This window comes from Schistocerca gregaria, chromosome 5 (genome assembly GCF_023897955.1).
Source record: "Schistocerca gregaria isolate iqSchGreg1 chromosome 5, iqSchGreg1.2, whole genome shotgun sequence".
NCBI lineage: Eukaryota > Metazoa > Arthropoda > Insecta > Orthoptera > Acrididae > Schistocerca > Schistocerca gregaria.
This window is the reverse complement of record NC_064924.1, coordinates 291,728,133-291,800,221: the sequence shown is the minus strand read 5'-3', so window position 1 is coordinate 291,800,221 and position 72,089 is coordinate 291,728,133. Positions and strand designations below refer to the sequence as shown.

The 72,089-nt window shown below is 45.2% G+C and overlaps 1 protein-coding gene across 2 annotated transcripts; it reads left to right on the top strand.

The window, feature by feature from the left end:
* The first annotated feature begins 23,143 nt into the window (after positions 1-23,143).
* LOC126272788 (venom toxin OcyC11) lies at positions 23,144-66,080 on the top strand. 2 transcript variants are annotated; one of them, XM_049975938.1, is made up of 3 exons: positions 23,144-23,269; positions 60,801-60,921; positions 65,903-66,080. In XM_049975938.1, exons 1-3 carry the CDS (start codon positions 23,170-23,172, stop codon positions 65,994-65,996), a joined length of 315 nt encoding a protein of 104 aa, XP_049831895.1. In that variant the 5' UTR covers positions 23,144-23,169; the 3' UTR covers positions 65,997-66,080. The 2 variants fall into 2 exon arrangements, with proteins under 2 accessions (XP_049831895.1, XP_049831893.1); XM_049975936.1 differs by lacking the exon at positions 23,144-23,269 and adding an exon at positions 37,965-38,172.
* Positions 66,081-72,089: the final 6,009 nt, after the last annotated feature.

Sequence of the window (72,089 nt, the reverse complement as noted above, 5' to 3'; positions counted from 1 at the left end):
CTTTATGTACACCCTGTATTGTCGAGGGTCGTGCCTTGTCCACATGTGAAGCCGTACTCACATGGGACGTGTTCCTCAGCAGGAAGCCCGCCAGATGTGCTGTCCGTCGTGGTTGGTGCACAGTCTAAAACAACCTGCTATATCTCGAGGAACGTGATTTGCGATCTCAGCGCTCTCCAGCGGCAGATGACGGCTCTGTCTGGCGCGTAAACCACATAGTTTCTTTGCTACAATAGGCGTTTGTAAAGTAGTTGCTTTCTGTTATCGAAAGTAGAAGAAGAGCGAAGAAAATCACGAAGAGGATTCTGAACTCATCGATGGCTTAAACAGCGAATTCCTGGTAGAGGAACTCTACATGATGTTGTACAACGACCTGAGATATGTTCATACTACTAGAAGTTATTCGTTAGCTCAACTGTATCTTCGTCCCATTTCGCTTTTAAATTTTATGTTGTGAAAGAATAGAGTCTAATGTAAGTCTGCTCATGCATAATTATCTATTTTGTCGATGCTACATTCACTACCATCACCTCTGAACTACTTCTTAGCACAGATTTCAAGGTTGAAATTATTTCGTAATTTCATTTGAATAGGAGAGGAAGCTGCTCACTCTAACTGAGAAAGGTATCTTCCGGCAAGATACAAAAATGAAGCAGTCCATACAACCAACAGACAGGTATATAAACCTTCCACAAAGATTCATAATAGGAAAAACTTCGAGCATGTAACGTTTGTTTACTTTCTGAGATAGACTAGCAGTCACGCTAAGACTCCTTGCCACTGGGGAAACATTTCTATCATTGGATTATGCAGTAAGAGCTGCACTGTTTATGATAAATAACAGCGACTGTTGCATGTAACACTTGTATTAAATTAATAGGACAGACTCAGAATCTTTTGGAAAAGAAAAAGTGAAAAAGAAGTATTGGTAGGAGATGTTCATTTTATCTCTTCATTCCTCACAATGCTATCAAATTGGCACGGCAGCGAGGCCTCCGTATATGGCTTGCACTGTGTGAAGACTGACATTTAATTATGGCCAATTGTACTAGAACGCCGCGCTTTTGATCGATTATCATTGTGCCGCAGCACTGAAACGGCGTACTTTGATAGCACGCAAGTTATGACACTAAAAACATCAGATATGGGAAGCTTTTAGGTACCGGTACGTATTTCCTTCTCATCTTATTATTACATATCGTATGTAAAACGACGCATTTTCGGGAGATCCTGACACTTCGTGGCAGATTAAAACTGTGTGCCGGATCGAGACTCGAACTCGGGAAAGGCAAAGGTCCCGAGTTTGAGTCTCGGTCCGGCGCACAGTTTTAATCTGCCAGGAAATTTCATACCAGCGCACACTCCGATACAGAGTGAAAATCTCATTCTGGAAACATTCCCCAGGCTGTGGCTAAGCCGTCCTTTCTTTCAGGAGTGCTAGTTCTGCAAGGTTCGCAGGAGAGCTTCTGTAAAGTTTGGAAGGTAGGAGGCGAGACACTGGCAGAAGTAAGGCTGTAAGTAGCTGGCGTGAGTCGTGTTTGGGTAGCTCAGATGGTAAGTCGGCTTTCGGCCGTGGTCGCGTGCGGACCGGCTCCGCGCGCCGGACAGCGCACCGTAGTTTGTTTACTTCCGCGTCGCGGTATTTCGTGTTGTGTAGCGTCCATTTCTATTGCACCTCATGGCGCACTGTTACCGCCGAGCGACAGTTAAAGTAACATTCCAAGCCGAACATGCTAGACCACGCGCTTTTGAAATTGAGCAATTCATTCGCGAAGAGCTACGTCTGGACCCTCAGGAAGTGATAGGTATTCATTTCTCTATCACTAGCAGCATCGTCTATATTAAGATGACGACGGAGGAAGCGTGTGCTAACGTAGTTCGACAACACGCACGCGGACTCAAGTTCAAACATTCTGACGGGCATATTGGAGAGGTGACGGTCAATCACGCTGGTTTCGGACTTCGAACAATCCGGGTTTTTGAGCTCCCTTTCGAAGTGCCGCAAGATGTGGTCGTCGAAGCTTTCCGACCCTATGGCAATGTTGTGGGGCACATCGCGGAGAAATGGCAGACATTCACGACATACAACGTGTTGAATGGTGTCCGCCAAATCAAAATCGAACTCTCCAAACATGTACCATCCTATCTGCTGATAGGTGGCGTGCGAGCCATCGTTATGTATGATGGCCAGCCGCGGACGTGTGCCGGTTGCGGACAGGAGGGCCATGTTCGGTCAGAATGTCTCCGCCGACGTTTGCTCCAGGTCCCGACCAGTGACTCAGCTCCCAAAGTGACGGCCGCTTCTTTACCAGATAGCTACGCCACAGCCGTACGCAGCCCCGATGCGTCACTTCAGGAAGCACCTCTTCTCCACCCGGCACTCCCCACTGGAAATGACGGTGCTGCCATGGCCTCACCGGCATCATCTCCTCTGACGGCTACGACACCACCAACTCTCCAGAGCTCGATGGACATCGACGCGAATGCGGTGCCTACCTCTGCTTTTCTTCAGACTGGCGCGACCTCGGACATCGAACATCCACATTCTGATTCAGAACAGCACCTCCGAAAGCAACGGTCGCCCAGAAAACGGAAGAAGAGGAGTCAAACGCCATCTGACGACACACTTCTTCATGTGGCATCACAGGCAGTGGAGCTGATACACGACAGTGATCTCCCTTCGAGCGTTCTGACGACAGGAGAGGCTGCTCCTGATGTCCCATCTGAAGAACGATCTCACACGAATATGACGGATTCCAAGGAGGGTGCCTCCCTGGACCCCACTACAGCAGCGTCGCTACAACTCCCCCTCGAGGAGTGTGACAGTCGCTCACCGTCTGTTCCAGTCTCCTGGGCTGATGATATCGACGAAGGAGCAGTTCGAGATGGTGGTCCTCCCATCAGGCAGTGCCCCATGGAGGTGCCTGACCCACCTTCCAGCCAGTGATTACGACAACGGTGACTACGTCAGATGTTACACGCCAGCCAGACATCTCTGCCGGAACATCTGTGCCAATGGTGGGAGCACGCCCCCAACATTACCGCATAGTGACGATGAATCTGGCCACCATTCGGGCCCCCCATAAACTGGCAATGTTCCGTGAGACCATTTATGCTGCTGATGTCGACATTGCCCTCCTCCAAGAAGTGTTTGTCGCCGATTTCCATGCCCCCACTGGCTACGTGGCACACATCTCCCATGCTTCTGACAACGGTAGTGGAGTTGCCATCCTCCTCCGTTCTGGACTCCCTGCTGAAGATGTAGTGTACCTTGCTAATGCTAGGGGTATGGCTCTCACACTGTTCGGCGTCCGTATCCTCAATGTATATGCGCCGTCCGGCTCCAGTCGACGTCGTGATCGACACACTTTCTTTGCTGACGAGGTAACGCCGCTGTTTGAGGGTCCCCTAGATGATATGGTCCTCGGTGGCGATTTCAACTCCACGCAAAGGCCTGAAGATCAATTACCGCATCATTCCCCTTGTGCGGCCCTCTCCGTCATCATCGACAGACTCCAGCTTGTTGACACATGGACAAAGGTGCATGGCACCCGTGCAGGTTTCACATATTATACGGCGCATTCATCTAGTCGTCTCGATCGTATATACCTCACACGTTCCCTTGCTGCCGACACTCGACATGCCGAAGTATGGCCTCTGGCTTTCTCTGACCATGACGCCTACATCTGCGATGTCGTCCTCGCCCGCCAACAAGTGTGGCACAGCCGCGGCTTGTGGAAATTCAACGTTTCCCACCTGACTGTCCCTGACTGCCGACGAATCGTTGAGGATGCGTGGGCCCTCTGTCATCGTCGTCGCCCCGCCTACGCATCCACCTTATCGTGGTGGGTATCATGCGCGAAACCAGCTCTGCGCAGGGCGCTGATAGGATATGGCAAAGACTTCAAAGCCTGGCAAGCGAGCACCATGGACTTTTATTATGCAGTCCTTCGTGACTGCACTTCGATGTCCTTCTCTCCTGATCGTCAGATGATGGTGCATCGTGCTAAAGCGCAGATCACTTCCCTCACGCGACGGCGCTTAGAAGGGACTCTTGTCAGATCCTGCACCCGTGACCATATGCCTCATGAAACGCCATCGATGTACCACCTTCTCAGGGAACGCCGACGTCGTCGTCGAACCCTCATCCACGATCTCACAGATGCGGAAGGACGACGACACACTACGCAATGCGACATTGGTCACGCTTTCTATTCTCATTTCCGTCAACTGTTCGCTGCCGTCCCTCATCCCCCGACCTTAATTGAGGAGGTGGCAGCAATGACTGTCAACACCATGCCAGAGGATGTGGCTCAAGAACTTCAGGAACAAGTGACCTCTGATGAAGTCCTAGATGCTATCAAGGTGGGGGCTGCCAACAAGTCCCCTGGACCTGACGGCCTCCCCCTCGACTTTTACAAGTATTTTAGCTACCTTTTGTTACCTGCTTGGACGTCCATCTGTCGTGAATTGATGTCACCCACAACGATGATCCCAGACACCTTCCTTGATGGGGTCATCATCCTGGTCCCTAAGCCACATGGGCGATCACGGATCTGTGATTACCGGCCCATCACTCTACTCAACAGTGACATGAAAATTTTCACCCGTTTGTTGGCCTCACGCCTCAAGAAGGCAGCAAGATCCGTCACCTCCCTTGATCAGACTTCGTTGGGCGGTGACAACAACATCCATACGGCCCTTTGCCGTTATAGGGACATGATTGCGCTCGCGCGCTCGCGACATTTACCTGGCGCATTGGCATCGCTTGACTTCCGTCAAGCTTTCGACCGTGTCGACCATACTTTTCTGAAATCGGTCCTCCAACACATGGGTTTTCCGGTTCGTACAATCACCGTGGTAATGCGGCTCTTGAGCGGCGCAACTTCAAGAATACTCTGTAATGGTCGCCTCACCGCGCCTCTAGCGATCGAGCGCTCTGTCCGACAGGGATGCCCACTTTCCACGATACTGTATGCTTTGGCATTAGAGCCCCTCCTACAGGGGCTTCGCCAACGCCTGGTGGGCCTGACATTGCATGGGCACCGCTTCTGTTGTACAGCCTATGCTGACGATCTAGTCCTCTACCTCCGCAATGAAGACGATGTTCGCGCTGCTCTGACTTGGGTGACGACTTATGGGGAGGCATCGGGCAGTTCTCTTAACATTTCCAAATCGAAGGTTCTGCTCATTGGTGAGGGTCTACCAGAAAGATCTGTCGCTCCTCTAAGTGTGGCCACCAGCGTCCGCTGTTTGGGCATTGATTTTATGAATGACCTCCGTCGCTCAGCGGCAACCAACGGTCGACGTCTCCTACAAACGATCAGGGCTGGCCTTGTGGACCACCGGCTTCGATCCCTCGACATTATACAGCGCGCGCAATACGTGAATGTTTATCACGCCTCACGCATCCCCCATGTGGCACAAGTGTTCCCGGTTCCGATTACCCTCGCACGTCGTATGTTGATGGCGATGGGATCCTTTGTCTGTGCCGGGATGTTATTTAAAGTTCAATATTCCTCCCTTGCCCTCCCGCGGGAGCGTGGTGGAGTGGGCTTATTCCATGTGCCAGACAGAGTTACCGCACTTTTTGTTAGCTCCCAACTGAAAGTCTGGCGTCGCTGCCCGACGAGCCTGACCGGACTGCTTTTGCGTGAATACGCACCAGTCTCCATGTCAGCCCCGGTCATGTTATCCGACATTCCACCCCCCTTTTATCACTTTCGGTACTTCTTCTTTGAAATCAGTTACATTCTGCACTCCTTACCCCTTCTCCGTATACTCCAGACAAAGACTGTATACGACACCTTACAAATGTGTCAAACCCCCAACCCCATTGAACACAAGTTTCCCCAGATCATATGGCGCCGTGTGTGGAAAGCAGTGCATGCTGGTTACCTCGACACCAGCGTTCAGTCCACCTGGTATATCACCGTCAATGGCAAACAGGTCAACCAGTCTCGTTTGCACCGCATCCGCCTTGCTGACACACCACTCTGTGTTCACTGTGGTGTAGAGGACACGGACGCTCATCGGTTCTTATGTGGTCCGTCTGCTGACGTCTGGAGGCTCGCGCAGCGTATCCTGGCTTTCCTCACCCGACAGCCGCCTGCTCAGATTACTTTCCTGACGCTTCTATTCCCGGATGTGATTCATTACCCCACAACAAAAACTAATGCCGTGAATTGGATACGCGGTCATACAGTCCGCTACCTTTTTGGGCCCGATGAGAAATCAGAACTAGCTTATTGGACGTACCTTAACGATCGACATTGTGCACTTGTTCGCAACCCCAGATACAAGCAGTTCTTTTCCAATTTTCTACGGAGCGCCTTTCATGACCCGCCTTCCAGCTGGAACGTCCAAGCCATGAGATGCTGATGCTTTTTTGCCGATATGATGTTCTGAACGTACTACACACGGAATCCCCACTAAAATTTCGAGAAGACACGTTTGGATGTTCCGCCAATCAGACGGCGCAAGCGACTCCTAGAATTCTGGTGCAACGACTGCCATAATACAAAAAAAAAAAAAAAAAAGAATAAATAAAAACATACATACAAAAAAAAAAAAACAAAGAAAAATAAAGAAAACAAAAATGCAATACAATAAACTAAAAACAAAAAAAAGTTCCTGTTCACAACAAATTTCATTTTTTTATCGCTACTCTCTATGTCTCTTCCCCCCTACTTTCTTCCTTTCCTACACCTTTGCAGTAATAGGTTAGTTGTTTTGGAATAGGTGTAGATAGGTGCCAACGCCTGAAGAGGTGCATTTAATTTTATTTTTTTGTTAGAATACAAGTGGCGGTGGCAAATAGACATTTTTTTTGTAGTTTTTCCTTTCCTGTCCAGATAAAAAAAAAAAAAGGAGTGCTGTGACGATAGCGTTTTTGCTGTCGTCCGACAGCGCTGTGACGCACATCTACTTGACGCCAATAAAAACTTATTACATTTATTCAGTCCACAACGTTTAACTACTTCCTCTAAAAAAAAAAAAAAAAAAAAAAAAAAAAAAGATGGCGCAGTGGTTAACGCACCTGTCTAATAAGCAGGAGATCCCGGGTTCGAATCCCAGTCCAGTAGACGTTTTCACTCGTCGCCGGTCAGCTGACAGCAGTGATCCGCCCCTTTTCTTTTTCTTCCTTCCCATCTCCACCTTCAATTTATATAGTTATCTACTTGTTTAATGTAGTTTTGTCGGTTATGCCCTTTCCAGTTATTTCTATTATTTTCTCGCGTCTTCCTCTCTTCTGGCCAGTAGGTCGCCATTAACCCGACTTTGGAAATCTGTCACCCTACTGAGGGACAATCCGGTAGTAGAAGCCGACATGCGTTTCGCCAACAGGGATCTCACTACTCGCGAATCCTGTACTCCTATGGTTCTGTGACTCAGTAGAAAAGCGTTTATTAAACTACACACATCAAAAAAAGAAGAAAAAAAAAAAAAAAAGATGGTAGAGAACTTGCCCGCGAATGGCAGAGGTCCCGAGTTCGAGTCTCGGTCCGGCACACAGTTTTAATCTGCCAGGAAGTTTCATATCAGCGCACACTCCCGTGCAGAGAGAAAATCTCATTCCAGCTTATATTCTTATCACATATTCTGTAATGAAAAAAAAACCACAAAATATAAAGTTTAGCTTCATGCAATATGGCGGCTCATAATTTCCGCTTGTGAAGTAAAAACGATGTCGTTTCTCTGCACGAGGCAAGAATCTAACACGCTAAATTCTTCATTCCACGCTTCATAGTGTAGTGGAACATGGAATTACTCCGTCGCCAGCTGCCCGTCCATGTCTTTTTTCAGTCCAATGAGGACTTCTGTGTGTTGCTGTAAAATTTTCTCAAATCTTCCTGTGTCTCCAGATCGCTTCCATAGATGCAAAATTCTCCCACAACTCTTATACCAGATGTTCGCAACGAACAAATTGTGCTCTGGCCATTATGCAACCAGTTGTTGATGTCCTCCTGAGGGTTATCATGCCAAAGTCTGTAAAATTGCCGCGTTAGATCGACAAAATCCAGAGCTGGTCGGAGGGCCCTACTATATAGCACAGATGCTGTCCATTCCATCAACTATGGCGAAGACGATCATGTCCACCTTGGCTAAGATCTTGTGGAAAGGGGAATTGTTTCAAGTGCCGGTGAAGCAATGGAGGAATGGGTGTAACCGACATCAAGTCTAAAGCGATGGGACTGTATGTCAAATGAACATGGAGCATAATGTTTAACGATCCAGGGTGCATTACAGCAAAACTATACGAAATTGTCAGGCCAGAAAGTGTAGAGCCGCCGATAAATATATAAAAAATAAGTTTTAAGCTAAAAAACATTAGGGAGTATTATCTTGAACTAAGCTATCTCAGCAAAAAGCTTTTAAACTCCAAAAACGTTACAGCAAAGACGAATCTGGCTGAAAGACGGAAACATTAAAGGAAAAATAACATAGAAACTAAATATGCTGTAATAGTTGCTGTAATAGCGTGGAATGTGGTCTGGAAAAACATCAATAGTGATGATCTTTCGTCTGACGTGAGAACATCGTGGTACATGGTAGTCAATAACACCATCAGCACTAATGAGCGTCTCTTTGCCATCGGTTTAAGTGACACAAACCTCTGCAGCAAATGCAACCTCGTTGATAGTGTGCCTCATCGTTACACATGTGGAGATCGGATTATCAACTGGAGGTGGACGAGGGAGAAAACTGCTCAAACAACAAGAACTTAAGCAAACAATGTACCGGCTAACATTTTCTTCAGACCCGAAGAAAGTTACTACCCTCAGGCAAAAAATAACGCAGTGATTTGGTTAATGGGGAAATATACGAGTTACGTTTTTAATAATATTGGGAGCGATGAACATATTGAATACAAGATGTAAATGGAAAATGAATTCGAGAAAACACTTAAGTATCAGAATCACAATAAGAAATATAGTAACATGCTCAGAATTATCTTCAACAGAATGGGTATAGGTTAGGAACTGGATTCCTCGTAGAAATGGGATGGCTTGGGTCACGTTCCCGTTCACACATGAAAAATAAATCAGTAGTACAGCTGATACAAGAATATGACGGCAAACATCTGGTGTCTGATATAAAGGAAGGTCTTGAACTCCCTAAGGATGAGTTTAGAAGGCTGGAACTGACAAAAATAACAAGGCAGCGAAGGACTTTGCGATGTCTCTGTTCGGGACTGCTCTTCTGTCCACGTAATTTACCCTGGAAAGAACACACACCAAGGATTTACTGAATGACTAATTTGGATCTGGGAAATGATGGTGAGGAAGCTCAGGCTACAGAAGAAGAAAATGTGCCTGGTGAACTGCCACCAGTTGAAGGTGACAGTGAAGGTGCTAAATGTATGCTACTGCTACAGACTGAATGTGATTCCTCATTCTTTGAATGCGGTAATTTATTACTGCAGCTATCTGTCACCTCATTTATGTCATTTCATTGTAGTCATTTGTGTTACTGTTTTTGTGGAATAATAATAAAAATATTGCTCTGTTCTCATTTTGGGAGAGATCCAGAGATCTTACCGGCAAATGTAGGGTTTGGCAAGTATGACTATAAGTAGTAGAAACTCTCGCGGCGGGAATATGAGCCCAGAACGACTCATCATAAAGGTCAACAAAACAGGGGGGGGGGGGGGTAGAATGTTATTGACGTACCGCTGTATGTAAGGGTGCCGCGGAAGACAGCCAAAGAGATCCTGCTCCGAAAAGAAATGGCACCCCAGACCATAACTCCTGGTTGCCGGACTACATAGCGGGCGACAGTCAGGTTGGAGTTCCACCACCCACCACTATCCAGGACATCTGGAGACACGTCTTCGTCATAGAATCTCATTGACTGGAGGAGAATTGTCTTCGGTGATGGGCCTCACTTCGAACTGAGCCAAGATGACTAGCAAAGACGTGTCTGGAGTGGCCCTGGACAGTGCTGCCACACCAACCTGACTGTCGCCCCCCATATCGCCCGATAACCAGGAGTGAAGATGTGGTACACCATTTTCTTTTTCATAGTAGAACCCCTATGGCTGTCATGTGATGCACCCTTAAAGCAGAGCGGTACGTCGATTATACTCTGGACCCCATGTTGTTGCTCTTTACGGCAATCCATCCTAGGCTTACACTACAGCAAGACAATGTCCGTCCTCGCACGATGAGAGTTTCTACTGGTTTTCTTCGTGCTTATCAAATCCTACGTTGCCCACCAAGATTTACGGATATCTCCCCAACGTTAGGAGCATTATGTGCAGGGCCCTGCAACCAAATCGTGATTTTGACTATCTAACGCGCCAATTGGACAGAAGTTGGCGCGAAAACCGTCCGCGGGACATTCAACAACTCTCTCAATCACTGCCAAGCCGAACAATTGCTTGCGTAAGAGCCAGAGGTGGACCAACACTTTATTGACTTCCTCAGTTTCTGAATTTCTTTGTCTTGAATAAATCATTCAATTATTCTGAATTTGTAATCATTTATTTTTCTGTACATGTACATCATATATACCAATTTTTGTCGCATTCGGATAATTCCTTCGTGGTGCGACGCCTTTTGCTTTTGTTTTAGATTGTATTTACGGTGTCATACATATTTTTCCACCTCTTCGTCATTTACAGAGATAGTAGGCATGCATACACGTAATACAGAGGTAGCCAGGGCTTTGCGTCTCCTCTCTGTTCCCACTTTCCTGTTTGGTTGTATGTGTGTGTGTGTGTGTGTGTGTGTGTGTGTGTGTGTATGTGTGTGTGTGTGTGTGCGCGTGTGTTTGTAGTTTAAGGGGGTTCAACGGCTAGGTTATCAGCGTCTTGTTTTCTTTTTCGTTGTTTGACATATTAATGCATTACTTCTGCTCAGTTTTGACATGGACAGAAATCCGGTTTTCCTTGCCACTATATACAACTTCTAGCTATCCATTTGTTTTTTGTAGTTTTCCAACCTACCTTCAAGATTAAGGCATGTAGCACTTCACGCCAAATGTTTTCTTCCGAAGACGTCATCGTGAGCAGTATCCGCAGTGGAAACATCAGACAGACGTCCGCATAATGTGTTGTTTTTGGAAGCCGAGCCTTACGATAAGTGACTTATCTCAGAAACCGGCACCAAATGGATACTGTTCCTCTCCTTTTCGACCGATACCGAACGAGAGGCCGGTGACCGGCACTGAGAATCAACAACAGTTCGTGATACAAATAAATATCTCGTGACTAATTAAAATTTGTGCCAGAACGGCACTCGAAACAGTACGTCCTGCTTTACACGAGCAGTAGCGTTAGTCGTTGGCAATATCTGAAGGAAGGAAGGAAGGAAGATTGGGTTTAACTTCCCCTCGACATTGAGGTCATTACAGTCGGAGCACAAGCTCGGATGGTGACAGGATGGGTAAGGAAACCGGCCACCCTTTCAAAGGACCATCCCGATATTTTCCTGGAGCGATATACGTAAATCACGGAAAACCTAAATCTGAACGCCGGATGCGAGTTTGAACCGCCGTCCTCCCGAATGCGTGTCATGTGGGCAAATCTGAGGATGTTTCCACACCTTATTCGGACTGCTGTTATCACTGACCGATACTCAGTGATACCTTGCTTTTTTATCTTCTATGATTTCATCCCCTTCGATTAATTCATTTCATTTCAGTGAATTACATTCAAAAGGCTTTTATTCCTTAAGGCATATAACACCATAGTCTTCCACCACAGTTCATTTCCATGGTGGTGCCGGCCTTACACAATCTCTGGGTGTACTTCTGGTTATAATGTTCAGAAATCATTGGTGATTATTTCGTTAGCTTCCATTTTATTTCAAAATCTTCCATCTGAGAGTTCTTTTATCAGTCTTCTGACTGATTTGATGCGGCGCGTCACGAATTCCTCCTGTGCCAGCCTATTCACCTCAGAATAGTACTGTATCATTTGTCAGATGTATTCCAATCTCTGCTTTTCCCTGCAGTGTTCACCTTCTACAGTACCCTCATGTACTACGGAAGTTATTCCTAGACGCCTTAACAAATTTACTATCATCCAATCTCTTCCTCTTCTAAATATTTCCCACATGTTCCTCTCCCCGTCTACTCCATGTAACAGTCTTTCTTTGGTTTTCTCTCAGTCCGTAGTGTCAGCATATTAGACTGTTCATTCGAATCAGTATGTTCTACCATCTTTCTAGCTTTCATAGAGGATAGCAATGTCACCAGGCATATTGATATATCTTCACCCTGAATTTTAATCCCACTTCTTTTATTTTGTTTTCGTCAACCAGTACTTCATTCTTGGTCTTCCATTGTTATTACCCCCTCTTGGTTATTGTAAACATACAGGATAATTAGAAACAGTCTGAAAATCTTGTAGGGGTGTTCTTGGATAGGTTGCGCCGAGAAATAACTGTTAAGAAAGAAATCGATACGCCGTTTCAGAGTTAATTAGCATTGCAATTAAGTCGTTACGCGTGCAAATTCAAGCGGTCCGCCGGAGACGGTGTCACCAAATGTCTTCGACTGGTTTCATAAAACCGTAAAAGAAAGCGATACAAAAATTGGACATGGGACGATAGTAAAGACCGAACTCAAGCCAAACGGTGAGCAGTCTCGTGCACTGTCCTCTGCACAATGAGAACAGCTGGAGCGCGCAACGGCCTGATTGGTTAACTTCAATGCAAATTAACTAGGAAACTGAGCAACGTATCGAATTTTTTTCTTAACAATTATTTTTCAAGACAACGTACCCTGCAACACGCTTAAAAGCTCTGCATACGGTTTCCGACCAACCTGTGTTTTACCCACGTTCCTCTATAGCTTACACCTACTTTCATGAGAATTTCGAACATCCTGAAGCAAAGAGGTAATAAAGTGAAAATCAATAAAAGCAAAACCAAATTACATTAGGAAATGAGACGTGAAAGTAATATACCAGTTTTGCTGTTTAGACAGAAAAATAACTTAAGACGAAAGAAGAAGCGAGGATGAAAACTGTAAAGTGGCAATAATATGAAAATATCTTTTTCGGGAAAGAGAAATATGCCTGCGTAATACGTAAATTTAAGTGCTAGGAAACGTTTTCCGAACGAAATTGTCTGTAGCGTAACTCTATATGGAAGTGGGGCGCGGCACAAAAACAATGTTGATAACAGGGAAACAGACGCCTTTGAAATGTGGTTTTACGGATAAATGCTGAAGGTTAGGTGAATAGTCAGTTAAGTAATGAAGAGGTGCTGAACTGAACTGGGGGAAAACAACTTATTGACAGAACGGGATATAAGAAGAGTTCACATGCTGGTGCATAAATGATGGGACTGCTATCTTTCCCTAAAGTGAATAGTGTATTGAACGGAACACTTGAGATTATGGGATGCGTAAAAGCAGAAGAGGCCCAGCTGTTGATCTGGATGCAAAATGATAAATAAATGTCATGTGACTAGCGCCTCCCGTCCGGTAGACTGTCAGCCGGGTGCACGTCTTTCGATATGACGCCACTTCGGCGACTTGAGCGTCGATGCGGATTAAATGATGATAGTTAGGACAACACAACACTTAGTCGCTGAGGCGAGAAAGTCTCCGACCCAGCCGGGAATCGAGCTCGGGCCCTTAGGATTAACTTTCTGTCGCGCTGACCACTTTTTTTTAAGTGCTCTATCAACATTTTTTTTGTAACATGAATATAGTAAATGACAATCCTAGACACGGGCGGGAGTGAAAATGAAGTTATCATCTGCATCACAATCCCTGCAGCACGCGGTGTCGCTTCATAAATCTGGCAGAAAGCCATATAATCTTGACCATTTCTGCCATTGTGGGCGGCATGCATTTCTCCTGCGTCGACCATTCGTAGAACCATTATCTGAAGCGGTTTTGGTGTTTACCATCGTTGTGTGTGTTTTTTTCACGTGAACATAATCCAGTCATAACTGGCGCCAACAGGTAGGGGCCAGTTTACCTGTCAGTGTGCCATTCTTCTCAGTTCTGGGACACCACAGCTGTCGGGCAGATTGTGAAAAACACTTCCTAAAAAATTGGAAAAGTAAGTCCTGTATTTCGCCTGACTCCGTATGAGCTCGTGTTGTTCTTGTAAATACATCCAATAATCCATCACGGGCTTAATATCGTACGAATACAAATATTTCGTCGCATGTCCAGCGATCCAATTGACCACATACGTCTTTTGTTTGGGAAAAAAGGTCTTGTACGGTACAACAAGTGCATCCGATGTAATTTCTTTGTAGTTAGTGCGCCGAAGGAAGGCCAGTATTCGACGCGTCAGCGTCCAGACGTCCCTCGCTGCGCCACACACTAAATCATGTTCTTCCGTTGCTAACGGTCCACAGTTTGTGCAAAGAGGAGAATAGACCATATGAATTGTATGTAATTGACTCCTGGTCGCAAATTTACGGTTTATAAGAATATACCACATAGATCGCAGTGCTGTTGACAGTAATGGAGTATGCACTGCACACCAAATGTGGTTCCAAGTTCTCGACGGATATTTGAATTCCATTATGTTGCGGCCATGTTGATCCATCAAGCACCTATAGATCTGTCGAGTCGCGGGTATTCTCGTCGAAGGTATTTTTAGACGAACATAACTGTAATCAACAAGAAATGAGGCAATGTGTGCAAGAGAAGGCGAAATATTGCCCACCGCAATAGGGGGTTCGTACGAAGGCGGAACAAGTACTTCTATCAGAGCTGACGTTGTGGTACGCTTTCGTTGTTGCCAATTTCGTATCATCGCTCGCATGTAAAGCGCCAGAGCTTTGTTTCGCACGTTTGTGAGGTTGAGGCCACCGTTCCGGAACTGTAGAGTTAACGTGTCATATTTGATCTTAAATAACATCCCAGTACTGACATAGTAACCAGAGGCAGCCATGAGGCGGTCTGCAATACCTTTCGGTATTGGTAGGATCTGCGCCAAATGGGGCAGTCGTGACGCTACGTGCACGTTAGTGTATGCCACACTTTGGATCATGTCAAAGGCTCTCAGTGAGTTGTTGCGTATCGTCAGGCGAACATTCTGCAGAAGCCGCCGATAACTCGCCGCCGCTGACCGCCGTAGTGAACGGGTAAATGTGATCCCCAGATATCTCAGGGATTCCACCCTCTGAAACGGTCCCGGTATGTCTTCCCGACCCCATCCAGTGTGCGTAATTTTGGACTTCGTCATGTTAACGACACTGCTTGCCGCCGTCCTGTAGGAGTCTAGATGTTCAACAGCCTGACGCACTTCATGTCCTGATCTGACAAGGAGGATCAGGTCGTCCGCATATGCGCGACAAACGAAAAGAGTTCTCATTAAGCGCTATCCCAGTAAGTGGGTGCCTCATAACACACATCAGCTGCTTCGCAAACAGGATCATGGAGATGGGCATCCTTGTCGGACTGAGTGAGCTGTTAATAGGAATCGAGCCCGCTTCCCGACCATTTACAATCACCTTCGATGTAGCCCCTCGTATTAGACTCATAACGATGAAGATGAAAACAGGTGGAATCGCCATTCGGCTCATGACTGACGACAAGAAGTCATGGTTTATCCTGTCGAACTCACGATCGAAGTCCACAGATATCATCGTTGCTCGCATTTTACACGTTTCCGCAACGGCGATAACGTTACGGTATTCACTTAACGCCGAGGAGATGTTGCTTCGCACCCCTAGGCAAGCCTGATCAGGGGATATTGTCCTGGATATCGCCAGCTTGAGACGAGACTCGAGTAGTCGTACAAAGATTTTATAGTCGGTGTTTAGCATAGTGAGAGGCCGATATTGATTAACACTGCGACTCCCCGCCGTCTTCGGGATGGGAAGAAGAAAGCCCATCACAAGATCCGACGGTAGGCGCATGTCCGGACGCATCGCCTCATTGTACATCGATACCAACTGTGGCATCATCATGTCCACGAATTCTCGATAAAACTCTAGCATAATCTCATCTGGCCCTGGTGATTTAGGGCCGCTCCTTTTGTGAGTGCCACCTTTATATCGTCTTCTGTGACTGGCTCCATAAGCGCTGCCTTATCCGTCTCTGTCAATGTCGTTTACAGATGTTGCAGTATCTCTTCCCCCACCCGACGGTCCGTCGATGTACCGCCATAGAGGTGGCGGAAATGCTCTAAAAATTCATTTGCAATGTCCTGTTGTGTTGTCAGTTGACGGCCATCTAAACCGTGGAGCACTGTTACCAATTGTCGGCGGTAAAGTTTGCGTTCCCGCGACACATGGTGCATCGAGGTACGTTCCCCAGTGATGGTGTCGAGACATCGTGCCCGTATTGGGGTGCCACCAATCGTCGTCGCGCGATCGATAGGATTTGTGCCTTGACACTATGAACTTCCGCATGATGTTCTGCAGACGGCACCTGGAATGACAGCTCACGAAGTATGGTGTAATAATAATCAAGAGTGTCTCTTTGCCATCTCGCCTTATTCCGACAATACTGTACTAGAGCCGGCTTGGTGCACTCGAGCCACCATTGAAGCACGTAGGTATATGTTGGCAGACGGCGTTGACATGTGGTCCATACCGCCTCGACTCTCTGACGACATTCGGGGTTCGCCAAAAGTGACGAATTGAGCTTCCATGTCCCGCGCCTTCTCCACACACTTTCCCTAGGGAGTGATATGGTACAAATGTAAGCCAGATGATCAGTAAATGCCGCAGGCCATCGTCGACCACCTTATCCTGTAGGCCAACCGAAACATGTATTCGATCGAGTCTGCTCACCGAGTGACTGGTAAAAAAAATTATATCCCTCACGGTTCCTATGAATCTTATCCCAGGTGTCGCTTAACTCCAGATCTCGGTATAGCACATGCAATTCACGAGAGGTATTGTACTGTGGAGTCTGGTCTTTTTGGGCTAAAACACAATTGAAGTCACCACCTATAATGAAATGATCGAATCTGCCCGTAAATAAGGGCACAGTCTCTTCCGAATAATATCACGCACGCTCCCGTCTGTTGTCTGTGCCGGAAGGGGCATAAACATTGAGAATGCGAATTCCATTAACAGTCCCTTTGCACATCCGCAGAGGGTCGCCCGACGGACGTGTCCCTGCGGCATTAGGTTTCTTGAGATGCGGACGGATGCGAGTCCCCACCAGTAGAATGGTCCGCATCGGTGATTTCGTCGTCCTGTTCATACCAGCTGATATTAATAGGATGCTCCAAAGTTTCCAGTGCGGCATTGATGTGTGACATCTGTTGTTCTTCCGCAGCATTAGACTCCGCCGCAGAAGGGGTATCAGGACCCTGAGCGGATGCGTCGTCCGAATGGTCTGCGACATCCGAAGCTTGTGGTTTCAAGTCAGACAGGCCCATAGATTTAGAATCATCTGGGCTCCCAAGAAGAGGAGAGAGCGTCTCCGCAGAGTTTAGTCTGCACTTTCTGCGGCGCTTTGGTGAGCGTTGTTTCCGGGCCCTAACCTCGGCCTCTGGTGTTGGCGAATCTCCTGCTGTCTCGCCGCCGCCACAACGCCCTGGGGCCGTTCCACTTCAGCTTCCACGCCTATTGTGATGCTGTCATCCTCTTTCTGCACCACCTGTAGTGTCTGAGATTGGAGGTTGGTCGGAGCCATTCCTTCTTCAGTGGGGTCCGAAGGCGCCTCAATCAACTGCGGCGTCGGTTCGATAGTGCGCTCCGACCTCGGCGTCACCTCCCCGCGAAGTGCCGTCACGTAAGTCATTGGCAGTGACGTTGGTGTAGTCGGATGCTGGAAGTCTCCGCTGGGGAGTTGCACGAGTCTCCTCTGCATACACGCAGATCGAAGATGTCCTTCACCACCACACCCGGAGCATGTCCGGGGCTGTCCATCATAGATGACAATAGCTCTACAGCCGCAGATGTTTATGTACGATGGCAGATTTTTCGTAAGGGCAATTCGCACCTGTCGGACACCATTGAGCACCGGATATTTGCTAAAACTTGCCCAACGTTCGGTCGTATGACTAATAACTCTGCCATACGGTTGGAGTGATTCAGTGACCAATGATTCGGGTACCTCGAAAGGCAGCTCGAAGACTCGAATCGTACGCACTCCCAGGCCCGAATGAGCAACTAAAACTTCGCCAATATGACCTTCGGAGGGTCGGAACTGGAATCCTCGTTTGGCGGCTTCATTGATCCTATCGCATGCTGCGTCGTCAATCATCTTTACGTAAAGAGTGGTTCAAATGGTTCAAATGGCTCTGAGCACTATGGGACTTAACATCTGTGGTCATCAGTCCCCTAGAACTTAGAACTACTTAAACCTAACTAACCTAAGGACATCACACACATCCATGCCCGAGGCAGGATTCGAACCTGCGACCGTAAAGAGTGCTGCTCACGATTGATAAATGAATTCCAATAATCTACGTTCGATTTCGAAAGCCTTCGGTCTTGCATACTCGTTATACAACGTCAACTGTATCGTGGTTTCTCGGAAATTGTGTGCAATTGCGTTCGATTCAAACAGTAACACACGCGAGTGACGGCGGTGTAAACACCGCTTCTTCCGCGAACGTTCGCAGCCGGGACGTAAACAAGTCCGAGCTGCTCCGCGGCTAAAGGGGGACTGCCACTCAGCTACGAACTACAGCATAACACTGGACAATGGAAGGCACGTATGCAGGGTGCATTACAAGGTCCAGGCACATTAATGTGACCACCACTTATGTGCGACGTCAACATCCAGCAACTACTCACAGACAGCGATTTTTCAAACATCGAAAACGGGCATGATCATTGGCTTACGGGCCGAGATCGTAGGCATTTACGCCGGCCGGTCTAGCGGTTAAGGCGCTCAGTCCGGAACCGCGCGACTGCTGCGGTTGCAGGTTCGAATCCTGCCTCGGGCATGGATGTGTGTGATGTCCTTAGGTTAGTTAGGTTTAAGTAGTTCTAAGTTCTAGGGGACTGATGACCACAGCAGTTAAGTCCCATAGTGCTCAGAGCCATTTGAACCGTAGGCATTTACGAAACGGCTATGTTTGTAAACAATTCCCGTGCTACCGTGATTAAAGTATACCGTGCATGGCAGAATGATGATACTCAAACCGGCGTTGAGGCCGCTGCGGTTCACCACGGGCCGTAGATGATGGGTTAAACCATGGCCGCGGAAATGTGTGCAGGCGAAGGAACTGCCTCGTTATGCGCTCAAGCTGACTGCTGTTCTTCGGCGATGACGACTGGAGTTTGCACGCCATTACTGCAGCTGGACGTCCACTACTGCGTGACAACAGGTGGCCTTTTCAGATGAACCATATCTTATGCTCCATCGGACAGATGGACTTAGGCTCGTAAGGCCCTGTAACAATCGTCGATATAGTACAGCCCAAAAGAGGCAGCGTTTTTGTCTGGGGAATGTTTTCGTGGCATTCCCTGGCTGAGCTCGTTACACTGTAATGCCCATTGGATCAAGATAAGTTTCCATCTATCCTTGGTGACCATGTCCACCCCTACATGGATCAACCAGCTGGACAATGCAACGTGTTAGACCGCTCACAGTGTGCGTGCGTTTTTCGATGAGCATCAGGATGCGTTTACCGTACATCCCTAGCCACCTTATGTCCTAGATTTAAACCGAGTCCAGAGTCTATGGGAGCTCGATTGAGCTCTTCACTCTATGGATGCTCAACCGAGAAACGTAGGGCACTTGGCTCTGACACTGAGAACAACATGACTCCACATTCCTGTCAGTCAGTTCCAGAACCTCACCGACTTTCTTCCTTCATATCCGCGCCACAAAGTGTGGTTATACGGGCTTTTGCCACGCGATCACATTAAAGTGATTGGATTGCGTGTAATTTATAGCGAAAAGCGACACCGGTGAGAATGTGGTACAAGACCCTTTTGCAAGGCATTTGCGAACTGGGTTTAAGGTCCATGCTCAGTGGTGGTGAATGTGGTTTTTTGCGTAATGGGGCATCTGTAAGATGTCAAATACGTTAAGCAGGACCTGTACCTCGGCCTCCACGATTTAATCAAATGGTTCAAATGGTTCTGAGCACTATGCGACTTAACTTCTGAGGTCATTAGTCGCCTAACGATCCTAAGGACATGACACATATCCATGTCCGAGGCAGGATTCGAACCTGCGACCGTAGCGGTCGCTCAGCTCAAGGCTGTAGCGCCTAGAACTACACGGCCACTCCGGCCGGCACGATTTAATCACTGGAGCAGATAATTCTAATGTGGTCAAGATACTGTAACGTCTCTTAGCAAAAACACATATTACATGTGGTTAAAAAAAATTAGGAAAGAATATTTGAACTAGATGATTGTAATTGCGTGGACAACGACTGTCGAAACCTTATGTAATAAAGAGAAAGCATTAGGTGTCATGTTTTGTTCTTGTCTAGAATTATTTACTGATTTTTTAAAATAATATCTGTGTCGGCAAGTACTGAAACCGCCACAGACGATACTTATTAAATATCAAACAAAGATGAGAATATGTGACTACTACACTCCTGGAAATGGAAAAAAGAACACATTGACACCGGTGTGTCAGACCCACCATACTTGCTCCGGACACTGCGAGATTGCTGTAAAAGCAATGATCACACGCACGGCACAGCGGACACACCAAGAACCACGGTGTTGGCCGTCGAATGGCGCTAGCTGCGCAGCATTTGTGCACAGCCGCCGTCAGTGTCAGCCAGTTTGCCGTGGCATACGGAGCTCCATCGCAGTCTTTAACACTGGTAGCATGCCGCGACAGCGTGGACGTGAACCGTATGTGCAGTTGAGGGACTTTGAGCGAGGGCGTATAGTGGGCATGCGGGAGGCCGGGTGGACGTACCGCCGAATTGCTCAACACGTGGGGCGTGAGGTCTCCACAGTACATCGATGTTGTCGCCAGTGGTCGGCGGAAGGTGCACGTGCCCGTCGACCTGGGACCGGACCGCAGCGACGCACGGATGCACGCCAAGACCGTAGGATCCTACGCAGTGCCGTAGGGGACCGCACCGCCACTTCCCAGCAAATTAGGGACGCTGTTGCTCCTGGGGTATCGGCGAGGACCATTCGCAACCGCCTCCATGAAGCTGGGCTACGGTCCCGCACACCGTTAGGCCGTCTTCCGCTCACGCCCCAACATCGTGCAGCCCGCCTCCAGTGGTGTCGCGACAGGCGTGAATGGAGGGACGAATGGAGACGTGTCGTCTTCAGCGATGAGAGTCGCTTCTGCCTTGGTGCCAATGATGGTCGTATGCGTGTTTGGCGCCGTGCAGGTGAGCGCCACAATCAGGACTGCATACGACCGAGGCACACAGGACCAACACCCGGCATCGTGGTGTGGGGAGCGATCTCCTACACTGGCCGTACACCTCAGGTGATCGTCGAGGGGACACTGAATAGTGCACGGTACATCCAAACCGTCATCGAACCCATCGTTCTACCATTCCTAGACCGGCAAGGGAACTTGCTGTTCCAACAGGACAATGCACGTGCGCATGTATCCCGTGCCACCCAACGTGCTCTAGAAGGTGTAAGTCAACTACCCTGGCCAGCAAGATCTCCGGATCTGTCCTCCATTGAGCATGTTTGGGACTGGATGAAGCGTCGTCTCACGCGGTCTGCACGTCCAACATGAACGCTGGTCCAACTGAGGCCCCAGGTGGAAATGGCATGGCAAGCCGTTCCACAGGACTACATCCAGCATCTCTACGATCGTCTCCATGGGAGAATAGCAGCCTGCATTGCTGCGAAAGGTGGATATACACTGTACTAGTGCCGTCATTGTGCATGCTCTGTTGCCTGTGTCTATGTGCCTGTGGTTCTGTCAGTGTGATCATGTGATGTATTTGACCCCAGGAATGTGTCAATAAGGTTTCCCCTTCCTGGGACAATGAATTCACGGTGTTCTTATTTCAATTTCCAGGAGTGTATTTACGAAATTTCAGTCACCAACTTTCTCTTCCGAATGCGAAAATATTTTTTTGAGCCCAACCTACAGCAATATTATAACAGAGGACGAACGAGTGTAGTGTAAGCTGTCTCTTTAGTGGACTTGTTGCATCTTGTGAGTGTCCTGCCAATGAAATGCAATCTTTGGCTAGGCTTCCCCACCATATTATCTATGTGGTCTTTCCAACTGAAGTTGTTCGTAATTTTAACACCCAGGTACTTAGCTGAATTGATAGCCTTGAGAATTGTACTATTTATCGAGTAATCGAATTCCCACGGATTTCTTTTGGAACTCACCTCACACTTTTCGTTATTTAGCGTCAACTGCCACCTGCCACACAATACAGCAATCTTTTCTAAATCGCTTTGCAACTGATACTGGCCTTCGGATGACCTTACTAGACGGTAAATTACAGCATCATATGAGAACAACCTAAGAGAACTGCTCAGATTGTCACCCAGGCCATTTATATAGACCAGAAACAGCCGAGGTCCCAGGACGCTTCCCAGTGGAACACCTGATATCACTTCAGTTTTACTCGATGATTTGCCGTCTATTACTACGAACTCCGGCCTTCCTGACAGGAACTCACAAATCCAGTCGCACAACTGAGACGATACCCCATAGGCCCGTAGCTTGATTAGAAGTCGCTTGTGAGGAACGGTGTCAAAAGCTTTCCGGAAATCCAGAAATACGGAATCAACTTGAGATGCCCTGTCGATAGCGGCCATTACTTCGTGCGAATAAAGAGCTAGCTGCGTTGCACAAGAAGGACGTTTTCTGAAACCATGCTGCTTTTCCTGACCGTGAGCGGCGTAAGCAGCGCGTGTCGATATATCCCCTCTCGTAGTATCTTTGCTTGACTGCTCATACTTCCCGGTCGTTGTCTGTCGTAGGGAGTTCGGAACGAGGGTTCGGGTTGCGAGTTCGTGTGACTTTTGCCCCGTCGGTGTAGGTGGTTAATGAAAAAGTCTGCAATAAATCATATATCTGACACCAGACTCGGATTTTTATTACCACACGTCAGATTTTGCTTCAGATACGTACACGCATCTTTAATTGCATAACAAGCACTTATTATGAACTCGACCCAGACGTGTTTCCTCAGATGCCAGTAACGCTTAAAGTCGTAAGCGGAGACAGTATGGCTAGATAGTACGGTGAGGTGGGGGAAACGACAGGCAGACAGCTCGGCTTATCTGAGGCGGCTATTACCTCGGAGGGCGTTACGCAGGAGAAAGCGGGCGGCCACTGCAACGCCAGAAGACACGCCGACGCCGCAACATGAGCACCACGACATCGCTACTCACCGCCTTCTGCGTGGCCGTGCTGCTCGCCGCGGCATACGCCGCTGTCAACATCGAGATCGTGACCGAGTCCCAGCGTAAGCAACCACGCTCTTGTTCATGCCGTCCTTACAGCTGTGTTCGCCTCCGTAGCTGATTGCCATGAAAGGGACACAGGTTCGCTTCTCCTCCAGATCGGTACTTCTCTCGGACAGGGTGTTGTGTTGTCCTTATCATTATTTCATCATCTTTAACGTACAAACCTCCAAAATATCAGATTAGCTGTGTGGCTGCATTGAAGAATATTTAGCAAACAGAACACATCATGTTGTTCTCAATAGAGAGACGTCTACAGACGTTCAAGTAACCTTTGGCGTGCCACAGGGAAGTGTTATGGGACTATTGCTTTTCACAATATAACTTCCGACACTATCTACTAGGGTATATACAGGGTGTTTCAAAAACGACCGGTATATTTGAAACGGCAATACAACCTAAACGAGCAGCGATAGAAATACACCATTTGTTGCAATATGCTTGGGACAACAGTACATTTTCAGGCGGACATACTTTCGAAATTACAGTAGTTACAATTTTCAACAACAGATGGCGCTGCAAGTGATGTGAAAGATATAGAAGACAACGCAGTCTGTGGGTGCACCTTTCTGTACGTCGTCTTTCTGCTGTAAGCGTGTGCTACTCACAACGTGCACGTGTGCTGTGGACAACATGGTTTATTCCTTAGAACAGAGGATTTTTCTGGTGTTGGAATTCCACCGCCTAGAACACAGTGTTGTTGCAACAAGACGAAGTTTTCAAAGGAGGTTTAATGTAACCAAAGGAGCGAAAAGCGATACAATAAAGGATCTGTTTGAAAAATTTCAACGGACTGGGAACGTAACGGATGAACATGCTGGAAAGGTAGGGCGACCGCGTACGGCAACCACAGAGAGCAACGCGCAGCTAGTGCAGCAGGTGATCCGACAGCGGCCTCGGGTTTCCGTTCGCCGTGTTGCAGCTGCGATCCAAATGACGCCAACGTCCACGTATCGTCTCATGTGCCAGAGTTTACACCTCTATCCATACAAAATTCAAACGCGGCAACCCCTCAGCGCCGCTACCATTGCTGCACGAGAGACATTCGCAAACGATATAGTGCACAGGATTGATGACGGCGATATGCATGTGGGCAGCATTTGGTTTACTGACGAAGCTTATTTTTACCTGGACGGCTTCGTCAATAAACAGAACTGGCGCATATGGGGAACCGAAAAGCCCCATGTTGCAGTCCTATCGTCCCTGCATCGTCAAAAAGTACTGGTCTGGGCCAGTTTCCCAGACCACAGCGCCATCTTTTGTTGACAATTGTAACTACTGTAATTTCGAAAGTTTGTCTGCCTGAAAATGTACTGTTGTCCGAAGCATATTGCAATAAACGGTGTATTTCTATCGCTGCTCGTTTAGTTTGTATTGCCGTTTCAAATATACCGGTCATTTTTGAAACACCCTATATATATATATATATATATATATATATATATATATATATATATATATATATATGACCTATTAGATAGTGTCGGAAGTTACATGCTGCTTTTCGTGGATGATGCTGTAGCATACAGAGAAGTTGCAACATTAGAAAATTGCAGCGAAATGCAGAAAGGTCTGCAGCGAATAGGCACTTGGTGCAGGGAGTGGCAACTGACCCTTAACATAGACAAGTATAGTGTATTGCGAATAGATAGAAAGGAGGACCCTATATTGTATGTTTATATGATAGTGAAACACTGGTAGCAGTTACTTCTGTAAAATAACTGGGAACGATTTGAAGTGGAATGATCATATAAATTTAATTGTTGGTTAGGCGGGTGCCAGGCTGAGATTCATTGGGAGAGTCCTTAGAAAATGTAGTCCATCAACAAAGGAGGTGGCTTACAAAACACTCGTTCGACCTATACTTTAGTATTGCTCGTGAGTGTGGGACCCGTACCAGGTCGGGTTGACGGAGGAGATAGAGAAGATCCAAAAAAGAGCGGTGCGTTTCGTCACAGTGTTATTTGGTAAACGCGATAGTGTTACGGAGATGTTCAGCAAACTCAAGTGTCAGACTCTGCAAGAGAGGCGCTCTGCATCGCCGTGTAGCTTGCTGCCCAGGGTTCGAGAGGGTGCATTTCAGGATGAGGTATCGAATATATTGCTTCCCCCTACCTTGTACCTCCCGAGGAGATCACGAATGTAAAATTAGAGAGATTCGAGCGAGCACGGAGGCTTTCCGGCAGTCGTTCTTCCCGCGAACCATACGCGACTGGAACAGGAAAGGGAGATAATGATAGTTGCACGTAAAGTGCCCTCTCCCACACACCGCTGCGTGGCTTGCGGAGTATAAATGTAGATGTAGATGTAGAAAATGACCTCAAATAAATAATTGTGTGAGCCGTGCATGGCTCGTGATCCCGCCATTATGTATTCTACATTCTGTTTTTAACGTACTTCCGCCTCACTACGTTACGAGGTGCATTCAAGTTCTAAGGCCTCTGATTTCTTTTCTAATTAACTACCCACCCGAAATCGATGAAACTGGCGTTACTTCTCGACGTAATCGCCCTGCAGACGTACACATTTTTCACAACGTTGACGCCATGATTCCATGGCAGCGGCGAAGACTTCTTTAGGAGTCTGTTTTGACCACTGGAAAATCGCTGAGGCAACAGCAGCACGGCTGGTGAATGTGCGGCCACGGAGAGTGTCTTTCATTGTTGGAAAAAGCCAAAAGTCACTAGGAGCCAGGTCAGGTGAGTAGGTAGTGTGAGGAATCACTTCAAAGTTGTTATCACGAAGAAACTGTTGCGTAACGTTAGCTCGATGTGCGGGTGCGTTGTCTTGGTGAAACAGCACACGCGCAGCCCTTCCCGGACGTTTTTGTTGCAGTGCAGGAAGGACTTTGTTCTTCAAAACATTTTCGTAGGATGCACCTGTTACCGTAGTGCCCTTTAGAACGCAATGGGTAAGGATTACCCCCTCGCTGTCCCAGAACATAGACACCATAATTTTTTCAGCACTGGCGGTTACCCGAAACTTTTTGGTGGGGGTGAATATGTGTGCTTCCATTGAGCTGACTGGCGCTTTGTTTCTGGATTGAAAAATGATATCCACGTCTCATCCATTCTCACAACCGACGAAAAGAAAGTCCCATTCATGCTGTCATTGCGCGTCAACATTTCTTGGAAACATGCCACACGGGCAGCCATGTGGTCGTCCGTCAGCATTCGTGGCACCCACCTGGATGACACTTTTCGCATTTTCAGGTCGTCGTGCAGGATTGTGTGTACAGAACCCACAGAAATGCCAACTCTGGAGGCGATCTGTTCAACAGTCATTCGGCGATCCCCCAAAACAATTCTCTCCACTTTCTCGATCATGTCGTCAGACCGGCTTGTGCGAGCCCGAGGTTGTTTCGGTTTGTTGTCACACGGTGTTCTGCCTTCATTAAACTGTCGCACCCACGAACGCACTTTCGACACATCCATAAGTATTTAAAACAGTTCTCATTCTCGCCGCTGGCGGTAAAATTCCATCTGCCGTACGGTGCTGCCATCTCTGAGACGTATTGACAATGAACGCGGCCTCATTTTAAAACAATGCGCATGTTTCTATCTCTTTCCAGTCCGGAGAAAAAAATCGGAGGGCTTAGAACTTGAATGCACCTCGTAATTTAAATTATTACTGTCACTGAGTTGCTACTTTGGATGACCGTGAACGGCGTTAGCAGCGCGTATCGATATATCCCCTCTCGTAGTATCTTTGCTTGACTGCTACTGTTTTGCGATCGTTGTCTGTCGTAGGGACTTCGGATCGCCAGTTCGGTTTCCGAGTTCGGGTCTGCCAGTGAGTTGGGACGCGTCTGGAGCGCAGTCGGGGAGTGACAATGAGGCACTAGTGCAATCGGGTTGGAGCATCAGTGAGGTCTGCGTCGACCTGGCTCGTCCGTCCATTGCTGCCACGCATCACTTGAGCCGGGCCACGGTCTTGGTGGATCGTCGGTCGGTCGACGCGTTTTGGCTCGCCGATCGATGTGTCGGCTGTGTGTTGCTGCATTCTGGCGTTAGGATCTTGCTTGTTAATAACACTGGTGCTGTAACTATTGGTTGGTATTATTTACTGACAAAATGCAACCTAACGCTAGATTACGTACTTAGGCTATCCTGTGTGGCCGTTTTTTAGTACGACTTTAAAAGAGAGAGATAGTATTAATTGATCGCCGACGCATCGGTTCTCGATTGTGTTCAGGAGACGTACGGATTGATTACGCGAATAATTGACCTTTTGACCCGGATTGCCGAAACGCAATCAGAATCTTCGATGAAAATACCTAAGCTACCTATTTGAATATAAAAATGGAAATGAAAGCAAATTAGAGGAATTTCGAAAGAGAAAGATTAACAGATCGGAAGTTGAACACATTAGTGGTCTCCCAAATACAATCGAGACACCGCGGTAAAGAGCGAACCTGTAGCAAAGCTCATATACAATTTGAACATCATTTTTGGTTAATGAAAGAAAAGAACAAGAAGAAAATTACTGCATCGTAAATATTAATATATTTTGAACAAATTTACTTTAAACTTCTACACATTGACAAATACACAATAAATGCATGACTTACATCTGTAATTCTTTTGTAAATGGCGCAGTCCAATAATCACTGCTTTGTCAGTCCATTCCTTCTTCAAATTAAATGTCCTTGCGTGTGCGTCAGTACATTGTATCCACACCCGAGTATGTCGTCGTTTCACATAGTTTTTACACAAAATAAAAATACAACTTGTAGCAATGCTATGTAGTACGTCTTAACATGTCGTACGTCTTAACATGACTATCTTTTGTTAAGAAATATTCCAGAGACTTCATCATCCCTTGTACATTTGGTTGCCGACCAAATGGACAAGGGATAATGAAGTCTCTAGAATATTTCTTAACAAAAGATAGATTGTTCTTTCTTCTCTTTCGCAGCTTCTTGCTATCAAGCGCTGCGGCAATGATTTTAAATATCTGCGCCCAGCGCGTCATACTGTTTATTTAGAGTATTCAAACGCTGGACGCGCGTCTTTGTATAGGTGCACATTATAAAAATATTTAGTCTCTTTACTCTTGCGCTGTGATGCTTAGCATTTTTACGAACTACAGCTCGTTGTCTGTCCTTTTCTTTTATGACAAATATCTCATATGCAAAGTAGCTGAAATCCAATAATATTACATTGCTTCCCGCGTGAGGTGTGATGAGTCCGCGAGGATCATCGCGACTCACGCGTAGTCGTAATATTATTGCTTTCGTGAATCAAGTTATAATTACTTGCTAGAACTCTTCTATGGATTTCATATATGACATTAGAGAAAGGGGTTGACATAAAGAATAACAGGTAAATATATTCGTAAGCCTGAGTTTTATGGTAACTTGTTCATATGGCAATTACATGACAATTGAGCTGTACTTTTCTAATGCATTACATAAGGTAACAAAAGTTCATTTCTCGATAAGAGACAAAAATTATTTGACTTCGCAGGAAGTCTGGGTGCAGTGTGCACTATTGGAAAAATATATTACAAAGAATTGACATTCTTGTTTTAAAATGACATATTACAGGAATATTATTTTTACCGTGGATTCGACGAAAATTTCTTGTAGTAAACACGTAGCACTATACCGATTTGTGGCTTTCATAACCTGCAAAAAAAAAAAAAAGTTTCACTAGACTTGGATAGGTATGACTTGCACTGAGAGTGGTAGAACGTCGGGTATAAATGGTAGCACAGTGGAGGAAAAGTAGGGCATCACTTTCACTGTGGAGGTTGAAGTGGTTTTCTGGATGTGATGGGGTGTTCGAAATGTGTCTGCGATCAGGAACTGGAAGACTGGTTCTGCAACGTGTTGAGCCGTTGGTGGCGGTCTCTGTTTCCCATGGCACATGTTCGACCTTCTATTCACGTTCTCGTACATGAAAAATACAGAGAAAATATGTATTAGAATGTGCTTACTTACTAACAACTTAGTCTAAAAGAAAAGTGGATTAGGTAAGGATAACAATTGTTTATGTACACAAGGTCTCATTCTCTCAGAAGTGCTTAGTTCTCGTATTTATTTATTTTCCTGGTTTTATTTGGATCGATACTTTTTCGTCATTACATGGCCTGGTCTATAAATTCGGTAGCCATTGTCGAAGTCGAATAAAAGGCTTTTCAGATTAGTGTTTAGGTGATTTTATAAGGTACGTAAGTGCTTAACTCATGGTTTTATCAGATTTGATATATTTGGCGCCCGCGCTCGTTGCCCAAAGGCTTTTGTATTGTTGAGCGCGCAGCGTACTCTGTCTTGCGTCCGTTTGTCATAGTCACGTGATAGTAACTTGACGGCTTCGCCACGCTAGCAGCATTGTTCTGCGAGAGGCGGAAAGTTTGGTGTCTACTGGCCGTGTCGTGAGTTTTTAGTTTTTCATCGACTCGGAATTACGGAAGCAGCCAGACGCGGCGACTCCCGCAGCTGATTCGAAGAATGTGTCCGTGCACAGGCGGACAGTATCGGTTGCGATAAGTACAACACTTATTCTCCTGCACAGTTCGGCTTTCTATAAAGTGGTTTCTTGGTACAAGTACTTAAAACCAGTGCTTTTTTTCTAAAAAAGTATGAGGTACTCCGACATTGGATATAATGCAGCGAAAATTACTTATAACTGAAGCATGGGATACCACCCGTCTGATTTTAGCCATGACATCATCAACATGTCGAATTGAAAAATAGGTATCGGACTCTTCAGTTGACTTCAGCTCAAATGAAGCAGGTGATACTGAGAAACACCCAAACATACGAGAGAATGTGGTATCGAACACTTCAGTTTACATCACCTCAAATGGAGCCAGCGATCCAGTTGTCAAGAACGGTTGCCGCAGCTTCAGAATGCTTGAAACAGTCAACGACATCGCGTTTCCCACCAACATCTGCACTGGTATCGTTCGTATTGCAATTACCAACACGAAAAAATGATATTAAAATTTTAGTCCGTGAAATAAATCTTTGGCACTCTTCAAAGTTCACAACATCGTAAAAACATTACTTTGTCGAAGATAAAGTTTAGGGGTACACATTCCCCAGCGTTCCCCCAGAAAGACAGCACTGCTTATAACATTACTTCAGACGCGATATTCCACACGTGTCCATGAAGTTATCACCTTTTCCGTTCACACGTTATGATTATTTCGTGTCCACATTTATTTGGTCGTCATGTTAAAGTTCACACGCGCCACTTTTATACGTGTCCGTTTATTGCTTGTTTATAGTTGGTTCACACGCAGCAGCATATACGTGTCCAAAAATTGATAACTGCAGTATTACTACAAAGTACAGTTAACATTCGGTATACATGCTGTCTACAAAAATTATTTACAAAGAAAAATTAGTCTCTGTGACTACAAGGTCTGACGAAGGAACGTGCCTCTTATTCATAGTTTGTGCTTCCAACGCACTTTAGGTTTACACCTTGTTCGAAATCTTGTTATTCTTTTCTTTTTACAATAATTACTCTTTTCTAATGTTCAGCTCTTTTATTTTCTCTCTGTTAATTACGTCTTTAATTTGAAGACATAGTGAATGTGGCTTCGTTTACGTGATGAACAGTTCATGTTCAAGTTCCCATTAGGGAAATTATGAAGCTTGGTGTTCCCTATCGTGCAATTGCACACAACTAATCTTAATTGAATTCTCGGTTCGCGGAAAACAACCAATGTGTCACGACCATCCATACATACAGTTTGTACGTATCAACATCTACATCTACATTTATACTCCGCAAGCCACCCAACGGTGTGTGGCGGAAAGCACTTTACGTGCCACTGTCATTACCTCCCTTTCCTGTTCCAGTCGCGTATGGTTCGCGGGAAGATCGACTGCCGGAAAACCTCCGTGCGCTCTCGGATCTCTCTAATTTTACATTCGTGATATCCTCTGGAGGTATAAGTAGGGGGAAGCAATATATTCGATAACTAATTCAGAAACGCACCCTCTCGAAGCCTGGACAGCAAGATACTCCGCGATGCAGAGCGCCTCTCTTGCACAGTCTACCACTTGAGTTTGCTAAACATCTCCGTAACGTTATCATGCTTACCAAATAACCCTGTGACGAAACGCGTCGCTGTTCTTTGAATCTTTTCTGTATCCTCTGTCAACTCAAGTACAGGTCGAACGAGTGTTATGTAAGCCATCTCCTTTGTTGATGGACTACATTTTCTAAGAACTCTCCCAATGAATCTCAACCTGGCACCCGCCTTACCAACAATTGATTTTATATGATCATTCCACTTCAAATCATTCCGTACGCATACTCCCAGATATTTTAAGAAGTAACTGCTACCAGTGTTTGTTCCGCTATTATATAATCATACACTAAAGGATCCTACTTTCTATGTGTTCGCAATACATTACAATTGTCTATGTTAAGGGTCAGTTGCCACTCCCTGCACCAAGTGCCCATCCGCTGCAGATCTTCCTGCATTTCGGTAATTTTCTAACGCTGCAACGTCTCTGTATACTACAGTATCATCCGCGTAAAGCCGCATGGAACTTCCGACACTTTCAACTAAATCATTTATATATATTGTGAAAAGCAATGGTCCCATAACACTCCCCTGTGGCACGCCAGAGGTTACTTTAACGTCTGTAGACGTCTCTCCATTGAGAACAACATGCTGTGCTCTGTTTGCTAAAAACTCTTCCATCCAGCCACACAGCTGGTCTGATATTCCGTAGGCTCTTACTTTGTTTATCAGGCGACAGTGCGGAACTGTATCGAACGCCTTCCGGAAGTCAAGGGAAATGGCATCTACCTGGGAACCTTTATCTAATATTTTCTGGGTCTCATGAACAAATAAAGCGAGTTGGGTCCCACACGATCGCTGTTTCCGGAATCCATGTTTATTCCTACAGAGTGGATTCTGGGTTTCCAGAAATGACGTAATACGCGAACAAAAAACATGTTCTAAGGTTTTACAACAGATTGAAGTCAGAGATATAGGCCTATAGTCTTGCGCATCTGCTCGACGACCCTTCTTGAGAACTGGGACTACCTGTGCTCTTTTCCAATCATTTCGAACCTTCCGCTCTTCAAGAGACTTGCGGTACACGGCTGTTAGAAGGGGGGCAAGTTCTTTCGCGTACTCTGCGTAGAATCTAATTGGTATCCCGCCAGGTCCAGTGGACTTTCCTCTGTTGAGTGATTTCCGTAGCTTTTCTATTCCTTGGACACTTATTTCGATGTCAGCCATTTTTTCGTTCGTGCAAGGATTTAGAGAAGGAACTGCAATGCGGTCTTCCTCTGTGAAACCGCTTTGGAATAAGGTGTATAGTATTTCAGCTTTACGCGTGTCTTCCTCTGTTTCAATGCCACTATCATCCCAGAGTACACTGGCTACGCATTCGGAAGGACGACGGTTCAATCCCGCGCCGGCCATCCTGATTTACGTTTTCCGTGATTTCCCTAAATCGCTCCAGGCAAATGTTGCGATGGTTCCTTTCAAAGGGCACGGCCGAATTCCTTCCCTGTCCTTCCCTAATTCGATGAGACCGATGACCTCGCTATCTGGTCTCCTTCCCCGAAACAACCAACCAGCCAACCATACCGAAGTGTCTCGATATGCTGTTTCGATTCACTTACTGATTTAACGTAAGACCAGAACTTCCTAGGATTTTCTGTACATAGAATTTTATTTTCTAACTCACTGAACGCTTCACGCATAGCCCTTCTTACGCTAACTTTGACATCGTTTAGCTTCTGTTTGTCTGAGAGGTTTTGGCTGCGTTCAAATTTGCAGTGAAACTCTCTTTGCTTTCGCAGTAGTTTCCTAACTTTGTTGTTGAACGACGGTGGGTTTTTCCCGTCCCTCACAGTTTTACTCGGCACTTACCTGTCTAAAGCGCATTTTACGATAGCCTTCAACTTTTTCCATAAACACTCAACATTGTCAATGTCGGAACAGAAATTTTCGTTTTGATCTGTTAGGTAGTCTGAAATCTGCCTCCTATTACTCTTGCTAAACAGATAAACCTTCTTCCCTTTTTTTTTATATTCCTGTTTACTTCCGTATTCAGGGATGCCGCAACGACCTTATGATCACTGATTCCCTGTTCTGCGCTTACAGAGTCGAAAGGTTCGGATCTGTTTATTATTAGTAGGTCCAAGATGTTATCACCATGAGTCGGTTCTCTGTTTAATTGCTCGAAGTAATTTTCGGATAGTGCAATCATAATAATGTCACTCAATGAGAGGTCCCTACCACCCGTCCTAAACATCTGAGTGTCCGAGAGTATATCCGGTAAATTGAAATCTCCACCTAGGACTATAACATGCCGAGGAAATTTATGTGAAATGTATTCCAGACTTTCTCTCAGTTGTTCTGCCACTAATGCTGCTGAGTCGGGAGGTCGGTAAAAGGAGCCATTTATTATCTTAGCTCAGTTGTTGAGTGTAACCTCCACCCACAATAATTCAATGGAACTATCCACTTCTATTTCACATTACAATAATAAAACATAATATCTCCTTGAACATTACAATCATTACCCAAGGAACCACCTCTCTTACACCATACATATACAGATTCTGAACTTTCAAGTTTACGCCAAACACGACTTCTTAAAACCAGTGGCTCATCACTAGAAAGATAACTTGATATTAATAAACTTATTTTTCCCTTTACAACCTCTTATTTATTTATTTTCAATCAAAAAAAACTACACATCTTGCCAAAGGCCGAGAAGCGATTCTTTTTGGTGTTTTAGCTCTCAGGGGCACTCTGGGATGCTCTCTGTGTGAGGCACCTTCTGGGTTTCCGCTGTTGGCAAATTGCCCGGCGTGGCGCGCGACTCTATTTTATTTATCTTGCAACAAAACCCATCCACCTGTGGGCACCGATAACTATAGAAGCCTCGTCGATGGATTTTGGAGAAAGATTGATACTCTTACATGGTTTGAAAACAGAGGGCCTAAAGCGCCTTCTAACATAACGTCGACGAGGCATCGTGCGGCTGTCGTTAGGAACTTGCTTATTAATAATAGTGATGCTGTAACTGTTGGTTGGTAATATTTACTGACAAGATTCAACCTAACGCTAGATTGCGTACTTACGGCTATCCTGTGTGGCCGTTTTTTAGTACGGCTTTAAAAGAGAGAGAGATTATTTAATTGATCAGCGATGCGTCGGTTCTCGATTGTGTTCAGGAGACGTACGGATTGATAACGCGTATAATTGAAATACCTAAGGGACCTATTTGAATATAAAAATGGAAATGAAAGCAAATTAGCGGAATTTCGAAAGAGAAAGATTAACAGATCGGAAGTTGAACACATTAGTGGTCTCCCAAATACAATCGAGACACCGCGATAAAGAGCTCATACAATTTGGACATAATTTTTGGTTAGTGAAACAAAATTACTGCATCCTAAAATATTAATATATTTTGAACAAATTGGCTTCAAACTTCTACACACTGACGAATACACAATAAATGCATGACTTACATCTGCTCTTTTGTAAATGGTGCAGTCCAATAATCGCTGCTTTGTCAGTACGTCCCTTCTTAAAATTAAATGTCCTTGCGTGTGCGTAAGTACATTGTATCCACACCCGAGTATGTCGTCGTTTCACAAAATAAAAATACAATTTGTAGCAGTGCTATGTAGTACGTCTTAACATGTCGGCGACCAAAAGTACAAGAGATAATGAAGACTCTAGAATATTTCTTAACAAAAGATAGATTGTTCTTTCTTCTTTTTCGCAGCTTCTTGGTATCAAGCGTTGCGGCAAGGATTTTAAATATCTGCGCCCAGTGGATCATAGTGTTTATTTAGAGAATTTAAACGCTGGAAGCGTGCCTTGGTATGGGCGCACATTATAAAAATATTTCGTCTCTTTACTCTCGCGCTGTGAAGCTTAGCATTTTTACGAACTACAGCTCGTTGGCAGTCCTTTTCCTTTATGACAAATATCTCATATTCAAAGTAGCTGAAATCCAATAATGTCGAATTGCCTTCGTTTGTGCTGAGTTACTGTTGGGTAACGTTCTGGTCTTCGTGCAAGTTAGATTGTGTGTGTAGTTGGCGTGATTTCCTTTGACTAGTTATTTTAAATGTTGTCGGCTTACTGGCTCTGAAAGGTCGGCCGTGTCATCGGGCGACATATATCTGGTCCTCTGAGCACTTCTGTCGTCCTTCAGTACCATATTGTGGAACTTGGGTCTGCCCTTTCCTGGTGCAGGGATGTCGTTTAGCCAGTAGGCATGGTTGGGTCCGAGCCAGTATTTCCGCCTTCGTGTGTCTGGAAGTGAGTCGGAGACGCACCAGCAGTGCAGTCGCGACGGAGCAGCAGTCGCGGACGAATCAGTAGGCAGTCTGTCGGTTGGTGAGGACCTGGGAGGATGTCCGTGCGGTGCAGTCGCCTGGGACTGCTGCCGGGCCCTGCGCAGTGTCGGGGCGTGTGTGGAGCTGTCCGATCGCTACGAGCTTTGTGGTTCACCGACCCAGGAATTCAAAGATGAGTAGTACACTACTGGCCATTAAAATTACTACACCAAGAAGAAATGCAGATGATAAACAGGTATCCATTGGACAAATATATAATACTAGAACTGACATGTGATTACATTTTCAAGCAATTTGAGAGCATAGATCCTGAGAAATCAGTAGCCAGAACAACCACCTCCGGCCGTAATAACGGCCTTGATACGCCTGGGCATTGAGTCAAACTGAGCATGGATGACGTGTACAGGTACAGCTGCCCACGCAGCTTCAACACGATACCACAGTTCATCAAGAGTAGGACCGGCGTATTGTGACGAGCCAGTTGCTCGGCCACCGTTGCCCAGACGTTTACAATTGGTGAGAGATCTGGAGAATATGCTGGCCAGGGCAGAAATCGAACATTTTCTGTATCCAGAAAGGCCCGTACAGGACCTGGAACATGCGGTCGTGCATTATCCTGCTGAAATGTAGGGTTTCACAAGGATCGAATGAAGGGAAGAGCCACGGGTCGTAACACGTCTGAAATGTAACGTCCAATGTTCAAAGTGCTGTCAATGCGAACAAGAGGTGACCGAGACGTGTAACAAATGGCACCCCATACCATCACGCCTGGTGGTACGCCAGTATGGCGATGACGAATACACGCTTCCAATGTGCGTTCACCGCGATGTCGCGAAACACGGATGCGACCATCATGATGCTGTAAACAGAACCCGGATTCATCCGAAAAAATGACGTTTTGCCATTCGTGCACCCAGGTTCGTTGTTGAGTACACCATCGCAGGCTATCCTGTCTGTGATGCAGCGTTAAGGGTAACCGCAGCCATAATCTCCGAGCTGATAGTCCATGCTACTGCAAACGTCGTCGAACTGTTCGTGCAGATGGTTGTCTTGCAAACGTCCCTATCTATTGTCTCAGGGATCGAGACGTGGCTGCACGATCCGTTACAGCTATGCGGATAAGATACCTGTCATCTCGACTGCTAGTGATACGAGGCCGTTGGGATTCCACACGGTGTTCCGTATTACTCTCCTGAACCCACCGATTCCATATTCTGCTAACAGTCATTGGATCTCGACCAACGCGAGCAGCAATGTAGCAATGCGATAAACCACAATCGCGATAGGCTACAATCCGACCTTTATCAAAGTCGGAAACGTGATGGTACGCATTTAACCTCCTTACACGAGGCATCACAACAACGTTTCACCAGGCAACGCCGGTCAACTGCTGTTTGTGTATGAGAAATCGGTTGGAAATTTTCCTCATGTCAGTACGTTGTAGGTGTCGCCACCGGCGCCAACCTTGTGTGAATGCTCTGAGAAGCTAATCATTTGCATATCACAGCATCTTCTTCCTGTCGGTTAAATTTCGCGTCTGTAGCCCGTCATCTTCGTGGTGTAGCAATTTTAATGGCCTGTAGTGTATCATTGACTGGAAACGGTTGTGTTCGGCAACAATGACGAAATTTTTAGGGATGAATATGCACCATGGGCCGAGCCACAATTGTTCGCTATTGGTTTGAAGAATACTCTGGATAATTCGTGCAATGGTTTGGCCCCAGCCGGCCGCGGTGGTCTCGCGGTTAAGGCGCTCAGTCCGGAACCGCGTGACTGCTACGGTCGCAGGTTCGAATCCTGCCTCGTGTATGGATGTGTGTGATGTCCTTAGGTTAGTTAGGTTTAAGTAGTTCTAAGTTCTAGGGGACTGATGACCACGGATGTTAAGTCCCATAGTGCTCAGAGCCATTTGAACCATTTTTTTGGTTTGGCCCTACATGAACCCCATCGAACATTTACGGGACATAGTCGATGACTCAGTTCGAGCACGAAACTCTACACCGCCAACAGTTTCGGAAATATGGACGGCTACAGTCGCAGCCTGATTAAGTATTTGTGCAGGAGACTTCCACTGACTTGTTTAGTCCATGACAATTCGGGTCGTTGCACTACGCCGGACAAAATGTGGTCTGACACTGTGTTAGGAGGTATCCCATCACTATTGCCGCATTAGTGTAGGTGGTTAATGAAAAAGGGTGCATCGTAGAACTCACGCCAGCCTCGTAGTTTAACTGCCACAGGCGTCAGGCCCGTACGTGCCTCTTTAGTCGCATAATAAGCACTTATTACGAAATCTAGCTAGACGTGTTTTCTCTGCTGCCGATAACCCTGAAAGTCGTAAGCGGAGGTTGTGTGGCTGAAGAGCAGTGATCGGGGGAAGCTCGGCTTATCTGAGGCGGCTGCCCTCCGTGCTATCTCGGGCTATTGCCACGGAGGGCGTTACGCAGGAAGAAGCGGGCGGCCCCTGCGGCGCCAGAAGACACGCCAACGTCGCACCATGAGGACCACGACAGCGCTGCTGGCCGCCTTCTGCGCAGCCGTGCTGCTGGCCGCGGTTCACGCCCACGTCAGCATCGAGGTCGTCACCGAGTGTCCGCGTAAGCAACCACGCTCTTATTCGTGCCATCCGTACCATTAGACGACGTTGCGTTCGCCTCCGTAACTGGAGGCAAGGCACCTGGGATCGACTGCCGTCGGAGTTGCAGAGTTTCTCCTCTCGGGGACTGGATGTTGTGTTGCCCTTATCATTCTTTCATCATCACTGAAGCTCACGTCGCCTAATTGACCTCAAATAACAAGGCTGGCACTAGGCGGCCATTAATACCATACGGTTATTCCATATGAACGACTAAGTAGGCTGGTTAGGTTTTTATGTCGGTAACGTCACGTAGCGCTCTGTATGCAGTCTGTGACTGATTGACATTGTTGGAATATTCGCCATTATAGTGTTGGGCAGTTGCATGTGAACAGCGCGTATCGTTGCGCAGCCAGCAGTGGTGGATGTGGGGGTAGAGATGGCAGAATTTTAAGAGCGGACGAGCTGGACGTCTGTCTGCCAGAAAGAGTAAATTTGTAGTCCTGGATATCATGAACTGATATATATATATATATATATATATATATATATATATATATATATATATATATATATATATATGATGACTTTGGAACATTATTAGGCAAATACATTGTTTGTTCTCAATCGAAATCTTTCACTTGCTAACTATGCCTATCAGTAGTTAGTGCGTTCAGTAGTTAGAATCTTTTATTTAGCTCGCAGTATTGGCGTTCGCTGGTTCTGCAGTAGTTTGAGTAACGAGGATTTTTGTGAGGTAAGTGATTCATGAAAGTTATAGGTTATTGTTAGTCAGGGCCATTCTTTTGTAGGGATTGTTGAAAGTCAGATTGCGTTGCCTAAAAATATTGTGTGTCAGTTTAGTGTTGATCAGAATAAGTAAAGAGAGAAATGTCTATGTTCAGTTCTGCTCAGCTCTTTGAAAATCAAATAATGTAACAGGTTTATTAGCACAGTCATTCAAAAATTTTTCTAAGGGGGTGTTTCAAACGGCGCTGCGATGTACCGTAACTACAGCTTTTTGAGGAAGCCTATACTTGTTCATCACTAACCTAAATACAGGGTGAAGTAACTTAGACAACTTAAAAACTTTGTGTTCTGCGTTATGGCAGGTCTTGCCATGGGGAAAGCCTCCTCAGAGAGGTCCACCACATGAGCGTCTAGGGAACTGATTCCAGTGGTGGTTTCCCGTTGCCTTCCACTGATGATGATGAAATGATAATGAGGACAACACAACACAGAGTCTCTGAGCGGAGAAAATCTCCGACACAGCCGGGAATCGAACGCGGGCCCCTTGGCGTGACAGACCGCCGCGCTGACCACTCAGCTATCGGGACGGACTACTTAGACAACCACACACAAGAAAAGAAAATTCGTTTTTGTTTTGAGTCATTAGTCTTCTGACCGGTTTGATGCGACCCGCCACAAATTCCTCTCCTGTGCCAACCTCTTCATCTCAGAGTAGCACTTGCAACCTACGTCCTCAATTATTTTCTGGATGTATTCCAATGTCCGTCTTCCTCTAAGCTTTTACCTATACAATTCCCTCTAGCATCACAGACGTCATTCCGTGATGTCTTAAAGATGTCCTATCATCCTGTCCCTTCTCCTCGTCAGTGTTTCCCACGTATTCCTTTCCTCTCCGATCCTGCACAGAACCTCCTCATTCCTCACCTTATCAGCCTGCCTAATTTTCAGCATTCGTCTGTAGCTCTACATCTCAAATCCTTCTTTTCTCTTCTGTTCCGGTTTTCCTACAGACCATGTTTCACTACCATACAATTCTGTGCTCCAAACGTACATTCTCAGAAATTTCTTCGGTAAAGTAAGGCCAATGTTTGATATTTGCAGGCTTCTCGTGGCCAGGAATGCCCTTTTTTCCAGTTCTAGTCTGCTTTTTATGTCCTTCTTGCTCCCTCCGTCATTGGTTATTTTGCTGCCTAGGTAGCCGATTTGCTTAACTTCATATACTTCATGAACATCGATCTTAATCTTAATTTTCTCACCGTTCTCATTTGTTACTTCTCATTACTTTCGTCTTTCTTCAGTTTATTCTCAATCCATATTCTGTTCTCACTAGACTGTTCATTCCATTCAGCAGATAACGTAATTCTTCTTCACTTTCATCAGCGAACCGTATCATTGATATCATTTCACGTTGAATTTTTATTCTACTCCTAAACCTTTCTTTGACTACCATCACTGCTTTCTCGATGAGCACATTTAATAGTGGGGGGGGGGGGGGAATACTACCCTTTTTAATCTGAGTATTTCGTTCTTGGTCGTCCAGTTTTATTATTCTCTCTTGGCTGTTGTACATATTGTACATTACCCGTCTACCCCTAAAGCTTACGCCTACTTTTCTCAGAATTTCGAACATCTTGCACCATTTTACACTGTCGAACGCTTTTTCCAGGTCGACAAATCCTGTGAACGTGTTTTGATTTCTCTTTAGTCTTGCTTCGATTATCAATCGCAGCGTCACAATTGCCTTCCTCGCGTCTTTACCTTTCCTAAAGCCAAACTGATAGCCATCTAACATATCCTCAATTTTCTTTACCATCCTTCTGTATGTTATTCTTGTCAGCAACTGTTATGCATGACCTGTTAAGCTGGTTGCGCAACAATTGTCGCACTTGTCAGCTCTCGCAGTCTTCGGAATTGTGTAGATGATATTTTTTCCGAAACTTAGATGGTATGTCGCCAGACTCATACACTTTACATACCAACGTGAAGATGGTAATGCTGGCATATAGGAACAAAGTAAAAAGCATTTCATACGTCACATCTTGTCTGATAATTGACCTCGACTTCAGAACACAGCGCGTGTGACGACTGTTACCTTTCCTGAATAGATATATTTTTTTGCCTTCAGTGTTTACTTAAATATAGGAACCTTGTTGCACGCATTGGATTAGCCCCGGTAGCAAACGTTATGTGAGAAAGTAAAACACGTTGTGAGAAACGTTCTGAGAAAATGCTGCAAGTACCACCATAACATAGATAAACGTCTGCAAGCTCATTAAATGTGAATCGAATTCATTGAGGTCTTGTTTTACCACTACCGCGAGCACTACTGTATCACATTGGGTAATGAAAAAACGAAAACGGATCAGTCTAGCGAAGCACTGCCCCTACTGGCGAGAACAGGAGCGACAAGCCTAAAAGCTGCTCATTCGACGAGGTGCGTTATTTGGTGAAGTCACATGTTTAACATTTGGCATCCGTGTCTGGGGTAGTTTACGACATTTTCGGACCCGTATGTCTTATACTAAATCACTTGTCTCAGCGTCATCTACGTCGTTTCGGGGGGTTTAAACGTTAATAAAAATAAACGTATATACAGAAATCAGGCACCACCCGTGGTTTCCAAACTGAAAAGGGAAACTCCTCATAGCATCCCATTCAGATTTAGTGGTATTGTATGTATTGCACTGTATGTTAACCGGGGACCTAGAAACGACGGAGAGGCTTTGTCCCCGCCGTATCTGCAATGGTCCACAACCCCACGACGACTACGGCAGTCCACTTCACCCCTCCGCCGCCCCACACTGAACGCAGGGTTATTGTGAGGTTCGGCTCCCCCCCCCCCCCCCACCCCCACCTCCCTCCCCCCGGGCGGGAACGTCACACACCAGACGAGTGTAACCCCTATTTTTGCGTGGTAGAGTAATGGCGGTGTAAGCGTACGTGGAGAACTTGTTTGCGCAGCAATCGCCGACATAGTGTAACTGAGGCGGAATAAGAGGAACCAGCCTCCATTCGCCGAGGCCGATGGAAAACCGCCTAAAAACCATCCACAGACTGGCCGGCTCACCGGACCTCGACACAAATCCGCAAGGCGGATTCGTACGGGGACCAGGCGCTCCTTCCCGCCCGGAAAGCTGTGCGTTAGACCTCACGTCCAACCGGGCGGGCGATTTAGTGGTAAGATGGTCCAGTGGATAGCCCGTCAAAGACTGAAACAGATGAGGCATGAAAACAGGAAACAGGTATACTGAACTGTGAAAAAAAGAAGAAAAAGAGAAACAGTGGACAGTTCAATTTTAAGATGAGCGACTTGATCACAGTAATTGTGTACGAAGAGTATTCTCTAAGAAAAGTTCTGGTCAGTAATTAAGTGTCGTGCCTTGGGAGACACTAACGTATTCACGCCCAGGGCGTGACAGCGTTCCACTTGTAAGGGTACTGTTTCTATCTATCGCTTGCGTATTTGTACCGCGTCTTCACAGGGGCGGCGTGGTTACAATCGGGTTTGGCATGGTTAGTTTGAAGGGGTGGCCGGATGCCCTGCCTGCCGCCACCCCGTATCCCTCGGGACGGAATTAGCGCACCCCAGCTGTCTGCATCTAGTGTGAATCATGAAATAGTGCGAACGTGTTGCAAATGTTTGAGCGTCGTGTAACGGAGGCGAGACATGGGGACCAGCGCGCTACTCACCTGGTGGGATGCAGAAAACCGCCTAAAAGCCACAGTCAGGCTGGCCGGCACACCGACCCTCGTCGGTAGTCAGCCAGACGGATTTGAACCGGGGTCCGAGGCCAGGAAGCAGGGCATTAGCGCTCTCGGCTAACCTGCCGGGTCTTGTAATGGGCCGCGCGGTCAGGGGCGCTGCAGTCGTGGACTGTGCGGCTGGTCCCGGCGGAGGTTCGATTCCCCCCTCGGGCATCGGTGTGTGTGTGTGTGTTTGTCATTAGTATAATTTAGGTTAAGTAGTGTTTAAGCTTAGGGACTGATGACATAGCAGTTCCATAAGATTGCACACACATTTGATTTCTTGTAATAGTACTGTACCTCGGGGTTGCCACGCTCACTAGATCTGCGTTCACTTTACACTTTTGTAGGAATCGTGTGTTTGTTATTGTTATCGCCCTGTCAGATTATCGAAACATCGATTATTCTTTGAAGTGGTCCGTAGATACAAAATTGCACCCTGAATTTCACCTTCATTTATCAAAAATGGTTCAAATGGCTCTCAGCACTACGGGACTTAACATCTGTGGTCATCAGTCCCCTAGAACTTAGAACTACTTAAACCTAACTAACCTAAGGACATCACACACATCCATGCCCGAGGCACGATTCGAGCCTCCGACCGTAGCGGTCACGCGGTTCCAGACTGAAGCGCCTGGATTTATCGCACACAGTCCTGTGTTACAAGACTTTTGTTGTCTTCCGGCTTCGTCGACTGACGTTTTAATTTTTGCCCGCGTGTGTTAAGTCCAGAGGCAATAATTCTGGCGAGCGCGCGAGCCATTTTGTGTTTCCTGAAGGACCTATTCAACTATCTCCCAATGGTCTGTTGCGAAGATCTGCATTTATGTGCATCTTCATATTTTCGCTCACTCTGAAGATGACTGGACGGTATTCAGAAGAAATATTAGAAGAAGAAGTCGAATTTATGCGGCTGCACACCAGAAATTTTTTGGAAGCATCTGTAATTATCTTTGCGAAGTGGGTGAGACATTCGTCGTGTTGGCACCACCAAGGATAATCTTATGTTTAGTGGAACGTCGTCCTGTTATTCCTGAAGCGGTAGTCCTCAGAGGCCACAGAAATCCAGAAATACAAGGTGTGCAAAATGAAACAGGTCTGTAAAATACAATCCCTAAAAAGAAGAAGAGAAAAAAAAATACAAGTGAAGCATTGAGGACTGGAAACCTCACGATTTGTAAGGATATGTGATGCTATTACAGTGATCACAATATCGAGTCAAATTTTCAAAGAACTTGTCTCCATGACATCCCTTACCAGAATGAAACTGAACTCCCGCTGTCCTGGTTGCATGCACTGACTCGGTTGGGAATGACGTCACAAAACTGTCGTATTCTCTCCTGAAGCAAGCTGACGTCCGAGCTTGACGTTCGAGCTGGCCCCATGCGTGCTTTCTCGGGTTGGGTCTGACCACGAGAGCTCCTCAGCATCACGCAGACAAGTTGATAAAGACGCATATCATGTACGGATGGGCATTGTCCATTTCAAAAGTGGAGGTCGCATCGTAGGTAACACGCGAGGATGCAGGATGTCCTCGACGTACCATCAGTTACTACCAGCCGTGAAATCAAACCCAACAGCATGCCGCGTGGGGTAGTCGTGCGGTCTTAGGTGCCTCGCCACGGTTTCCGCGGCTCCCCCCGTCGGAGGTTCGAGTCCTCCCTCGGACACGGGTGTGTGTGTTCTTAGCGTAAGTTACTTTAAGTTAGATTAAGTTGTGTGTAAGCCCAGGGGCCGATGACCTCAGCAGTTTGGTCCCATAGGAACTTACCACACCCATAGGAATTAACGCACCATGATGCCAGGAGTAACATGGGAGTTATATCATTGCGCCTCTGCACTGGAACCTCCGACGACATTCATCTGCGGTAGTGCAGAATCGCGATTCATAATTGAACACAATGTGACGCCATTCTTCAGCAGGCCATGCTTCCCGGTCAAGGCAGCACTCCAAAAGGCGGCAGTCTATGTTGTCGAGTTAATGGCAGCATACACATGGGATGGTAATTCTTTGTGTTGTTAGTTTCTGACCAGTGTTGCGGAATGACCCAGAATGTTGCAGGGTGTCCATTACTTGCTCTCGGATGGCAGGCGCTGATGGGTGTGGTTGGTGCACAATACTGCCCTTTTCCTTTGTGGTGGTCACATGCGGTAGACGGGAATCTCGACTATTAGTGTGCCTGCTTTGACGTTCCAATGCAGTTCAACATTGGTCCACTGTACCATCCGAAAGCGTCACAAACTGGATATTGCACGATTCAACGAGCCTGCTAAGTGGAGACCCGCAATGGGGCGCCTTTCAAACTCTGCCAGCTGCCGACAATAGAACATTAATGCACTCTCTTGACAAAATGGAACACTTACAGCTGTTCTTATGTCATTTACCACATGGCTACCAGTTTCGGTGCTTCCGTGCACCATCTTCAGGCCTTAGCTGATGTCGAGAAGGTTAACACTGTCTGTATCCACGATGCGTCAAGGGCCAACTACCTGTAACCGCATTTCTGTGTCTCCAACCATCAAGTTGATTGCATTAGCCCCCTCATTGTCAATTAAGAACTGAATATTGACCAGTGAAGCACCGAAACTGGTAACGGTGTGGTAAATGACGTCATAAGGGCCGCTGTAGGTTTTCCATTTGATTATATAAGTGAACGACCAAAGTCCATCTGTAATATACCAATGCAAAAATGTTTTTGTGTGTGAAGTTTGTGATGTGCATCGTTGCTTAACACAATTAAAGTAATATACCATGTCTTATTACCAAATACATAATATGTGTGATCTGTGGTGCTGCTTCTTGATGCTGTCGTAGGTTCATCTTGATGTTACAGCATCGCCACATGGGAGTCTTGTAATGGTGTAAATAAGTTTCAGTACTTCTTGTTCAAACAAACTTTTATTTCGCACGCTAGATGTTTGGCGGCGAACTACATGCATAAAACTGATCTGAAGACTGACTTAAGACTGCCTTCTGGCGGCGTACAAATCGCTGCTATTTATATGATTCCAAACAATTACTGGTACTGTTACATATTGAATTTTGCATATTTACCATTTAAATTTTTTACATACATCATCGCAAATTCCATAGAAAATTACATGGAATAACGCTGAATAATATCATGCAAAGACAGGAAAGAATCGATTTCTATAAAGACCATAAATTACATGTTTTATGATTGCAACAATATATTTCACTAATTTGCATACATTACTTTATTAAGTAAAAGGAGAATTATCCTAGCATTTTCAGGTGAACAGAGCGATTAGTTTTATTGAACGAAAGGTCTAGATCTAATTAATTAAATTGTAAGAGTAAAATTTAACATTTTCTGTGGGGTCGTAATTACAGTTTTATTAACTGACACCCTTTAGAACATGACTATGTTTGACCCTGACTGAAAAACCATCATGTCATATTTTTATTAGGGATACAAATTATTTGTGATCTAACAAAACACAAAAATAGCTGTCTCTCGATGACATGAAATATTGGAACTTTAATCGTTAGTTACGCCATAAGTACAGTAGCAATTTTATTCCTACTATGTACCTGTAGTTTGTATTGTGTGTAAATTGTGATAGGACATTAGTTTTTAATCCAACATGTTTCCTTCACTCTACATACTGGTGAGCCCCAGCGCAAACAATGTCAGAACAACAGTTTAAATTAGTATAAATTACAAACATTACATATATATCCGCTTCGGGAGACTGGAGATGAGACTGGAATGGGATACAGGATCCCAACAAGTGTTGTGGCATTGCACCTCAAACCTCCACCCCAAGGATGGACATACTAGAACTGAACGCACTCTGGTGGCCATGTTACATGTCAGATTGCTTCTCTAGTCGCTTGCGGTCTCTTTTTATGTAATCCACGTCCTCTCTATTTCTCTCTCCTTCTTTGTCGACTAAACGAAGAACGATTGAGATACGCATGAAGTAACGGTAAAACGAAACAACTAATGGCGTGTTACAAACAGATCCACGAGATGGGTGCGGTTATGCCCTAAAATGTGTAGTACACAGATGACAAATTTCTGTTGATCATAATGAGCGAAAGGTTTCCGTTCTAACAAATGGTCCTTTTATTATCATAGCGATAAAGCCCGATTTCTGATTGAAGCACACTATGCACCACATGACGGACCCGACTCTTTGCCCTAAGAGTACATCTTAGACCTTTGGCCTACGAACTGTCCAATCAGCGAAACATTCGCTTCGTCTTTCATTTAGCCGATAACCTCTTGCCGGCTTTGTGACTTATCAGCTTCGTATAAAAACGTGTTGAATACATCGGAGGAGCACCTTATCGCTTCACATGGGTCACAGTTCATTACGCTGTAGGTGACACCGTCAGTATCCATAGAGAGCATCTTTGCTTCAAATATGAGTCTTAGCGAGTCCATAGTGAAAACATTTCTCGCGGAGCTTTAATATGAATGCCACATTAACGGATTTAGATCATTACAGTCCTACGTTTGTAATTTCGATGTCTCAAAAAATCTATCACAAAAAATTGTAAATCGATAATAATTTGGCTCGGAGAAAAACTTCTGCAGCGTTCCCCAACCTCCATTTTTTCCTCTTTCCCACTTTTACCACTAGCTTACCAATCTACTGGCGCGGTGTTTTTGCTCTTTTCGATCGTTTTGCCAAGCTTCGCTTCATTTACTCATTTGAAAATAGTCTTTTTTAAAACTGCACCCCGCTAATAATCTTTAAACGAGTCAAATCTGTATAACGATCCAATGAGGAGCGCTAATTTAAATTTAACGACGCAACGGATTTTTATTAATTCCGTCTCCATTTCGAGAAATTCCTGGAGATACCTAATTCGTACCATTATTTTCAGCCCCCATCGCTGTCAACAGTCTGAGAAGGTTATGTTTGAGAAATAAATCGCTTTCAGCTGTATATGAACTTTTACACATCCGCGACCAGTTTCGTGGTGTCAAATCACATCTTGAGGTGTACATACGCCTAATACGTATAAGAGGGATACTCAACCTTCTGAAAGTAAAATACCATTACCGGCAAGAGCAGGGCGTCATAGTTCATACTGGCCAGGTGAAAAACTGATATTTCATTTCTGAAGCATGGATTACTTCAGCTGCGGTTGCTCTCAACAAGAAAATACTTGGAGCCTGAGAAAGGAATCGTTTCTCGTAACTTGGTACTCTGGAAATACTGCCAAATCTTTGTGATCGTCAGGCAAAGTAATAATAAATCACATCAGGTCCATCTGTGGTTGCCGTTATGCGAGTACTGGTCACTGAAATTCAATACATAGCCTCCTTCAAAAGACGAATATTTCTTACTATAGAGAGTCCACCATTTCACTTATCGCTTATACACTACTGGCCAATAAAATTGCTACACCAAGAATAAATGAAGATGATAAACGGGTATTCATAGGACAAATATATTATACTAGAACTGACATGTGATTACATTTTCACGCAATTTGGGTGGATAGATCCTGAGAAATAAGTGCCCAGAACAACCACCCCTGGCCGTAATAACGGCCTTGATACGCCTGGCCATTGCGTCAAACATAGTTTGGATGGCGTGTAAAGGTACAGCTACCCATGCAACTTCAACACGATACCACAGTTCATCAAGAGTAGTGACTGGCGTATTGTGAAGAGCGATTTGCTCAGCCACCATTGAGCAGACGTTTTCAATTGGTGCTCGAATGAAGTGTAGAGCCACGGGTCGTAACACATCTGAAATGTAACGCCCACTGTTCAAAGTGCCGTCAATGCGAACAAGAGGTGACCGAGATGTGTAATCAATGGCACCCCATACCATCACGTCGGGTGATGGCGATGACAAATAAACGCTTCCAATGTGCGTTCACCGCGATGTCGCCAAACACGGATGCGACCATCATGATGCTGTAAACAGAACCTGGATTCATTCGAAAAAATGACGTTTTGCCATTCGTGCAACCCAGGTTCGTCTTAGAGTACACCATCGCAGGCGCTCCTGTCTGTGATGCAGCGTCAAGGGTAACCGCAGCCATGGTCTCCGAGTTGACAGTCCATGCTGCTGCAAACGCCGTCGAGCTGTTCGTGCAGATGGTTGTTGTCTTGCAAACGTCCCCATCTGTTCTCAGGGATCGAGACGTGGCTGAACGATCCGTTACAGCCATGCCGATAATATGCCGGTCGTCTCGACTGCTAGTGATACGAGGCTGTTGGGATCCGGCACGGCGTTCCGTATTACCATACTGAACCGATTCCATATTCTGCTAACAGTAATTGGATCTCGACCAACGCGAGCAGCAATGTCGCGATACGATAAACCGCAATCGCAATAGGCTACAATCCGACCTTTATCTACGTCGGAAACGTGATGGTACGCATTTAACCTCCTTACACGAGGCATCACAACAACGTTTCACCAGGCAACGCCAGTCAACTGCTGTTTGTGTATGAGAAATCGGTTGGAAACTTTCCTCATGTCAGCACGTTGTAGGTGTCGCCACCGGCGCCAACCTTGTGTGAATGCTCTGAAAAGCTAATCATTTGCGTATCACAGCATCTTCTTCCTGTCGGTTAAATTTCGCGTCTGTAGCCCGTCATCTTCGTGGTGTAGCAAATTTAATGGCCAGTAGTGTATAAGAGGTACGTCTACGAAATATAAGTGCTGATACTGTCGACATGCGTAATGCTGGTTCGAATAGTTTTCTTTTTCGGGAGCCTAAACGAGTTTTAAGAAACATATGGTGGCCGTCCTTACGGTAGTTCGTCCCTACTGATATTTAAAACTACGAAAGCATAAAGATCAGAAAAAATGCAAACACTGTACGTACTGCATTCACGCTAATGAAGATGGCAGGATGTTGTTTGGTTAGTGGCGAAGATAATGGATATTTTTCCACCTTCGAGTGCAGTGGAATGCGTTTTGAGCACGATGATCCCACCCCCGTCTACAGTGATTTATGCAGCACTTACACACACACACACACACACACACACACACACACACACACACACACACACACACACGCACACACACACACACAACAATTACCCACCACGCAGGAATTATTCGAATGGGACGGAAAATGTGATAAATAAGTAAAGAAAAACAAATGGCTACAATTTCAGAAAAATTAGATGATTTCTTCAAGAAAAAGAGCTTCATGAATTGAGCAAGTCAATAACGCGTTGGTCCACCTGTGGCCTTGAGCAAGGAATTATTCGGCTTGGCGTTCACTGATAGTGTTGCTGGATATCCTCCTGAGCGATATCGTGCCAAAGTCTGAACAATTGGCGCGTCAGACCGTCAGAGTCTCGAGATGGCTAGAGGGCCCCTGCCAATAGTGATTGAAACATTCTAAATTGGGGAGAGATCCGGCGACTTTGCTGGTCAAGGTAGGATTTGGCAAGCACGAACAAAATCAGTAGAAACCGCCGCTGTGTGTACGAGGGCATTTTCTTGCTGAAATGTAAGCCCAGGATGACTTGTCATGAAGTGTAACAAAACAGGCCGTAGAATAATATCGTCAATCAAAGCCAAGCCGAATAAAAGCTTGCTCAAGGGCCAGAGGCAGACCAACACGTTATTGACTGTCTTAATTTGTGAAACTCGTTCTCCGGAATAAATCATCCATTTTTTTTTTGAGATTGGAATCATATTTTGTCTGTATATGTTGATCGCATCTACCAATTTCCGGTCTATTCAGATAATTCCTTTTTTTGGTCTTACATGTACCACGTATTGGTTTTCAAGGTGGTGGCTGAATAAACGGAACGATAACAGAACTGAATCCACGTATCTGGCATCTGACAAAGCTGAAAGCATTCTGGGCGTCTACACTGGGATTATCCACTCTACTTTGTCATCTGTGTTAGCTACTACTCGACTTCTAAGTTCCGGATGAACAGTAAATCGAGGGAAAATATGGAACCAAGAAATATGTAAAAAGCTGAATGGTACAGATGAAGAAGCAAATAAATAGGTCAGGAACTAGAGAATAGATACCTGAAACTATGTATTTAACATAAAGAACAATTTGAAAGTCATCTTCCGCAGCTGAATAACTGTGCCTGGAATTGAGTAGCAATAACTTTTGTCAAAATTTATTCCCATCCATAAATTACATAACTTTTTCAGAGATATTTTATGTTCATTTGTAAACGTAGTTCATATTGATGCAACTAGTACGTGGTTTTCGAATTCAGTGAACTGCCTTTTCACATATTACAATTTCAATTAACTGCTGACAGTGGTGTATTTATGTCTGCTGTAGGTTTCATACAGTTCAAAAACAGATATTACAATAGACGCAGAATATCACAATTTGTTTACTCTAACGGATTTTTCAACATTGTGTTCATTTTTGGAATGTAATTTGTTTTTAGAAATAATAATAAACTATTTTAAAAAGTCAGTGTGCACGACTGCCATGCTAAGAACCCCACTACCGCCAAGTATTTTTGCCTCATGGTAGGACTCGAACCTCCACCACTTGGCTTGGCATGATACAGCACATGCCATACAAGATTAAGTACCTGAAAATTCGGAGGTAATGGAGATCTTTTCTCTCGACAACTGTGAATCATTTGTATGAAGCTTCCTGCTGTACATAATGGTTACCGGATTCTATTATACATCGATTTTGAAAGGTGAAAGAGTCCTTATTGACAATGATTAATGTAATGGATGTCGCAAACAGTAGCGATCAGAGAACTCAGAATACTGTACTGACATATTAACAATAGCTATATAAGATGAAGATGGAGAATCTGGACTTTTTTCATCTCACGTTGTAAAAAAAAAAAAAAAAAAAAAAAAAAAAAAAAAGCAATGGTTCAAATGGCTCTAAGCACTACGGGGCTTAACATCTGAGGTCATCAGTCCCCTGGACTTTGAACTACTTAAATCTAACTAACCTAAGGACATCACACACATCCATGCCCGAGGCAGGATCCGAACCTGAGACCGTAGCAGCAGAGTGGTTCCGGACTAAAGTGCCTAAAACCGCTCGTCCACAGCGGGCGACACGTTGTTAAAAAAAGCACCAACTAACTATTCGAGTGAAAATAGCGGGAGTATAGAGAAAAGTGGAGTGAGCGAAAGAGTGTAAAATTAGGTAGCTGCACGTTTTCCTATCTGATATCAGTGAAACCATAACTGAACGTAATAAGCGTACATTAACTGCCTCACAAAAAGCGTCGCGCATAGTTCTAAATTAAACCTGTTATCTTTTTTATGGACGTATAACCCCAGAACATTTCAAGGCTCGGTATTTTTATGAGTTGCCTATCTTAACCATTATGGACGCCTCAAAGGGCGTCCTTGATCTTTACGGTCAAATTTATACTGATAATTTAGGAACATAAATTGACTTTTCAGCATTATGAACCTAACGGCCCCAAATTTAGATTTAGTTTTATTATTGATGTAGACCACTTATACCTAAAAGTAACAAAAATCTGTTCAACCAGTCTCGCATTCTCAGTGCTGAGAAGCCAATTTACAACACCGAACTCTTTGTTCAAAATCATTCTAGAAACTGCTTCCAGCTGGGGCTATAGGGCTCTCCAACATTCTTTCTTCCAGCAGTGATACTTCAGCAAGGTATGCAGAAGGTATGTTACATCTTCATCTGCATGGATACTCTGCAAATCGAATTTAGGTGCCTGGCAGTGTGTTCATCGAGCCACCTTCACAATTGTCTATCATTCCAATCTCGTATAGCGCGAGGAAAGAACGAACACCTACATCTTTCCGTACGAACTCTGATTTCCCTTATTTTATCATGAGGATCGATTCTCCCTGTGTAGGTCGGTGTCAACAAAATGTTTTCGCATTCGGAGGGGGAAGTTGGTGATTGGAATTTCGTGAGAAGATTCCGAACCAGTGAAAAACACCTTTCTTTTATGTCCACTCCAAATCCTATGTAATTTCAGTGACACTGTCTTCCCTATTTCGCGATAATACAAAACGTGCCGCCCTTCTTTGAACTTTTTCGATTTACTTGGTCAATCCTATCTCTAAGGCTGCCACAACGCGCAGCAATATTCTAAAAGAGGACGGACAGGTGTAGTGCAGGCAATCTCATCAGTAGATGTTACATTTTTTGTGTCCTGCCAATAAAACGCAGTCTTTGGTTAGCCTTCCCCACAACATTTTCTGTGTTGCTCCCAATTTAAGTTGTTCGTAACTGTAATTCCTAGATACTTAGTTTGGAAAGTATGAGAGAGAGGTATGGCAGTCAGTCTCATGTTTAACTTTTCAGTTACGATTATGTAAACTGAAGTGACAGACATTCTGACCTCACTTGCAGTTTCTTCACTCGTTTTTCGTCGATCGTCTCTCAAAATGTCGTTAACTACAGGGGTGTAGTCTGTTACAGTCAGTGGCCTTCCCTTTCTTGGCTATTCTCTGTGCTTACCAGATCTTTAAGGAAACGAACAGACCACTGTGATACTGTGCTGCTATCTAGTACTATTCCCGCAGAGCATTCTGACCTCACTTACAGTTTCTTCACTCGTTTTTCGTCGATTGTCTCTCAAAATGTCATTAACTACAGGGGTGTAGTCTGTTACAGTCAGTGGCCTTCCCTTTCTTGGCTATTCTCTGTGCTTACCAGATCTTTAAGGAAACGAACAGACCACTGTGATACTGTGCTGCTATCTAGTACACTATTCCGGCAGAGCGTTCTGGAATTCCGTTGGGTTCTTTCCACACTGGGATTCGACTGAGATGTACGAACGCTTGTCACAACGTTTAACCCGAGCTGATTCGGTTTCAGTCCCCATTTTAGAACTGAATTACTCACGTCACAGTCACGCGAACCAGTGAACACAAACACGACTGACATGAATTTCTACTATATCACGCCAGCGTAACGGTCGTTCTTGAGCTCTCTGCAATGACTTTTAAAATGACGCTGGTATTTAATCAACGTAATTGTGTCGGGAAGCACAGCACTAATACTTTATTCGAACATTACAGGATTGGTTTTTCTAATCATCTTCAATAAAATTTTTACACATTTAGAGGGAGCTGTTATTCATCACACCAATAGATATTCTGTCTATACAAGTCATCCTGAATACTACGGCAGCCACTCAAAGACAACATTTTCGACGTTTTCCCTTACATTGCATCGTCATCAGAAACAGTCACAGGTGCTGCACACCCTGTCCACTATGGTAAATTCCTTCCAGCTGGGATGATACCTATAGCGAAATTTTTCTTTTGTCAATCATTGGGCATTGCGGGCAGAACATCCACCCGAAACACCTTTTCAGATGTCAAAATATCAAGATTGTTAAGTACATCTCCAGTTTATTCTGTACGCTATCTGTTTCTGCCATATAATACGCAATCATCAGGCCCTCTATACTAGATACTGACTGAATTATCCAATCACAACGTTATATATGCCTTATGTGAAAATAACCACTAGTAAGCGACAACTCGAACACTTACATGCGTGTTACTACGACGAATAATGCTTCATCTTCTGTAACCAGTCAATAACTGTGAAGAGAGAGAAGCTCCTCCATGTACACATTACAGACGAATGTGTACTGTTTTTCAAGGTAGCGCCACCAACGTTAATGTGGCAGACAGTTCTTTGTTATGAAACATAAACAATTACAGAAACACATGCCTCATACGCAATGTTCATTCAGAATTTTGGACAGTCTTCAATACACTCTAAGAAAAAAAAATAATTAATTAAAGAAAAACGGTGGATCACGACGGAATTATCCGAACGAGACGGAAATCGGCAGATGCGACGTGCATGTACAGACAAGCAAATGATTACAACTTCAGGAAAACTGAATGATTTATTCAAGAGAAAAAGTTTCACAAGCAATTATTCGGCCTGGAAATGATTGAGAGAGTTGTTGGATGTTCTCCTGAAGGATATTGAACCAAACTCTGTCCAATTGGCGCGTCAAATCGTCCAAGATCCGAGATGGTTGTGGGGGCACTGCCCATAGTGCGTTCTCAAGTGGGTAGAGATCCGGCGACCTTTCAGGCCAAGTTATGGTTTGGCAAGCAAGAAGACAAGCAGTAGAAACTCTCGCCGTATGCGGCGGGCGTTATCTTGTTGAAATGTAAGCCCGGGATGGCTTGCCATGAGGGGCAACAAAACCGAGCGTAAAATATCATCGACATACCTTCGTGGTGTAAAGGTGCCACAGATAACAACCAAAAGAGTCCTGCTCTGAAAAGAAATGGCGCCCTAGACCATCATTCGTAGCTGTCGGGCCGTAAGCCGGTGGCAATCTGTATAGTATCCCATGGCTGTCAGGGGTGTCTTCAGAGACTCCTTTCAAAGAGGGACTCACCTCTAAAGACAATTCTATTCCAGTTAGTGAGATTCTAGGCCGAAGACGTGTCTTGAGACTCCCCGGATGGCGCTTTTCTTCTACAGATTCTCATTTAAGTCTCCCGAACACCTCTGTCACGTTCAGGAGTGGGCTATTACGATGTTGGCAGTGCGCTTCTGCTTTCGTTCCATATCTGCTGTCTTGACTAGTTGACAAGGTCAATAAAACGCTGGAGCAGTAACTCTTGAATTGGTTGCACCGGCATTTTTATTCTCTTCTGCTTTCACAGGTGCTCTGTACTTTTCCAGAATCAACAAACCTGCCGACCATTCGCATTACCTAATACGCGTTTCACCTGATCGTCCCGATTCGTATACATTGAGTCGATAAAGGTCATGGGATAGCGATATGTACATATACAGATGCACATTACGTACAAAAGGGCACTTTATTGGCGGTTTTGTCATTCGTACTCAGGCGATTCACGTGAAGAGGTTTCCGAGGTGATACGGCCGCACGACGGGAGTTAACAGAATTTGAACACGGGATAGCGGTTGGAACTAGCCGCATGGGACATTACATTTTGGAAATCGTTAGGGAATTGGCTCACGGAGAACGAAGGCGTCAAATTAAACGCCATTCAGTAGTGAAATTTCAACATTCTTTTGTTGGGCAACCACTTTCAGCGTTTTGCTACGCCATCTTCAGGACCTTGACCGACATATAGGAATAATCTACCTCGCTTGTAATCGAAACAGTGCCAAGAAGTACCAGGAAGAAAGTACACGGCTCGTGTTGTTTGTAGTTCAACCATGCCTAGAGGGTCGATACCGCTGATCGATCGCGTCCGCATTGTTACTTTGTGCCAGGAAGGGTTGTCAACAAGGGAAGTTTCCAGGCGTCTCGGAGTGAACCAAAGCGATGTTCTTCGGACTTGGATGAGATACAGAGAGACAGGAACTGTCGATAGCATACCTTGCTCAGGGCTACTACTGCAGTGGATGACTGCTACCTACGGATTATGATTCGGAGGAACCCTGACAGCAACGTCACCATGTTGAACAATGCTTTTCGTGCAGCCACATGACGTTGTGTTAAGAATCAAACTGCATGATGCGCAACTTCACTCCCGACATCCATGGCGTTGTCCATCTTTGCAACCACGTCACCGTGCAACGGGTGCAGATGGGCCCAACAACATGCCGAATGGCCCACTCGGGATTGGTATTACGTTCTCTTCACCAATGAGTGTCGCATATGCCTTCAACCAGAGAATCGTCGGAGACGTGTTGGGAGGCAACCCGGTCAGGCTGAACGCCTTAGACACGCTGTCCAGCAAGTGCAGCAAGGTGGAGGTACCCTGATGTTTTGGGGTGGCATTATGTGGGGCCGACGTACGCCGCTGGTGGTCATGGTAGGCGACGTAAGGGCTGTACGATACGTGAAAGCAATCCTCCGACCGATAGTGCAAACTTACCGGCAGCATATTGGCGAGGCATTCGTCTTCATGGACGACAATTCGCGCCCCCATTGCGTACATCTTGAGAATGAATTCCTTCAGGATGACGACATCTATCGACTACAGTGGCCAGCATGTTCTCCAGAAACGAACCCTATCGATCATGCCTGGGATAGACTGAAAAGGGCTGTTTATGGACGATGTAACACACCAACCACTCTGAGGAATCTACACCGAATCGCCGTAGAGGAGTGGGACAATCTGGATCAACAGTGTCTTGATGAACTTGTGGATGTATCAACGCAATCGCCGTTGAGGAGTGAGACAGTCTGGATCAACAGTGTCTTGATGAACTTGTGGATGTATCAACGCAAGAGGACGTGGTACTGGATATTAGAGATTGCCGTGTGTACAACAGACTGGACCACCACTTCTGAAGATCTCGCTGTATGGTGGTCCAACATACATTGTGTGGTTTCATGAGCAATAAAAAGGGCGAAAATGATGGTTATGTTGACCTCTATTCCATTTACCCGTACAGGTTCCGGAACTCTCGGAAGAGGTGATGCAAAACTTCTTTTGATGAGTGTATTAAGAAGAACAGTGAAAGACGAAGAATGGAAGTACTCGACCAGCTATTGGGCAGCGCTGCTGCATGGCAACAGCAGTAAGCGCAGGCCGCTCTGTCGAACGGGCACATAAAATTCCTGTATGTTTCAGAATGAAATTTTCACTCTGCAGCGGAGTGTGTCCTGATATGAAATTTCCTGGCGGATTAAAACTGTCTGCACAACAGAGTGAGGTACCCAAGAACAACTCAGGACCCCTCCTGACAGCTGTATTTCCGCCAGTACCTCGTCTCCTGCCTTCCAAATTGTGAGGATGGGTCGTGAGTGGTGCTCTGTGTGTAAAGCACATGCCCACGTAAGGCAAAGATCACGAGTTGGAGTCCGGCACACAGTCTTAATCTTCCAGGAAGTTTCCGATATATTGTTGTTGTCCCAGGTTTAAATGAAGTTAGGAGTGACATCTCGTGGCAGCGATGGGGCTATAGGCTGGTCATCTGACGGGAAAAGCAGCTACGTAAGCAGTCGTCACAACTCTAAAGAAGCTCCACCAGGATCTGTACGTTTATACCTATCTTCGATCTGTATATTTTGTGAATTAAACTATGCGCATCCCTACTGTAGACAGAAAGCGTCAATTGGTTTCCCGTTACAAACAAAATGATTTTTAAAGCAGAATTTTGCCGGCTGGGGTGGCCGAGCGGTTCTATGCGCTACAGTCTGGAACCGCGCGACCGCTACGGTCGCAGGTTCGAATCCTGCCTTGGGCATGGTTGTATGTGATGTCCTTAGATTAGTTAGGTTTAAGTTCTAGACCGGGAGATACGGAAAGATTTCAATTAGATTACATCATGGTCAGACAGAGATTCCGAAATCAGATACTGGATTGTAAGGCGTACCCAGGAGCATATATAGAATTAGATCACAATATGGTAGTGATGAAGAGTAGGCTGAAGTTCAAGACATTAGCCAGGAAGAATCAATACGCAAAGAAGTGGGAAACGGAAGTTCTAAGGAATGACGTGATACGTTTGAAGTTCTCTAACGCTATAGATACAGCAATGAGGAATAGCGCAGTAGGCAACACAGTTGAAGAGGAATCGACAACTCTAAAAAGGGCCATCACAGAAGATGGGAAGGAAAACATAGGTACAAAGAAGGTAGCTGCGAAGAAACCATGGGTAACAGAAGAAATACTTCAGTTGATTGATGAAAGGAGGAAGTACAAACATGTTCCGGGAAAATCAGGAATACAGTAATACAAGTCGCTGAGGAATGAAATAAATAGGAAGTGCAGGGAAGCTAAGACGAAATTGCTGCAGGAAAAATGCGAAGATATCGAAAAAGATATGATTGTCGGAAGAACAGACTCAGCATACAGGAAAGTCGAAACAACCTTTGGTGACATTAAAAGCAACGGTGGTAACATTAAGAGTGCAACGGGAATTCCACTGTTAAATGCACAGGAGAAAGCAGATAGATGGAAAGAATACATTGAAAGGCTCTATGAGGGTGAAGATTTGTCTGATGTGATAGAAGAAGAAACAGGAGTCGATTTAGAAGAGATAGGGGATCCAGTGTTAGAATCGGAATTTAAAAGAGCTTTGAAGGACTTACGGTCGAATAAGGCAGAAGCGATAGACAACATTCCATCAGAATTTCTTAAATCATTAGGGGAAGTGGTAACAAAACGACTATTCACGTTGGTGTGTAGAATATATGAGTCTGGCGACATATCATCTGACTTTCGGAAAAGCATCATCCACACAATTCCGAAGACGGCAAGAGCTGACAAGTGCGAGAATTATCGCACAATCAGCTTAACAGCTCATGCATCGAAGCTGCTTACAAGAATAATATACAGAAGAATGGAAAAGAAAATTGAGAATGCGCTAGGTGACGATCAGTTTGGCTTTAGGAAAAGTAAAGGCACTAGAGAGGCAATTCTGGCGTTACGGCTAATAATGGAAGCAAGGCTAAAGAAAAATCAAGACACGTTCATAGGATTTGTCGACCTGGAAAAAGCGTTCGACAATATAAAATGGTGCAAGCTCTTCAAGATTCTGAAAAAAGTAGGGGTAAGCTATACGGAGAGACGGGTCATATACAACATGTACAACAACCAAGACGGAATAATAAGAGTGGACGATCAAGAACGAACTGCTCGTATTAAGGAGTAAGACAAGGCTGTAGCCTTTCGCCCCTACTCTTCAATCTGTACATCGAGGAAGCAATGATGGAAATAAAAGAAAGGTTCCGGAGTGGAATTAAAATACAAGGTGATAGGATATCAATGATACGATTCGCTCATGACATTGCTATCCTGAGTGAAAGTGAAAAAGAATTAAATCTGCTGAACGGAATGAACAGTCTAATGAGTACACAGTATGGTTTGAGAGTAAATCGGAGAAAGTCGAAGGTAATGAGAAGTAGTAGAAATGAGAACAGCGAGAAACTTAACATCAGGATTGATGGTCACGAAGTCAATGAAGTTAAGGAATTCTCCTACCTAGGCAGTAAAATAACCAATGGCGGACGGAGCAAGGAGGACACCAAAAGCAGACTCGCTATGGCAAAAAAGGCATTTCTGGCCAAGAGAAGTCTACTAATATCAAATACCGGCCTTAATTTGAGGAAGAAATTTCTGAGGATGTACGTCTGGATGTAGTGAAACATAGACTGTGGAAAACCGGATCAGAAGAGAATCGAAGCATTTGAAATGTGGTGCTATAGACGAATGTTGAAAATTAGGTGGACTGATAAGGTAAGGAATGAGGAGGTTCTACGCAGAATCGGAGAGGAAAGGAATATGTGGAAAACACTGATAAGGAGAAGGGACAGGATGATAGGACATCTGCTAAGGCATGAGGAAATGACTTCCATGGTACTAAAGGGAGCTGTAGAGGGCAAAAACTGTAGAGGAAGACAGAGATTGGAATACGTCAAGCAAATAATTGAGGACGTAGGTTGCAAGTGCTACTCTGAGATGAAGAGGTTAGCACAGGGGAGGAATTCGTGGCGGGCCGCATCAAACCAGTCAGTAGACTGATGACCCGAAAAAAAAAAGTTCTAGGGGACTGATGACCTCAGCAGTTAAGTCGCATAGTGCTCAGAGCCATTTGAACCATTTTTTTTAAAGCAGAATTTTAAGTGTCCATTTGGTAGAGTGAGCCCAGAATAGTGCAGTTCCATATTTGCTTTATCAGTATGTTTTAAAAGGGACAGCAAAACACGAAGAATTCAATCACAACTGGCAGCACTGCATGGCCCGTGTTGACTGCTGCTACCAAGGACGCAGTGCTACTGAGTCCCTGCTGGAATGCTGTTTATCCTTCGTGTTTCACGTCCCTGGTAACGGACATCTATAAAAATAATGTCGCACTAGAATAATCTGGTACCCCTCTGTCGAAAGGGCACGTAAAATTCCGCTTTAAAAATCGTTTTCTTTATAACGGGAAACAAACAGACTCTTTCCGTCAACATTTGGCTTCGCATGAAAGACGTGATGAACACTCTTTCTTTGGGCTGACACCAACTATACAACGCAAAAATGAATTTGCGAAAATCTGCTGAAACATCCGAACAAATGCGTCTGACTACTCTTCCGAGTTATTTATTGCCGTTGCGCAATACGAGGTGTCTGGGCATTGACGTTCAGTGCTAACCTTGCGAAGCCGAGGTTCGTCGCCATTTTTTTGAAGAAATTCCAGTCCTGCGAGAAATATAACTTATCTTTTTTTTAATTTTTACTCTCAGGTTGGATTACATTGTTCTATAAGATGTGGATTCGCCTTATAGTTACGTCCCTTTGTTACAGATCATCCAGGACAGTGCTTCCACTCCAAGACGGGCAACTTCTATAAGAATGGCGAGAAATGGCTTGTCCCAGGAGAATGTGTGGAGTACAGCTGCTCGTTCCCGCACATTAATGGTGTAGGGTAAGTCCTGTAGTACTTCGTACTTAAATTTTTGTGTGCTTAGTAAGTTTCATCACTTACTGTGACTAGAGTCTTCCACCAGCCTCGCATCTCTCTCTCTCTCTCTCCCTCCCTCTGTGTGTGTGTGTGTGTGTGTGTGTGTGAGCGCGCGCGCGTTTATGTCTGTGTGTGTCAGAGGGGGGGGGGGGGGGAAGTGGTTAAATGGGAAACAATCGAAGGTCCGTGGTCGATTGTTTATGGTCAGAAGACATTTCACCGCCACTGGCAACATAGAGAAGGGAATGGGGTGATATTAAAATACGCTGTCTGGTCAGAAGTATTCGGACGCCGCTATGTTATGCGGAATTAACCACTAGATGTCAGGTGAGACCGGGGTATTGTGTTGTCGGCGGTAGTGAAGCAGTAACAGTAGAGTGGATAAATCTGGAGATGTCAGTAACTTCGAACGTTGAATATTCATATCGTCAGAGTAAAAAGTACATCAGTGACGGTTGAATCCCTCTAAAGCTGCCCATGTCGGCTGATGTGAGTGTGAAATGGAAACGCGAAAGAGGAATCCTGAAGATCAGGTGGATATAATCATTTAACGTAGAGGAAGGTATCAGCGATCATAAGGTTGTGACAGCATCTATGACGACGGGTCGTATAAGGAATGTTAAGAAAGGTGGGAAGATATATTTGCCCCTGGAAGTGTGACAGGATATAAATTTCACAATATCTCAGCAGTCAGCATCAAATATTCGGCTATGAGGACGAAGATGGGAAGAACAAATGGATTAAACTCAAAGGCATCGTTAAATATGCCTTACACAAGTATGTTCCGAGTAAGGTTTTAACGGATGAGAAAGATCCGCCATGGTTTGATAGCCATATTAGAAAAGCGTTACGTAAACAAGGAGCACTTCATCTCAGATACAACAGAAGAAAAAACCTAGCTGACAAACAAAAGCTGAACGAAGCGAAAGTGAGTGTAAGGAGAGCAACGAGAGAAGCGGTCAATTATTTTGAAAGTAAGACGTTGTCAACCGACGTGAGTAAAAATCCTAAGAGATTTTGGTCGTATGTAAAATCAATAAGTGGGTAAAAATCATCTATTCATTCCCTCAGCCATACTGGCACCGAAACGGAAGATAACAGAGAGAAGGCTGAATTCGGCGTTCCGAAGTTGTTTCACCGCGGAAGGTCGTAGCACTGTCCCTCCTTTCAATCGTCGTACGAACGTCGAAATGGCAAATATTGAGATAACCGATCGCGGAATTGAAAAGCAGCTATAATGGCTTAGTAGTGGAAAGATGTCAGATCCAGATGAGATACCTAAAAGATTCTATAAAGATTAATGCAAAGAACATGCTCCCCTCCTAGCAACATTTTATCGTAGATCGCTTGAGCAACTAAAGGTACCTAACGACTGGAAAAAAGAGTAGGTCATTCCCGTTTCTAAGAAAGGCAGTAAGACAGATCCACTCAATTATAACCTATATCGTTGACGTCAATTTGTTGTAGAATTGTGGAACATGTTTTATGCTAAAGAATTATGACTTTTTGGAAAATGAACATCTCTTTAAAAATCAACATGGATTCCGCAAACGGAGATCCTCAGAAACTCAGCTCACTCTGTTCCTCCTTGAGATCCACAGCGCAGTTGATTTCAGTAACACATTTGACACCGTCCCGCATTGCCTTCCAATGAAAAAAAATACGAGCTTACGGAGTGTCGGAGCAGATCTGCGATTGGATCCAAGACCTTATTGCAGATAGAACTTAACACGTCGCCCTTAACGGAACAAAAGTCGACATGTGTAAAGGTAACATCCGGAGTTCCACAGGGAAGTGTGATAGGACCGTTGCTGATGACAATGTACAAAAATGATGTAGTAGAACGCGTCGGATGCTCTTTAAGGTTATTTGCAGATGATACAGATGTCTATACAAAAGTAGCAACGCCAGAGCGTCCTGCAGATAATTGATGATTGGTGCAGGCTCTGGCAATTGACCCTGCACGTAAATAAATGTAACATATTTCGCATACATAGGAAAAGAAATCCACTACTGTACAGCTACGCTTTTGATGACAATCAGCTGAAGACAGCGTCTGCCATAAACTATCCAGAGCGAACTTAAGTGGAATGACCATATAAAACACATAGTGGGAAAAGCTGACACCAGACATAGATTCATCGGAAGAATCCAAAGGAAATGTAACTCATCCACGAAAGAAGTGGCTTATAAGACGCTTGTTCGCCCGATTATTGATTATTGTTCATCTAACTGGGATTCCTGTCAGGTGGGACTGATAGAGGACATAGGGAAGATCTAACGAAGAGAAGCGAGTTTCGTCACGGGATCGTTTAGCTGGTAAGAGAGCATTACCGAAATGCTAAGCAAACTCTACTGGCAGACGTTTCAAGAGAGGTGTTGTGCTTCACGGAAAGATTGACTGTTGAAATTTCAGGACAGCACTTTTCAAGAGGAGTCGGAAAACATACACTACTGGCCATATAATTGCTACACCACGAAGATGACGTGCTACAGACACGAATTTTAACTGACAGGAAGAAGATGCTGTGATATGCGAATGCTTAGCTTTTCCGATCATTCACACAAGGTTGCAGCCGGTGGCGACACCAACAACGTGCTGACATGAGGAAAGTTTCCAACCGATTTCTCATACACAAACAGCAGTTAACCGGCGTTACCTGGTGAAACGTTGTTGTGATGCCTCGTGTAAGGAGGAGAATGCGTACTCCGACTTTGATAAAGGTCGGATTGTAGCATATCGCGACTGCGGTTTATCTATCGCGACATTTCTGCTCGCGTTGGTCGATATTCAATGACTGTTAGCAGAATATGGAATCGGTGGGTTCAGGAGGGTAATACGAAATGCTGTGATGGATCCCAACGGCCTCGTATCACTAGCAGTCGAGATAGTCGCATGGCTGTAACGGATAGTGCAGCCACGTCTCGATTCCTGAGTCAACAGATGGGGACGTTTGCAAGACAACAACCATCTGCACGAACAGTTCGACGACTTTTGCAGCAGCTTGGGCTATCAGCTCGGAGACGATGACTGCAGTTACCCTTGACGCTGCATCACAGACAGGAGCGCCTGCGATGGTGTACTCAACGACGAACCTGGGTGCACGAATGGCAAAACGCCATTTTTCCGGATGAATCCAGGTTCTGTTTACAGCATCATGATGGTCGCATCCGTGTTTGGCGACATCGCGGTGAACACTCATTGCAAGCGTGTATTCGTCATCGCCATACTGGTGTATCACCCGGCGTGATATGAGGTATGGGGTGCCATTTGCTACACGTCTCGGTCACTTCTTGTTCGCAATCACGTCACTTTGAACAGTGGACGTTACATTTCAGATGTGTTACGACCCGTGGCTCTACCTTTCATTCGATCCCTGCGAAACCCTACATTTTAGCAGGATAATGCACGACCGCATGTTGCAGGTCATGTACGGGCTGTCCTGGATACAGAAAATGTTCGAATGGTGCCCTGGCGAGCACATTCCCCAGATCTCTCACCAATTGAGAACGTCTGGTCAATGATGGCCGAGCAACTGGCTCGTGACAATATGCCAGTCTCTATTCTTCATGAACTGTGGTATCATGTTGAAGTTGCATGGACAGCTGTATCTGTACACGCCATCCAAGCTGTTTGACTCAATGCCCAGGCGTATCAAGGCCGTTATTACCGCCAGAGGTGGTTCTGGATACTGATTTCTCGGGATCTGTGCACCCAAATTGCGTGAAAATTGAATCACATGTGAGTTCTAGTATAATGTATTTGTCCAATGAAGATCCATTTATCATCTGCATTTCTTCTTTGTGTAGCAATTTTAACCGCCAGCAGTGTATTAATTGATCCCACATACATCTCGCGTATTGACCACGAGGAGAAAATTCGAGAAATTAGAGCCAATACAGAGGCTTACCGACAATCATTCTTCCCACGCACTATTCGCGAGTGGAACAGGGTTGGATGGATTAGGTAGTGGTACCGAAATTACCCTCCTCCACACACCATTAGATGGTTTGCGAAGTATGATGTAGATGTAATGTACTGACGGACAGGGATCGTCAAACACTGAGGAAGGTGGTTGTAACAAATCGGATAAGAGGAAGGAATCACTCATGAGTTCCAAAGTGCTGCCACCAGTCCAGCTAGCATAGTGGCTGAGGGCAGGGAACTGCAAAGACTGTACCGCATTGGTCGAGTAGCTCTTCATAAGCCACGTATTTCGTTGTCAGACCTAAACGATGCTTGAGGTTGTGTAAAGAGCCTTGCTGCTGGACTGTGGGTGACTGGAAATGATTGGAGTCACGCTATACGCTGCGGCAATCCGGTAGAAGAGTTTACATTAGGCCAATGACTGGAGGACTTTAGGTACCAGCGTGTGTTGTGCCAAAAGTAAGCTACAGGGGAGGTGGTGTTACGATATGTGGGTGTTTTTCTTGGTTAGGATGTGGTCACCTTTCAGAGCTGAAGAAAACGTCAAATGTGGAAGGATATAAACGCATTTTATAGCCTTGTGTGTTGTGCACAGTAGAGGGATGGTTCAGAGACGATGCGCCCTGTCATAAAACAGCAACGGTTTGTGGACAACAACTTGAGTGAAACGGACTGGTGTGCTAAGAGTCCCACTTTGAACCAAATGGAAACGTTTGGGATGAGTCAGAAGCTCTAACCCCGGCGTCCAACACCAGTACCTTCTCTGGTTTCGGCTTTTGAGGAAGAATGGCTGCTGTTCTTCCACAGACACTCAGAAGCCACTCTGAAAATGTACCTACCCTGCAGAGTTCATGTTATCATGAAGGCGAAGCGTGGACTCAGCCAGTATTATATATACTTGTGAGTAGATAATGTAAATGGTCAATGCTGAGTTATCAGTTAGTAAAGAAATGAAACTAAATCGGCAAAAGCGACGATGTGTTACCGGAGAACTAATTCTGGCCTCTAATGTTGCAGGTGCGGTACGGTGGGCACATCACCTCCGTGTCAAGTGGTCAAGGACACGTCCAAGCCGTACCCAGAGTGCTGCCCCACCGTCAAGTGTCCGTAGAGGAAGTCTCAGACTCGTCGTCCACATTTAATTACTGTTTTCTGCTTCAATAAACCAACCGCATGTACCAGCCACGAAAACCAACCAACGATTACTGTCAGTGTACCTTGAGCTTTCTTCGACCTGTTCTCAATTCGGTGCATTGTCAAGCTCTCTTTGTTCTTGAACTACGTGTTCTGCACATCTTACGCTTGACACAGCACCGGTGTTTGTAATGTATATAAAATAACAGAGCTTCTCGTGATCTACTATTTTACATCAGGGAAATTCTGCACTGAGTAACTGAATATCCAGACAAGCCGTTACAGTAACATCATTTATAATGTGGAATGATGGGTATGAGACGCTTAAAGTGGTTAATGAGTTTTGCTATATGGGGATCAAAATAACTGATGATGAGAGGATATAAAATGTAGACTGGTAATGGCAAGGAAAGCGTTTCTGAAGACGAGATTTAAGTGTCAGGAAGTCGTTTCTGGAAGTATTTGTATGGAGTGTAGCCATGTATGGAAGTGAAACGTGGACAATAAATAGTTTAGACAAAAACAGAATAGAGGCTTTCGAAATGTGGTGCTACAGAAGAATGCTGAAGATTATATGGGTAAGATGGGTAGATCACATAACTAATGAGAAGGTATTGAATAGAATTGGGGAGAAGAGAAATTTGTGGCACAACTTGACTAGAAGAAGGGATCGGTTGGTAGGACATATTCTGAGGCATCAAGGGATCACCAATTTAGTATTGGAGGGCAGCGCGGAGGGTGAAAATCGTAGAGGGAGACCAAGAAATGAATACACTAAACAGATTCAGAAGGATGTAGGTTGCAGTAGGTACTGGGAGATGAAGAAGCGTGCACAGGATAGAGTAGCATGGAGAGATGCATCAAACCGTTCTCTGGACTGAAGATCACAACAACAACAACAACATGATGGGTATTTGCTGCCGTGGGCGTCAATGCTTTTTTATAACAGCAACGACGTCGCAGAAGGAGAAAGTTATCTCTCAAGTACTCTGCCCGACACAAAAGGTGAGGCAACCAGAAGACATGGTCAGATAACAGTGTAAAGGCGTCGGCACACGGACCGTGCATCCGAACGTTGAGCGTGCCGATTTTCTGACGTCATAACGTGGAACAGCATGTTCGGAAGCCTTTCCGAACGTGCAGAAGAATATCTAGCATGTCACATATTCTGAGGGTGCGTCTGAGCGTTGACCAATGCGATGTCACAACGCCACCTAAGTCACCTGCACGCCATCTCCCTTCAGCATAGAGTTGTGAGGCGCCATATTGGCATTCAGTCCAAGCCTATACGTATATATGCCGTTTCTGAGCACCAGCAAATTAAGATTCAGTCGAAAACCCGTTGTTAACTGTGTGATTCGTCGTAACAAAATAATAAGAAACATCATATTCGTGGCAAAAGAGTTATTGTAACTGCGTATTATGAGAGTAAGCCATTTGAAGGCAACGACGCACGAGGATCCACCAAAACCGCGTTGTTCTTGGTACAATTTGTTATAATTAAATTACAATTAGTTGCATAGCTACGATTAAATCTTTTAGCAAGTGCTAGGAATCTAGGATTCGCCAATATCGATTTGTCGTCGGTTTAGCGCAGCCGACACTTTAGCTCAGCGTGCTCGGTCAGAGAGTTAGATACCCTGTGTAATAAAAAAAAAAAAACTGAGTGAACGGATGAACAAAGAACCTGAACGGTTGTCATCTGACGTCTGCCCCGAACAAATTCAATGAACAATATAGAAAAAACCGATATCTACTAAAAAAGGTTTAACTATCCTCCCTAATAAAAAAAAAAAAAACTGAGCGAAAGGATCAACTAAGACCCAGAACGGGTGTCTTCGGACGTCCGCCATGAACAAATTCAACGAACAAAGTAGATGAAGAAAAAGAAAGAATTGTGAATAGCGTTAACTGTTGACTACGAGAATCGTGATATGGTGGTGGTTCGCGTCTCGCAACGTCTTAAGTTTTTTCCCTAACATTCGCACTTTTAATACGTTCTGATACTTTATTATTAGTTTAATATGTGTATATACTATACGGCAATATTTAATGTTACGTAAACATAAGTTCACCTTCTTTTGAGGAGTGAGTTTGTTCAATTGGCTTAATCTACAGGACAGCTTGTGCTACTTGTATACAGTTATGTTGCTCCCTTTTTCTTTTAAGTTTCGTATTTCACATGTTGTAAAGATTCTGCTACTGGGTAGGAACACTTATGAAGTAAAAATGACCTTAGGGTTTTATTACAATGTGGTAATCATGAAATAATGTGGAGAACTATTACAAATTTGTATCGGATTGTTTATGCTGGAACTTTTATAAGCCTATGTGCTTATTGATTGCGCGTGGTACTTTCCTTTTTATCTTAAAACATGTACATGCACACTGAAGCTTTTATTTGTGTATATTACATATAGAACAACGTGAGTAGCATATGGACAACGGAGGAAATGTGCGTTTTAATAGAGCTAAATGTGTGAATTTTAGACGAGCCCGTTTAGCAAACGGTGTGAGTTACGAACTAGAAACATCCCACAACTACCGCTGGAGTGCGTTGCGATCGCGTATACCACTTTGGGGCTCACGTACCATATGCACAAGTCGCATCGTTTCTGAGCTTTCAGCAGCACGTTGAATTCAACGATGACGTTCGACAGCACGGTCTGCGTGCCGAGGGCTCACCTTCCTGCACGTACCCGCTGTTGGCAAGTATACAAAAGATCTGATGCAATTCTTTGTGGCAGGTAGAAAGGCAACGGGAGGGCGTTAGCGTTGTTCTTGTTTCATGTTGTTACCAGGCCTAGTGGGATATATAAGGGGTGTGAACAGTGTCAGACTGTAGAGCGATCACGGAAATGCTGTGAGACCATTACCAGCAACTGACAGCGTTTGAGAGAGGTGTCACTGTCGATGTCCATTTAGCCGGCAGGTCGAATCTTGCAATATTCAGATCTGTGAGTGCAGGTATACTAATCGTCAAGGTTACAGTCGATCAAGTGTGACCAACACATCGGAGGGTCACCAAATTCTGCAGTAACCACATTTGCTGCTGACATCCGAGAACAAGTAGTGGACTACCTCCCACCTTTGGTCGGAGACTAACAGCAACGGTATTAGGGAACTACTGCATCAGCACTGACTGCCGTTAACACCACAACACCAACGGCTGCCTATAGAATGATACCAGACTGGGAAGCATGGACTGCTGATGGGCGGCGTCAATTTGTGTTCATAAATGTATCGCGGTTCTGCTCTACCGAGGAGGGCAGCGACCTTGGGAGACGTCCCATTCTCCCAGTGTATTGCGGTATTACTCTTAGTGTCATAGTGTGAGAAGCTATCAGGTATGACTTCAGGCCATGGTTGGTAGCAACTGAGAGGACTCTGACGGCACAACAGCAAGTCATGAACGTCCTACGTCCTCATGATTTCTTATAATTAAATTTTCCCCCGAGACGTTTGTCTCATCTTTATCTACGATAATGATGGAAGCTGTAGAACACAGGTCTTCTTTCGAAGAAGGTAGAAAAGCTGACCATTTTTTTTATTCTTTTATTGTTTTCACATTTTTTTAAAGAAAGGTAGGATAAACAGAAACCTTTATTATTCACTACACTATAGTACATCCTTATACATTATAACAGTCCTGAAAGGACCCTCGCTGCCGTCCTACCATTGAGCATGAAATAACAACAAAGTCAAAGTGGCGCCACCTCCGCCACCCTTAAAAAGTATTTATAGATATTAAAACAAAATTCGAAGTAACATTCCATTGCTAACTGTGCAAGTGTTAGTTCTTCCGAGGTCTCATACTCGCATAATTGTCCTTTGCTGATCACTTTACTTTGTCGGTTTCACAACGACAGCACCGCCGCTCATCTTTGCGCACCCGACACACCCCAAGTATATGGCGGGTTCGCAAAAACCGTTACTAGGAAAGTGGCATACCAATCCTTGTATTTTCGTAGCCGTAATAGTTTGGTGTGTCAATCTTGCAAGTATTGCCAGTAATCCAATACGTTCAGACGTGTGTCTCTATATATATAATGGGCCGTCACACCTCTGATTAACGCCACTGATTTCGTCTTATGACGCGGAAAATACGTTTCCTCTGGAAAAAATACTATGTCGGAAGATATTGCTTTATAGATAGTGCGCCTCATGTACGCTATTATCTTTCTTGCGAGAGTCCAGACAGCCAGTGCCTCGCCGCTGACCAGCCGATGGTCGTTCGTATCCAGCACGCCGCGTTGCTGACACATGGGCGAATCCGCCAAATGTGTTGCATACTTTTTATCATTCGTAGGGTATTTCCGGTTCACTACAGTGTACCATGTTGACCTGACTGTTGTAGATAGGTGGGGGTGGTGTACCGTGCGCCACACCACGTGCCAATTAACCGCTGGATGTTTCACTTTCACCCTGTTCCGGGCGATCTGTTTCCGGGGCGATCTGTTGAAGAAGCAGATGGTACACGTCCTTTCGATGTCGACTGTCGGGACGTCGGTCAAACGCTTTCGAACGTAACTGTGTTCAACGATGGACGTGCGCACTTACGTTAACGGGGGCGATATATGGCCGACACTGAATGGGGGAAGATGCGATGTTGGTACTAGTTCTTCGATGATCGTCACTGTAAGCGACGTGTGCTGCACCGTTTTAGCATAGTGTTACTATACATGGCACACGCCTGCTCATGCACGTTCACTAAACCAGCGCTCCCTTCCCGTGCTGGGAGGGTAAGCGTGTTGTCCTGTACCTTAAAGAGCTGTCCCAGGCTTACATAGTACCCAACAGCAGTCTGAATCCTCATAGCCATCGTGCGCATCAAGGGGAGAAGGTGTGTCAGGTGGCACATATGGCCGCGAGATAAACGTTGACGAGTCACACTCGCTGCGGCATATCCATCAACCGTACGGCGTTTAGATGTACGGCCATCCGTAGTTTCCGCAACCGTTCCCGCCGTCTCCTTATGAAAGGTGATACCCAAGTAGTGGAGGGTATGCATCCATCCATCCATCCCAGCCTGGGTCTAGTCCACATACCACACGCATGAATTGTGATTTTCGGCATTTGACCTCGCTGCCAACTGCCATACGATACATCTGTAGCCAATCCTGTGCTGTTTGGATCTCCCCCTCATCCCGGACGAGGATGCCTCTGTGAACTGTCTGTGTGATGCTGAAGTACTCTCATGGTCACAAATGTCTCTGGATCTCTCCTCAACAGAACATGTATGGGACCAGCCTGGAAGTCAACTACTTCCCAGTGGCAGTATCCATAATCTCAACAGTTGTGGGCCAGCTTACTTCAGGACAGTATATACCGACTTTTCGACACCATTCCAAATCGAACCAGTGCGTGCATCCAGGGCAGAGCTGTGTAACGTATTAATGATAAATGGGTCCGTACTGCCAGTTTCTTCATAAATTTGACTCGATTTTGCAGTCACCGAAATAACGTCACGTGCCACTCAACACGTGAAGTCTCATTTCTTTTCCTCCGCCTCTTCTGGGTGCTTCACTTTTTCGTTAGGTAGTGTCTATGAACATTGAAATGACAGGTCTCCACTACCATATACCATGAATAAAAAGTTTCCTATTTACGACATCAATGATAAACATACACTTCGTACATATCAACATGCAAAACACGTAGCGATAAAGACACCCTACTATCAACTGATATGGGGGGAGGGGTTGCTTGTTAAGTGGCAGGGGTCAGGAATAATCTTTTATTGAACAGCAACATCAGGGTTCAATGATAATTGCCTTGCGCTTACTAATTAAGGCCTCAGCCACAAAGCATTAGTAAAATCTAAAAGAAAACAAATAATGTACGATTACGTCGACAGCAAAATGGCAATAATAACTTTCAAGAAGATTTTATTTTAGTACAAGTAAAATACTATTCCAGCACCTTCAGTTGCGACTTATATACTCACATACTGATGTATTCACCGTTAAATTAAACTGTGGAATACAACACAGCAGCAAAATAGCACTATGACTTAAATTAAATTCTCCTTTAAAATAGGTTAAATAGCGCTTCAGCAGCCTCTGCAGTA

Coding starts and splice junctions, on each gene's coding strand:
- LOC126272788 (XM_049975938.1), top strand. CDS start 23,170: ATGAGCACCACGACATCGCTACTCACCGCCTTCTGCGTGGCCGTGCTG. Junction 23,270..60,800: donor GATCGTGACCGAGTCCCAGC/GTAAGCAACCAC, acceptor CCTTTGTTACAG/ATCATCCAGGACAGTGCTTC. Junction 60,922..65,902: donor CCGCACATTAATGGTGTAGG/GTAAGTCCTGTA, acceptor CTAATGTTGCAG/GTGCGGTACGGTGGGCACAT.